We start from the raw sequence: 72,089 nt of genomic DNA, 5'->3' as shown, positions 1-72,089 counted from the left end.
CCCCCAGCCCTCTCTGCATTCGCCCCTCCCGGATCTCCTGAGTGGAGCCCCAAGGGCTGGCAGCGCCCAGGCAGGGTCCCCAGCAAGACCCAGTTTGGGTGTTCAGCCCCCAGTTTTCCCAGTTTGCCTCTCCTTTGGCCCAGGCTGGGTTCCCCCCACCCACAGCAGCTGGGAGCAGCCGAGAACCCCGCGCTGCCCATCCCGACCTGTCCTGGCTCCATCCTAGCTCCTGCCGCAGGCTGCGAGGGCTGTGGGAACAGGGCACTGAGGGTGCGGCTGCTGCTGGGGGAGGCGGAGGGAGGGAATGGGGGGAAGAGGAAGATGAGGGACAAAGGAGGATCAGAGAAAGCAGAAGGAACTACGAGGTCAAGCACTCCACGAATTCACATCCCCACCCATGGGATCTTCATCCCCACCATCACGCAGGTGACCGGTGAGAGGGAGTGCTTGGTCCAGATATCCTGGGGGGTTCCCTGGGTGGGGTTTTTTTGAGGGGATGTTTGGAGAATGTAGAACTCCAAGGCTGTGCGGAAAAGGCCCCATGGAGGGACATTGGAGGGTCCAGTGGCAACTGCTGGCAGAGGCAGCCTGGAGGAGCAGAGTCCTGTGTCCCCCAGGAGCCCAAAGTCGGGAGCCCAGAGAGGGGGGAGCACCGCCATTGGCAGGAGCCTCAAGAGCCTGGAGAGGGGAAGGAGGGACTCCTGGGATCCCCTGCACTCCAAAGCAGAGAATTAGGAAAGTAGGGACCCTAGGATCCCAAAACCCCCCAGCATCCCTAAATGAGGAGATGGAAAAAGGGGAAAGGTTTTGCTTTTTGGGACTTCCTTCAGGGGAGGGTGGGGATCAAGTAAACAGGGGACCCCCAATCCAAGTGTGACCCACACCAGCTGGGACAGGGGGCAACCCTGAAACACCAAAGGGGAGAGACCAGGGACAGGCAACTCCTGGGAAGCATTTTCAGGGCTGAACCTTGATGTTTGGGAGGTTTTTATGGAGCGCAGATGGCCGGTTACTTCTAGAGATGGACTTGGGCAGAGGGACATTCAATCTCAATCTGTGCTAAACCCTTGTTTTTCCAGAACCAGGATTTTCCATTCCCAATCGTGGTGGCATAGAGGAAAAGGCTGTGAGGAAGATGGAGATGCCTGTCTTAGGTTGCAAGATGTAGCTGGGGGTTTGTCAATTCCCATCTCATAGAAGTGGGGCAGGTATCATCTGTTAATTGAGCAGTTTTCTTTATCTCTTCTACAACCAATGCCCCCTCTGGGAAATATCTTCTCTTAATGGGCCATTGAGTGTCACTATATGACTGATAAAAATTCCATCATCCCATTGTGAGATGCTCTGCCCAGGGGGAGGAGCCAAGCATTCCTACCTGGATATAAGCTCGGCCTTGGAACTCCACAGCCAGCCTTTCCCACTGGATTCTCACAGAAGCAGCTTTCTTATCCACAGAATTCCCAGAGGAAGAAGCAGCTTTCTTCTCCACAGAATTCCCAGAGGAAGACCAGACCCAACACCACCACCACCGACCTTAAGAGGAAAACTCCACCCTTCTACAGGATCCCAACAGAATCACATCTGTCACTGCAGGTGCTCTGCAGCCACCATATAATGGGACTGCTACCAGCACCCTGACCCACAAGGTGTAAGGTTATACTCTGATTCGGTTAGTGGGGTTTTTGTACAGCTGCATTTGTATTTTTAAATTTTTTCTAGTCAATAACTGTTTTAACTAGTCCCATATTTTTGCCTGAGACCCCCTTAATTTTAAACATATAACAATTCAGAGGGAGGGGATTAATATTTTCCATTTCAAGCGAGGTTCTTGCCTTCCTTAGCAGACACCTGTCTTTTCAAACTGAGACAATGCCCCCGGACACCCAGGTGGGTGAGGAGGAAGTCAGTGCCCCGTTCCCCCTCTCTCCTGCTCCATCTCCCAGCCCAACACGGCCCCCAGCTGCAGGACAACCCCACTGCCAATGCCGTCCTGCCGGGGAAGCACTGGGGAGATCTCCTTCCCCTTCCCTCTGGTACAGAGGCACATCTCATCCTCTCTTTGTCCTTCCTCCCCCAGACAAGGAGCTGAGGATGGAGACCAGGGAGGAAAAATCCCCAGAGCAGAACCTCATGGAAGAGGCTGTTTTGAGCAGCTCCATGGCACAAGAATCTAACAGAGAGGAAAAGCCCTGGAGATCCCATAGGAGGAGGGGCTCCAAACCCAGCCCAGGGTGCTCTGAGGAGGAAAGACCCACCCTGGGCCCGGAAGGTGGACAGAGCTTCAGCCAGGGCTCGGAGCTGGTGGTGCATGAGCAGCTTCATGATGGGGAGAAGCCCTACAAGTGCTTGGAGTGTGGGAAGAGCTTCAGGCAGAGCAGCACCCTGATCCGCCACCAGATGATCCATGCCGGGCAATGGCCCTACAAGTGCTTGGAGTGTGTGAAGGGCTTCAGCTGCAGCTCCGCACTCGTCACCCACCAACGCATCCACACTGAGGAGAAGCCTTACGAGTGTTCTGAGTGTCAGAAAAGGTTTCACACCAGCTTCCATCTCATTCTGCATGAGCGGATTCACACAGAGGGGAAGCCCTTCCGCTGCCCTGACTGCAGGAAGGGCTTCATCCGCAACTCCCACCTCATCACCCACTGTTGCATCCACACTGGGGAGACGCCCTACGAGTGTCCCAAGTGTGGGAAGAGCTTCACCCAGAGGTCTCACTTGATCAAACACCAACAGAGGCACCAGTAAGGGAAGCCCTGCAAATGCCCCAACTTCAGGAAAAGCTTCTTGCACTGCTCCAGCTTCATCTCCAATTGGACAACCCCCATTGGGATGAACCCTGGTGATCCATGTTCTCTGTCATCAATGCTGGGAAGACACCTGTCCCTTTTCCGATCCCTGCAAATGACATGATGTGGGTCCAAGAACATGAGGGTCTGGCCATGGTTGTGCCATTATATTCTCTCCTACATCAGGTCATTGCTAGGGGTAGGAAAGGGACTGTCTCTCTCCCTCCCCTGAGGAGAAGGGTGTCCTTTCCAGGCAGGAGTGAATATGTGGCTGGGAAGAGACAGTTGGTGGTGTTGTAGTTTTCCCTGCAAATAGATTTTCTTATCCCTTCTGTTATCAATGTTGTTGCTGTTCCTGTTTGTTCCTTATCTGGTTGCTGTTCCCAGTAAATTGTTCTTATCCCACACTGGGATCTTTGTCTTCTGTGCTTTCCATGGGAGGTAGGAGGGCAGCGAATGGCAGTGCGGTTTTAGCAGGAGCAGGAAATAGGGAAATCCCATTCCTATACTCTGGCCCATGGAGACCGGAGCATCCCAGCTGGTCCCAGTCCTGGTTGCCATGGCAAGGGCCTTGGGAGCGGGTCCCTGGCTGAGGCTATGGTGAGAGAGAGTAGAAATTCTCCAGACTAGAAATTCATTTTGATTTAGGTACATCTTTGAAATGTACACGTTTGAAATGTACATCTTTGAGTTAAGTCTGTAGTTTGAAAACATAGCTATTTAGTCTGACTGCCTGTTTTCATAAGAAGCCTAGGCTCAGAGAAACTTCTTCAGTGAAGGACAGAGATAAGGGGGGGAGACAGAAAGACTGCTGTGAGAGCAGGTCAACCTGACCTTGGAATTCTTTCTGATAAAGAAGAACTAGCGGCAAATGTGGAAATGGCGAAATTTGTGTAAATGAATATGTATGAACCTATTGTAAAATTGTATGCATATCTATTTGAGAGGGGGATAAAAAGGGACCTGAAATTCCCAGAAGTACGCATGTCTTTTAAGGAGAGTAATCTCCACATGCATCCAGCGCTGTAATAAACATACCGGCTTTACAACTTTCACAAAATTGTGGAGTTTTGTTTATCTCCACAAAACAGGCACTGGCAGGCCAGGTAGGAGGTATCATCTCTGTCCCCACAGGGGCAGAGAGGCATAGACGGACCTCCAAAGCTCACCCTGGGATTTTCCCAGAGGAGCTCTGCTTGTCTCGGTTTGCCTCCTGCGGAGACAGAAAAGGACCTGCTGGTGTGCGGAGGATACTGTATGTATTGAGGGACCCTCGAGGGAAAAGAGAGATAGGATGGCTGAATAAGCCACTAAGAGATGTCTGAGTGCTCAGCCTCATTCCTGTGCCTGCAGGCAGACCGGTCGATAGAGCGACTGGGAGATGGGGGTTCACTATCCAATAGAGTGGCTGCTAGCGACCCCGGGGGTGGGCGCCAGAAGCAAGAGCCTCCCTCGGGGTTTGCCACCCCACCTCACCGGGTAAGTGAAAAAACGATCAGAGTAGTGGTATTTCACCGATGGCCGGGACACCGGTGGGCGGGTCGCCCCGCACCACCGAGCACACGCCCGGCCTCCCACTTATTCTACACCTCTCATGTCTCTTCACAGTGCCAGACTAGAGTCAAGCTCAACAGGGTCTTCTTTCCCCGCTGATTCCACCAAGCCCATTCCCTTTGCTGTGGTTTCGCTGGATAGTAGGTAGGGACAGTGGGAATCTCGTTCATCCATTCATGCATATCACTAATTACGTGATGAGGCATTTGGCTATTTTTCAAACACATATAAATAATATATGTTCCTTTTCTGGGTTAAATAAAGATGGCTTGTCCACCTTGGACAAATCTGGTAAATTGGTTCAAATACAGTAAATTGGTCTGAATCAGGTGCTAATTGATGCGTTATGAATTAAAGTCTTTGTCCCTACTCACTATGAGCCACCTAACTGTCTTGTGGCTTCCTTATGAACCTAGCTACTCTCTAGTATTTTAAAATATAAAAGTGATACAAAATAAAAAATCGCATACAAAAATCAACATATAAAAACAGCAATAAAAATCTACAAAACATTACAAAGTACAAAAAATGCAAAAATTCACTACCCTGAATCATTTAATCTTCCGGCCCTGCTGGTGAGCATATGTACAATGTCCACAGACGATAGGAGCGCTTCTGTGGATAAAGTCTTTGCAACCATCGCTTGCCACGATTTGGAGAGGCCAAGTGTACTCAAAAGTTCAACGTTCCCCTAGTACCATTTCCCCCACGCTCCAAGGGGAAAGCCCATAAAAACAACATCCTTTGCATTGGTGAGGCTTCACACCTTAGTTTCCAAATGTTTTTACATGTTTACTCTCTCTGCAGTGGCTTCTTCTGGACATTTTTTGGAGGCTTCGTATCGTACTGTCGCTTCCACGACAAATGCATGTCCGTCCTCAACAAATATCAGATCTGGTTTGTACAGCTTCTTGATGGTTTCCCTTATGTGTGGTTCTTTGAACACTACCCAGTCCCTCTTCTTCGCCTCCTCAATAAGCCTTTCACAGATGTGATTGTGCCTCTTGATTCGAGTGTCCTGAGTTCACTGGGCAGTAGCCAATGATGTGGGTGCGGGTTTCGTTGTCCGCATCACAGTGCCTACAGGCCTTGATGTAATTTTCCCCTCTACCCCGGGAGAGAAATTTTCTCGTGGGGTAGAGGTTGGCCCTAAGTTGTAGTGCAGTGAGGAGTTTCCTGTGAGGTATGCGTTTATAGTATTGGAGCCAATCACTACTAATTTTATCACCTTTAAAGCTTTTAATTTCATGGCCTTGGGACACTAATTTGGTCCATTTCTGGAATTCTTTTCTCCGCCAATCACAAGGTTTAGGAAATTTAGTTTTCAGGGTCGGTGCTTCCCACTCTGAGGTTGTGTCTGCACTGTTGGATGGTTCATTCACCAGTAGTGCTTCCCAAATTGAGGGTATCTTCTCGCTTTCCCCTCCAGCTTGAATCCACAATTTCTTATACAGTTGTTCCATTTGATCTTTCTCTAGGAACTCCTTCATTGTTTCATCCGAGGACTGCGCAATCCAGTGCAGTCTCCGGGCTTGTACACTGGGGATCAGTCCCGCCAACTTGGTGACGCCCAAACCGCCGTCCTTCGTGCTCAAGTACAAGATGGCATTGCAGGTGCACAGAGGTAGTTGCAACCAGTTCTTGACCGCTGTTCAGATCTTCTGGTCAAGGGCTTCAAGGACCCCTGTTTCATTTCTGAATGGTCAGCCAGGTAGGTCAGTCGAGGGATGGTGCGTATTTTGAGGATATCAAGTTTTTGCAAGATTTAAGTGGAGCTTGATCAATGCATTTGAGCCAGAATTCTAGTTTTGTGGAGAGGTTGGTTTTTGCTATCCCAGTCCAGGGGTCAAACTGTAGGCCAAGGTATTTCTCATATTCCCCGGGGTTGATCATGTTCAGGGGTGTGCCGTTGATGGTCCATGCAGCGCAGTTATTGAAGGTGTAAGAGTCTTTTGTGGGCTTGATGTAGAAGCCGTGGCACTTTTCCCCTTGTGTTTTGAGACCGGTGAGATCGCAGAAGGTCTCTAATATCTTGATGTTTGTTTTCCTGCTTTCCCAGGAGTTGCTCAACAAGACCAGATTGTCGGCGAATGCCACTGCAGTTATACTACTCTGTCCTCGGTGGAATCCTTTACCATTCTCTTCCGGCTTGCACAACAGGGGGTCCATTGCCAGGTTAAATAAAAGGGGTGACAGTGGGTCACCCTGCTTTACTCCAACCCAGACCTGGATTTTGTCTGTGTGTGTGTTCATTTTTGTGGTGACATACATACTGAAGTCTTTTTACATATTGTTCATCAGGGCGATGATGTGGGGATCCACTCCCCTCTGCTGCAAAGTATGATGTGATGGTGGCCCATGGTGTCAAAAGCCTTGGCGATGTCCACAAATACAACACCCAGTGGTCTGTGTTCACTTTTGGCAGTCCGAACCATAGTTTGCAGGAGTTTCAGGTTTTCAGAGCATCCTGCTGCTCTAATAAAGCCTCTTTGCCTTGGGTTGAGGGGACACGCTTTGCTCAGCCTTGCTGTTACAATCCTGGAGAACAGTCTCAACAAGCTGGAATTGATTGTGATAGGCCTCCAGTTATTAATGTCCTTCAAATGTTCCGGTTTTGTAGATTTAGGAATTAAAGCAGCTCTGCACCCCGTCACCATGTCCGGAATCTCCCCAGATGTTAACCATAAGTTGAAGAGCTGAGCCATCCGGGAATACCTGGGATCCATCATTTTGATGTCCCCAAGAGTAATCCCATCTGGACCTGAAGCCAAGCCCTTTCTTATTTCCTGCACGTTTCTTTCAATTTCTTTGGCTGTGATTAAGTCTCTGAAGGTGCTGTTGTCTGCCTTCCCAATAAATTCAAATTCCCTGATGCCAGGAAAATTACCAGGTGTTTCCCATCTGGCTTTAAATACTGAGTAAATTTCACTGCGTGATATATCCCAGGACAAACACTCTATGTCATCCAAAACAATTTTTGCTCATTTCCCCCTGTCAAGATGGAATAAACGCTGAAAGTGAAGGTAATTACCGTTTTTGATCACTCTGTGTTTCATCCAGTTCTGAAGCAGCTTTCTTGGTTGCTTCTCCTGGGTCTCCTTCCCATTTTTTCCATGTGTAACATTTCTTACTTGGCTTATTGATTCTAGGCATTCAAAGCAGTCCTGCACTGCCTGATTAATTATTCTGAGCATCTGCTGGCCGTCCATCAATTGCTTGAATGCTCTGGGGAAGTGGCTAATGGCTCCAGCTGAGAAGTGTTCCTTGATTGTCTTTTGGTAATGAGCCTGCAGCTGCCCCGCCCTCTGCTGGTTTCTGGCGACAGTTATCCTTATCAGGGTGTCATCTTAACTTATCCATTGTTTTCCCTCTAGCAGCTGGCCTCCCTGGCAGATGCTTCTCCCCAGGTCCATTGTCCACGGTTGTTGCTTGGGATTGCTGACTCAACCCAGGTTCCATTCCCATGCCCTCAGCTGCTCTCCTGGTGCGATGACTCATCACAGGTCCTCTGTCAGCTCCATCTGTTGGTTTCCTAGGCAGCAATCTTCTTTTGTCACTAATTTGCTTAGCTGTTTTGGTTGTTATGTGTTCAGCGATAAGTTTATTAATGTTTTTGTTTCCCTCGAACTGTGCCTCCAGTCTTATCAGCAGTTCTTCCTCCTCTTTTGTCCAGCATCTTTTGTGGGCTCCTTGATTTGATGTTTCATTCAGCTGGGAAGCAATGATCCTTTCTTGGTATCTTCTCAATGGGTGTGCCAATCTTTTGTGTTGTCCCAGGCCAATTTTGGTTGTGAAGTCTCTGCCGCATACCTCACAGATCCACTCTCCAGCTGGAACCCTTTCAGTTTCTGGACCCCTGCATTTTGCAAAATGACAAATAACACTATGATAGTTAATATTTTCCTTTCCACACTTGGCACACCGAAAGCAAACCCTCCTTTTCCTGTGCGACTCCTTTAGATGTTCAATCAGGCTTAACACAGAGTTTACCCGGGTACCATAGCAGGGACAAGGTGGATTTTTGTCAGGAACAGTCACCTTCACGATGTTATCCGGTGACTGCCCTCCATGTTCCGCAGGCACTGGAGGCAATGCCTCTAGTGTGCCTTCACTCACCTCTTTGCCGCTTCCCTCACCAAGCACAAACGGTTCACTGTCTCGTGGGAGGCTAGGATCTAAGTCTGAGTTCCCACCGATACCCTGGACAGGCGTACTGGCAGCCCCCAGAGCGCCCCCCCTCCAAAGGACAAAATCCGGATTTTGAGCCATCGAATTAGGACCACATTTATTTAGGTGAGAACGGAGTGGGTGGTCACTCCACTTCGGAGCTCTTTGCCCCTGTCTGCAACCGAGGGGGCCAGGTTTCAGGCAATAAGCCACGCGGCCTTTACCAAGGAATTTGTTTCACCGAATTTGGTAGGAGTTCATTGGTGTCTTGGCTTGGAAAGACAGGAGTCTGCTAAGGAAGGCAGGAGGCTCCCCTGAAATGGAGAATGTAAACCCTCCCCATCCCTCTGAATTGCTATAAGTGTTAAATTAAGGGGCTCTCAGGCAAAAATATGGGAGTAAGAAATAACAGTTCTTTAAGGGGGAAAAGAAAAAAAATTTAAAGGATGAAATAAAACAATGCAGTACACCAGAACAACACTGACAGAGTCAGAACCCAACCTGACACCCTGTGGGTCAGGGTGTGGGTGACAGTCCACTTGGAAATGTGGCTGCAGACATCCTGAAGTATCAGGTGTGGTTCTGTTGGAGCGAGGGGGATCTGTAGAGAAGGATGTATTCTTCTTCTTCTGATCCAGTAGGAGTAGAGACAGCCGCTGTTCCTCTGGGGAATCCTGTGTAGAAAGCCGTGCTAGTCTTCCAGAATCTCGGATTATATCTGGGTAGCAATGTTTGGCTCCTCCCTCTGGGTGGAGCATCTCACAATGGGATGGTATAGTTGTTATCAGTCATGCAGTGACATTCAATAGTCTGTTATCATCAGATGTCCCCTCCAGAGGGAGGTGTGAATGTGGTCACTCAAAGAGAGAGATAAGGCAAACTGCCCACTTGACAAAGGTAATCTGCCATACAGATGGTAATGGAAAACATCTTGCATGCAATCTTCAACATTATCCACCCCTTTTTCTATTTCCATCTGCACCACAAAAAAAAAAAAAAAAAACAAAAAAACAACCTTACACACAGTTCTCACTTAAGACTGGGTCTCCCTGTTGTACACAACGGCTTTCTCCATCTTTCTGAACTACCCACCCCACCAAGTGTAAACAGTCATTGAGCAAAAACCATTCCACAGATGGGTTTGTCTTTGCCTGAGGTGGGATCAATCCAAACAGGCCTTCCTAAAATACCTTTCACATTTACAACAGGGACTTTATATCTACCCACTCTGTGCAGGGGTTCAGACTGGGCAGGACCAGCTCGATTTATGGACCCTCTGGTGTTGACCATCCAGGTGGCTTTTGCTAGGTTCATTTCCCAATTTCTAAAAGTCCCACCCCCCCCGCCAAGTGCCTTCAGGGTTGTTTTAAGTAGTCCATTGCACCGTTCAACTTTCCTGGCAGCTGGTGCATGGTAGGGGATATGATATATCCATTCAATACCATGTTCCCTGGTCCAGGCATTGATAAGGCCATTCTTGAAATGGGTCTCATTTTCTGACGCAGTTCTCTCAGGGGTGACATGTCTCCACAGGATTTGCTATTCCAGGCCCAGGATGGTGTACCGGGCAGTGGTGTGAGGCCCAGGGTAGGTCTCCAACCATACTGTGGTGCCTTCCACCATGGTCAGCACGTAGCGCTTGTTCTGGCATGTCTAGGGCAGCGTGATGGAGTCAATCTGCCAGGCCTCCCCATACTGGTACTTGGACCACCGCCCACCTTACCAGAGCAGCTTCACTCACTTGGCCTGCTTGATGGCAGCACATGTCTCAGTCATGGATAACCTGTGATATACTGTCCATGGTTAGATCCACCCCTTGTGCCCACTTATAGGTGGCATCTCTGCCCTGATGACCTGAGGCATCATGGGCCCATTGAGCTAGGAACAACTCCCCCTTATGTTTCCAATCTAAGTCTATCTTTGACACCTATCTTTGCTGCCTGATCTACCTGCTCGTTGTTTCGGTGTTCCTCATTAGCCTGACCCTTGGGGACATGAGCATCCACATGGTAGACTTTCACAGGTAGCTTCTCGAACCGAGCGGCAATGTCTTTCCACTCATCAGCAGCCCAGATCGGTTTTCCCCTACACTGCCAGTTGGCCTTTTTCCACCTTTCCAGCCAGCCCCAAAGAGCATTGGCTACTATCCATGAATCAGTATAAAGGTAGAGCTTTGGCCATTTCTCTCTCTCAGCAATGTCCAGGGCCAGCTGAACAGCTTTGAGTTCTGCAAGTTGACTTGATCCACGTTCTCCTTCGGTAGCTTGTGCAACCTGTCGGGTGGGGCTCCATACGGCTGCTTTCCACTTCTGGTTCATCCCTATGATGAGACAGGAACCATCAGTGAAAAGAGCATAGTGTGTTTCCTCTGGGGGCAGTTGGTTATATGGAGGAGCTTCTTCAGCACATGTCACTGATTCTTGATCCTCTTCATCAGTCAGACCAAAGTTCTCATCTTCAGGCCAGTTTGTAATTATCTCCAGAATCCCAGGGTGATTCAGGTTTCCAACACGGGTGCGCTGTGTGATAAGAGCAATCCATTTACTCCAGGTAGCGTCAGTGGCGTGGTGGGTGGAAGGAACCTTGCCTTTGAACATCCACCCCAGCACTGGTAGTCAAGGTGCCAGGAGGAGTTGTGCTTCCATGCCAATCACCTTTGAGGCAGCCTGGGCTCCTTCACAGGCAGCCAAGATTTCCTTCTCTGTGGGAGTGTAGTTGGCTTCGGACCCTCTGTAGCTTCGACTCCAGAATCCCAGTGGTCAGCCTCGAGTCTCCCCAGGCACCTTCTGCCAAAGACTCCAGGACAAGCCATGGTTCCCGACTGCAGAGTAGAGCATGTTCTTTACCTCTGGTCCTGTCCTGACTGGGCCAAGGGCAACCACATGAGCGGTCTCCTGCTTGATCTGGGCAAAGGCTTGTTGCTGTTCAGGACCCCAGTGCAACTCCTTCTTCTTGCAGGTAAAGAGGGCTCACAACCTAGACTGTATTCGGGAATGTGCATTCTCCAAAACCTATGGCACCCAGGAAAGCTTGTGTTTCTATCTTGCTAGTTGGTGGAGACATCGCGGTGATTTTGTTGATGACCTCAGTGGGAATCTGACGCCGTCTGTCTTGCCACTTCACTCCCAGGAACTGGATCTCTCAGGCAGGTCCCTTGACTTTGCTCTTCTTGATAGCAAAGCTGGCTTCTAGCAGAATCCTGATGATCCTTTCTCAAATACTTCCATTGCCATGTTCCCCCACACAATGATGTCATCCATGTACTGCAGGTGTTCTGGAACCTCACCCTTTTCCAGTGCAGGCTGGATCAGTCCATGGCAGATGGTGGGGCTGTGCTTTCACCCCTGGGGCAGTCGGTTCCAGGTATACTGCACTCCCCTCCAGGTGAAAGCAAACTGAGGCCTGCATTCTGCTGCCAGAGGAATGGAGAAAAATGTGTTAACAATGTCAATGGTGGTGTACCACTTTGCTGCCTTGGACTCCAGCTCGTACTGGAGTTCCAGCATGTCCGGCACAGCAGCGCTCAGTGGTGGAGTCACTTCATTCAAGGCACGATAGTCCACAGTCAATCTCCATTCTCTGCCAGACTTGCGCACAGGCCAAGTGGGGCTGTTGAAGGGTGAGTGGGTCTTGCTGACCACCCCTTGGCTCTCCAGCTCACGGATCATGTGGATGGGGATCATGGCATCTTGATTCATCCGTTACTGCCGGCAGTGCACTGTCAAGGTGCTCTTCCACCTTCAGGAGTCCTACTGCAGATGGGCTTTCTGATAGTCCAGGCAAAGTTTTCAACTACTTGATGTTTTCTGCCTCCACAGCAGCTATGCCAAAAGCCCATCTGAGTCCCTTTGAGTCTTTGTAATAATCATTCAGGAGGAAATCTATGCCCAGAATACACGGGACCTCTGGGCCAGTCACAATAGGATGTTTTTTCCACTCTTTCCCAGTCAGACTCATCTCGACTTCTAACAGGGTCAATTGTTGTGATCCCCCCGCCAGCCCGGCAATGAAAATAGGTTCTGCCCGCACATGTCCTGATGGTATTAGGGTACACTGCACAGCAGTATCAACTAAAGCATCGTACTTTTGTGGTTCTGATGTGCCAGGCCATCAGATCCACACCGTCCAGAAAATCCGGTTTTCCTGTGCCTCTCCCTGGCTGGAAGCAGGGTCCCTCTAACCCTGTGTATACATGGTAGAGGTACCTTCCAGGGGATCTGACAGATCATACTCAGCAGCTCGGTCATGGGAGGTTGAGGCTACCTTCACTTTACTGGAGTTCCCTTGATTTGTGTTTCCCTCCTTGAACTGACGCACCCGTGCTGCCAGGACAGAAGTGGGTGTTCCATCCCACCTTCCCATGTCTTCCCCATGGTCACGCAGAAAAAAACACAGGTCAGCCCCTGGGGTGTACCCCCCCTCTCTCTAGCTGGGGAACATTGGGCTCTGACTCTGGCACCTGTGAATTGTACTGGTGCCATGTGGGAACTGTTCCTCCTCACCTCTTCCCTCACCACCTCCCTCATCTCCTCTTTGAGGTCCTTAATCACAGCAGAGACATGAGCCTGCATCATTGATCATACTTCCATAATTCCTAAGATTGTTGGCCACAGAATCCACTGTGTCTCAATTGGTGTCGGCATTAATTGTTGCAATAAAGGTGGTGTATTGAGATGGCCCCAGATTTGCCAGGCTCCACAACATTCTCCCTGTGCACCTGACTTTGTCGGGGTTATTATCATGCTGTCCATCCCTCCCAAAGAGCACCTCCAATACTGCCACTTCTCTCAGCTGTTGGATCCCTTCCTCAAGAGTCTTCCAGCATATTCTATGGTGCTGCCCCTGCATTCTTTCTCTGTGAACAAACCTCTCTCTGACACTTCGTAAAAGCCACTCCCAGAGGGAAAGGGACCCTGGCTCCCTTACAAAAATCTGATTGATACCTGAGTCCTGGCAAGGGTCCCAAATTCCTTGCCTCACGACTATCCAGCTGCATGCCTGTACCCATAAGATCCCAGACCCGAAGTAGCCAGGTTGTATAAGTCTCACGTCTCTGTCGTACAAGGTCTTTGTGCAGATTACAGAGACTTTCATATGTCAGGGACTCGGTGATGATTGCAACCTCTGGCTCCCCTGTGGGTTGTGAGGGCCCTCCCCTATCTGGGTGCTCTGCTTTCATCTTAGATCTCCTTGTTTCTACAGGGGCAACTGCTGCTGGCTGTGTCTGCCTTTGCAATTCAGCCAGAAACATGGACAGTTGTAACATCTGTGGGTTCCACTGCTGCACTATTAGACTTTCCCTCTTCAAGGCAGAGAGAGGTTTCCTCACCAGCTGGGGAAGTGTATTCCTTCGGCATCTGGCCCATCTCATGTATCTCCTTCACCAGACTCCCCCCACCCAATCTGGGTAGTTCACATCTGGGGTGGGTTGTGGGGCAGGGTCAGGCTCTGGGGCAGCAGCATCCCTAGACGACTCTGGTGGCATGTTAGGTTCTGGGGTAGGTGTCAGGGTGGTTATCCAAGTAAGTCACTCCTTCTCTCTAAATGCTAAATAGAGCAGGCTTATCAGCAACACTAGCCACTGTATGATATAATAAATATTCAGAGTGGAACTGAACCCTTCAAAAACTGGTGGAGCGGACCCAAAGAAATGGCTTAAGGGTTGGGAGAATATTTCACCCAGTGTCATTTCCTTACAGCAGGTGCCATTAATAAAGTAACCCCAAAAACATACAGTTAGTGTGTGATAGCTGTGAATCCATGTGCCTGCTGTCCAGAGGAAGTTAAAAATCCATTAATTCCTCACCTTATTCACCCATAAAACAATCCGGATAACAGACACAGTAGCCTTGGTTATAGGACCCATGTTTGGATAAGGGCCTACAAATGGGAGAAATAAGACCATGATCACATGCCACCCAAACCAGGGCAAGCTGGACCACATGGTGTCACTTAATGAGGTTTCTATAGCCACACACAAAAATTAGATTACTCAAGAACTGTTATTCCCTTTTTTGTTTCTGTGCCCTCAAACCTCACGTTGGGTGCCAAAATCTGTCTGGGTTTGGAAAGACAGGAGTCTGCTAAGGAAGGCAGGAACCCCCCCTGAAATGGAGAATGTAAACCCTCCCCACCCCTCTGAATTACTATAAATTTTATATTAAGGGGGCTCTCAGGCAAAAATATGGGAGCAGGCACATGGATTTGCTCACACAAATTAATGCTCACACATCAATTTGCTCACCAAATTGATGATGTGGGGATCTGCTTCCCTTTCCTGTAGGGCATGTAGATAGTACTGCTGGCTTACGGTGTCAAAAGCCTTGGTGATGTCCACAAATACAATACCCAGGGGTTTGTGTTCTCCTTCTGTCAACCGAATTATGATTTTCAGGAGTTTCAGGTTTTCAGAGCATCCCACTGCTCTTGTAAAGCCTCTTGGCCTTGGGTTGAGGGGGCAAGCCTTGGTCAGTGTGGCTGGTTAAATACTGGAGAACAGTCTTAGCAAGATCGGATCTGGATAGGTCTCCAGTTGTTAATGTCCTTTAGGCGCTCTGGTTTGGTTGACTTAGGAATCAAAACAGTCCTGCAACCCCTCACCATGTCTGGGATTTTTCCTGATGTTAACCATAAGCTGAAGATCTCCATGGTCCAGGAGTTCTCTGGGTCCATCTTCTTGATGTCTCTTAGAGTTATCCCAAACTGGGAGCTGAATTTTTGCTCATCTCCTGCCCATTTTTCTCAATTTCTTTTGCTGTAATTAATTCTCTGAAAGCACCATTGTCGGCTTTCCCATTAGTTTGGAAGTTCCCAAGGCTATCAAGTGTTCTCATATGGCTTTTAAAACTGAAAAATATTCGATGGGTATGATTTCACAGGACAAACACTGTGTCATTCAGGATCATTTTAGCAAGTTTTCCCCTATCTAGATGGAACAGGTCCTGGACGAAAAGAAAATTACCTTTCTTAACTGCTCTTCTTTTCATCCATTTTTGGAAAGCTCCTATTGTTCCTTTTTCCTGCGTCCCCATTTTTCCCTTATCTCTGGTTGCTATTCTTATCTGGCTGATTCAAAGCATCAGAAGCATTCCTGTGCTGATTGATTGACTGTTGATTGCATCTCCTGGCCATCTCGGAAGTGCTTGAATGCCTGTGGGAAGGTGTTAATTGTCCCAGCTGATACCATTCACTGAGGGTTCTGAGATAATGGGTCTGCAGCTGCCTCTCCCTCTGTCACTTGCTGTTTCCCAGCTGTTGTTATCCTTATCGGGGTGGTGACTCATCTTGGGATCTGTTTTCCTTCCAGCAGCTGCTCTCCCAAGCATCTGACTCCTCCCAGGATCTTTGTCCAAGTCCATTCTCAGGCCCTCATGTGGTCTCCTGGTTTGATGACTCATCCCTGTTTCTTTATCTACATCCTCGGCTGGTTTCTTGGGCAGCAATCTCCTTTTGTCCTTGCTTTGTTTAGCTGTTTTGCTTGTGATGAGTGTCCTGCAATGAGTTTATTGATGTTCTTGTTCCCCTCAAACTGAGCCTTCAATCTTATCAGTAGTTCTTCCTCCTCTTTAGTCAAGCATCTTTTGTGGGCTCCTTGGTTGGAAGTCTCTTTTGGGTGGGAAAGCAACCCTTTCCTGATTCCTAATCAATAAATGTGCCAATCTTTTGTGTTGTCCCAGAACAATTTTCATCTTGAAGTCCCTGCTGCATTCCTCACATATCCACTCCCTGCCTGGAGCCATTTCTGCTGTTCCCCTGCATTTAGGAAAGTGACAAACAATACTATGATAATTACTCTACTCTTTTTGACATTGAGCACACTGAAAGCAAACCCTCCTTTTCCCATGGGTTTCCCTCAGATGTTCAATCAAGCCCAACACACAGTTCACCTGGGTACCACAGCAAGGACAAGGTGGATTTTTTATCAGGAACAGTCACAGTAAGGATGTCTTCCAGTGTCTGTTCCCTGCAGTTCTCTGTCTGAGCTGGGGATGCCGCCAGCTTGGTGTTGTTCTCTGGCTCAGCAGGTGATGTTTCTGGTGTGCCCTCAGTCTCAAAATTGCTGTTTCTCTTCCCGTTGTCAAGCACAAACGATTCACAGTTCCTCAGAAGGCAGGTCTTCAGTCCCACACTTGGCCATGGTGCAAGCTGTTCATAGACCTCAGGCAGCCTGCTCAAACCCTCCCAGCTTGTGGGAAAATGAACACATTCAAAGTTATTCATTAAAAACTTTGATCTATAAAACCCCAAGCTCACCAGTGTAGCCAATCCATGGTCTGCCAAAATGGGGGGTTCTGATGGTAAACTTTTCGGCACTAGGTCGACCCAGTTTTTAGACAAGAGGTCTACCTGCTTTTTAGAAAATAAAGACATCAAATTTCCCTTACAAAATTGAGACAAACTGTCCACTTTAAAACCCTGGGACACCAAGGCTACCTAGTCACATTTAGAGGTTTGGTTTTAAAGTGGTTCCCCATTTTATGGATCTGGATAGTAAATTTGCCACAATGTTAGGAGAGGTAGAATAAGAATGAGAGTGGACGCCCAAGGACGTAGCAATCTTTTGCCCACTTTCAAACTCTGATGTTGCAGTGTGATGTTGGAATTAAATCCCAATACTCTGGAGCCAGGTTTTGGGCAAAAAGCCACACAGCTCTTACTGTAAATTTGTTTCAGGAGGATGAAATTCCCACAGGAGGATGTTGAACTGACCATCCCCACTGCCTCTGTGCTGGGACAGAGATTGACTGGGTTACATTACACAGGGTATCCAGCAGGACCACGAGGAAGTGCAATCTCTGCAGCAATGCCCGGTTTTTAACTATACTCTCAAACACTGCCTTAGGAGAGTCATAGTCGCTCCTGCCACTTGCCTGCACTTCATTGAATTTCTTCACTTTGACATTCAGAGCACTGGGCAGAAATCACATTGCGTCAATACCCATCTCAGGCCTTTGTGATGCTTTGTTTTAATTAAACAGTCTGATTCCCCTGGTTTGCACCAGTTCTAAGCTGGCTGCTGGGTGCTGGCCAAGGCGGGGCACCCGCCTGGGGACCCCCCTGGGGACCTCCCCCATGTGAACCGCTCAGCAGATGCCTTTTCACAGCAGTTGACAGCAGGACATGGAGCAACAGATACGGCTTGATGGTAGCCAGGTGTTCCACAGCAGCTGGGAGTCTCACAGCAGCCGGGTACAGCTTGGCAACAGGCACGGGCAGCTCCATAGCAGCCAGGAATGGCTCCTCAGCCAGGCACCCCTTTACAGTGCCAGGGCGCTCTCCTGCCGGGGCCGGGCACTGTCTCGCCGTGGCTGGGCACAGCTGTAGGGGCACTTTCAGTCACAGCAAAGCACAGAGAGGTGGTTCCACTGCAGGCAGAGATGGCTACAGAGGCAGCAGCATGGCACAGAGGAGCTGGAATCTCACAGGGGCCGGGCACTGCTTCTGAGATCTCAGCTGGTATGGCAGGCCTTGTGGAGGGGCAGCAAACCCCACTCCATGGCCAGGCACTGTCCTGCAGGAGCAAGGCATCTCACAGTGGTGGCAGCTGGGTGTCTTGCAGTGGCTGCAGGGGCAAAGTGCCTCGCTGCTGCTACCAAGTGCTGCTTCTGGGGTTCCAGCTGTGGCAGCAGGGCAGAGCAGAGTGGCAGAGTGCCTGTTCAATGTGACTCTGCAGCATGACATCTCTCCACCCTCTGGATCAGCAGCAGCGCACTCCATTGACAACCCGCGCTGCTCTTGGGCGGTTGCGGCAGTTTCTGCCAGCAGGGCAGAACAAGGGGCAGCAGAGGGCACAGCAGCACAGCAGCCAGTGCTTTCAGGTGCCTTGGCAGCCATGGCAGGGCATGGAGGGGCTGCAGGGTGCACATTTAACACAGCCAGGCTGCTCGGGGCGCCTCCACCACTGACCCCAGGGACGGCACACTCAGCTGACAGCGCCCTCTCACCCGGGCAGCGGCACGGCCCCGGGTGACCAGGGGACATCCTGCTGGGCAAACACCTCTGCCAAGGGTGGCAGCACAGTCCTGGGGGCAGCAGGGCACATCTCGGGCAGGTCACCCTCATCTGGGGAGGCTTCACAGCTCTGCCTGGTGGCCTCCTGGTGGGCTGTGCCTTCTGCACTCATCCTCTTCCCTCGCTCACCCAGCACAGCGTCTGCTCTCCCTGCTGCCTCCCGCAGAACCCTGCTTTCACTGTTAGCCTTGGTGGAGACCCAGTGAATGCCCCAACTTTCCCCTCCTTGTCTTGTGACACTGCAGCTGTGGAAGCCCCACGTCCCTCTCTCTCTGACACCACACCAGTGGCTGCCCCAACCTTCCCCTCTCGGTGATACCACAGTGTTGGCAGCCCCAAAGTTCTCCTCTCTATGACACTGCAGAGGTGGCCAAACAAAGTTCTACTCTCTATGGCAGCACCACAGTGGCAGTTCCAACATTCCCCTCTCTGTGACTCCTCAACATTTGCAGCCCCAGTGTTTCCCTGTCAGTGACATCCCAATGGTGGAAACCTCAGTGTTCCCCTCTCGGTGACATGACAGCAGTGGCAATACCAATGTCCCCCTGTCTATGACACCAAAGCAATTGCAACCCCAGCGTTTTCCTCTCTGTGACACGAGAGAGGTGGCAGCACCAAATACTCTCCTGTCTGTGACACCACAGCAGTGACTCCTCCAACACTCCCCTCTCTGTGATACCACTGCATTGGCATTCCCAACACTGACTTCTGTGTGGCACCACAGCGGTTGCTGCCCAAAGGTTCCCCTCTCTATAACACTGCAGCTGTGGCAGCAGCACTAGGACAGAAGCAGCAGCTGTGGAACAGCAGGAGTGCAGGGGAGGAGCAGAGCAGGAGCAGTGGAACAGTGGGAGATGAGCAGTGTTGGAGCAGCAGTGGAGCAGTGGTGCAGGAGCAGAGGAACCGTGCTGAAACAGCACAGCACAGCTTTTGAGCAGCAGTTGAGTGAGCATGGAAAAGGAGGAACAGTGGTGGCACAGGAGCTACAGCCATGGAACAGTGGTGGCACAGGAGCTACAGCCATGGAAACGTGGTGGCACAGGAACTACACTCATGGAACAGTGGTGGCACAGGAACTACAGCCATGGAACAGTGGTGACACAGGAACTACAGCCATAGAGCAGTGGTGCCACAGCCCCGCAGCTGTGGAGCGGCGCCTGAGATGCCGAAGCTGCGGGACACAGAGCAGCTCCCAGCGCTGTGTCCTGCAGGAGCCGGCCCCGCACACACCAGAGCGATGCCCCTCAGGCTGAGCCAGAGCTGGGGGCAGAGGCAGGAATTGCTGCTGGGCTGTGGAAGGCGTGGATCGAGTGCATTTACTGGTGACCTGGGGATTTGATCCTGCTCATTGCGGCTGCTTTTGTGCTGTTGGAACCATTCCAGTTCATCTGAAGTCATGAACTCAGGAGAAACTTGGGACAAAAGGAATCAAAGTGCCTTCTGTCCTTCTGTCTTGGTTTGGAAAGACAGGAGTCTACTAAGGAAGGAAGGAGCCTCCCATGAAATGGAGAATGTAAACCTCCCTGCCTCCAAATTGCTATAAATTTTAAACTAAGGGGCTCTCAGGCAAAAAATATGGGAGCAGGGAATAACAGTTATTTCATAGGGAAGAAAATAAAAGGATAAAATAAACAATGCAGTAAACTAAAACAACTATGGCAGAGTCACAACACAACCTGACACTCTGTTGGTCAGGGTGTTGGTAGCAATCCAACTGGAAATGTGGCTGCAGTCCTCCAGGAGTGTCAAGTGTGGTTCTGTTAGAGCAGGGGGTCCTGTAGAAAAGGGTGTAGTCTTTCTCTGAGGATCCAGTGGAAGAAGAGGCAGCTGCTGTTCATCTGGGAAATCCAGGGGAGAAGCTGTGCTGCTATTCCAGAATCTCCAGATTTTATCTGGCTAGAATGCTTAGCTGTTCCCTCTGGGCGGAGCATCTCCCAATGGGATGCTGTAGTTCTTACCAGCCATGCAGTGACATTCAATAGCCTGTTTTCAGCAGATGTCCCTCCAGGAGGGAGGAGTGGTTGTGGAAGAGATAAGGAAAACTGCCATACAGATGGCAAATAAAATCCATCTTGCCTTGCAATCTGGGACACCTGCAGAGAAACACATCTTGGTAGAAGTTGAATGATTTCTGATTTGGGAACTGAAGTGGGTCAATTATTGGCCTGTGGTTTGTTCTCATCCAGAAAGATGTTCCAAAGTACAGCAATTTGGCATTAAAAACCAGGAATGTGCCTGCTCATCTGGATATTGCCCATGGACTACACAGCTATTTGTGGTCAATATGGTAAGAAAACAACTGGAAATCTTTTCCTGATTTCACTCTTTCTTCTAGTCTCTGGGATTAGGCCTCCAACAGTCCTTGCAGGTCTTCTTTCCATAATCTGCTCCTCTGGAGTTGGGATGTGACAAATCAGCAGTGGGAAGAGGGAGGACAATGGACCATTACAACTGCAAACTCTGGTTTTTATAGTCTCTGGATTTCCAGTGCTTAAAAACTGTCATGTTTTCAACTGTCTGAACAAATCCCACATTTGTCGCTTTTTCCCTGGCTGAAAACCTTCCTTTGGCCCTATTTAGGAACTGAGCCTGGGAAACACCTCATTCCAGATGCTTTTTTGTTGGTTTTGCTAAGAGATGCCAAGAAAATCAGCACAAGGGGCAGTGATGAGAGAAAGGGAAGAAACAATTCCTTTCTTTGCTCTTCCTTGCGGAAACTCTTCTCTAGAGATTGTGCTCCAGCCAGAGACTTCCCGGGCCAAGGGCTGAGGAAAGCAATTCAGCTGAGGCAATTGAGGCATCTCCTCCCTGGTCTGTAGCCCTGGGGCTGGGAGGGGACATGGGTGCCCCCCTTGCACCCCCTGGAATGGGGGATTCCTCCTGCCTCTGCCAGGTGCTCCTGATCCTGGCATTAGCCCTGGCCTGGCTGCTCCTGCTCTGAGCTCCCTGCCGTGGTCATTGCTGGTGCTGGAGGGCAGGAGGGAGGGATTCAGTGCAAACCTGGGAGGTGCCAGTGGGCTCAGAGATGTGTAGAGGTGACAGTGACAGAGTGACACAGGGAGGTGCAGATGGACACAGGGACAAGACAACACCCCAGGGAAAAACGCTTGGAAATTTGGGGGACTTTGAGTGTAAAATACACATGAACACAGACACACAGACACAGAATACTGCAAAGCATTTCCCAGCTGTCTTAGGTTGGACGTGGGGCGTGTATTCTATTCCTATCTGATGGGGCAGTTACCTTCTGTTAAATGAGCAGTTTTCTTTATCTCTTCCACAACCCATCCTCCCTCCTCGGAGATATCTTCTGTTAATGGGCCATTGAGTGCCACTGCAGGACTGATAAAATTCCATCATCCCATTGTGAGAAGCTCTGCCAGGAGGGAGGAGCCAAGCATTCCTACCTGGATATAATCACAGGGCGGGAAGACCACAGTCAGCCTTTTCCACTGGATTGCCAGAGGAAGACGAGGCCCAACACCACCACCACTGGACCTTCAGAGGAAATCCCACTGTTCTACAGGATCCCTGCTTCTACAAAACCACACCTGTCACTGCAGGAGGACTGCAGCCGCTGTTTATTGGGACTGCCACCACCACTGTAACCCATAGGGTGTCAGATCGTATTCTGAATCTGTCAGTATTTTTTCTTTGTACTATTGTGTTTATATTTTAATTTTCCTGCTAAATAACTGTAATTCCCATTCCCATATCTGTTGTCTTAGAGCCCTATAATTTCAAAATTATAACAGTTCAGAAGGAGGTTGTTTACATTTTCCATTTCAAGGGAGGCTCCTGCCTTCCTTAGCAGCCACCTGCTGAGACAATGCCCCAGGACACCCAGGCGGGTGAGGAGGAAGTCAGTGCCCCGTTCCCCCTCTCTCCTGCTCCATCTCCCAGCCCAACACGGCCCCCAGCTGCAGGACAACCCCATTGCCAATGCCGTCCTGCCGGGGAAGCACTGGGGAGATCTCCTTCCCCTTCCCTCTGGTACAGAGGCACATCTCATCCTCTCTTTGTCCTTCCTCCCCCAGACAAGGAGCTGAGGATGGAGACCAGGAAGGAAAAATCCCCAGAGCAGAACCTCATGGAAGAGGCTGTTTTGAGCAGCTCCATGGCACAAGAATCTAACAGAGAGGAAAAGCCCTGGAGATCCCACAGGAGGAGGGGCTGCAAACCCAGACCAGCGTGCTCTGAGGAGGAAAGACCCACCCTGGGCCAGGAAGGTGGACAGAGCTTCAGCCAGGGCTCGGAGCTGGTGGTGCATGAGCAGCTTCACGATGGGGAGAAGCCCTACAAGTGCTTGGAGTGTGGGAAGAGCTTCAGGCAGAGCAGCACCCTGATATGCCACCACATGATCCGCACCAGGGAATGGCCCTACGAGTGTGAGGAATGTGGGAAGGGCTTCAGCTGCAGCTCAGAACTCATCAGGCACCAACGCATCCACACCGGGGAGAGGCCGTACAAGTGTCCCCAGTGTGGGAAGAGATTTCGGATCAGCTCCCATCTCATCCTGCATGAGCAGATTCACACTGAGGAGAGGCCCTTCCGCTGCCCTGACTGCGGGAAGGGATTCCAACGCAACTCCCACCTCATCATCCACCAGCGCATCCACACCGGGGAGAGGCCCTACAAGTGTCCCCAGTGTGGGAAGAGCTTCTCACACAGCTCTACCTTGACCCGACACCAACGCAGGCACCGGTAAGGGAAGCCCTGCATGTGCTCCAACTGCAGAAGGAGCTTTGTGCACTAGTGCAGCTTCATCCTCATGGGAGGAACCACATTGGTCAGAACACTGATGACCCACATTCCCAGTGATCCATGTTGGGAGGACACCTGGCTGGTTATCCTTTTGGCCCTAATTTTCTTCTGATTTGTCTTTATCACTTAAAAACATCTGAAATAGGACTAAAATGAAAGTAATTGATCAAGGATGTCTAAAGTCCCGCCATTTAACAGGTATTTGAGGTGGAATTTATGGTTTGAGAACATTTGTTCTGTAGGATTTGTGGGTTCTTGGGGGATTTCAGCAAGTGTACTCCATATCTTTGCACTCTAGAATTCCAGATAGATTGGTCTGTCACCTCAAAATGATTCAATCCCATTGAAAACACCTCAATTTTACCCCAAAATTGACCAATCCATGTCAAAATGCCTTATTCCCACCTAAGAAAAACTCAGTCCCATGACAAATCTACTTGATTCCACAATGTCCAGGGTGAGATGGGGTTGGAAGGAGATTGGGAGAAGTGGCATCCAAACTTGAGGGTGTGGGATTGCGATTGTGTGGGGCTGGATGTGTGGCCTGCATTTTGATAGTAAATAAAACATTCAGAATTACTGATTTCTGTCCCATTCATTTTTTGTCAGTTCCAGTTTGTTTTCAGAGTGCCACCTTCGCAGCTGAGTGCGTTTGTGCCCTTCTTTCTCTCCTGCCTTTCTTTGCCTGCTCTGTTTCTCTCTCAGTGTCTCTCTTGACCCAGGGCAGCTCCCACCAAAGACCCTGCCCTGATTTAATTCCCACTCCAGGAGTTACAACAACCACGGGTGAAGCTATGAAGGCTGGCAGTGAAATGTCACTGTAAGATCTTGCTCCACTTGGCCTTTTTCTCCTTCTTAAGAGCTTTGCCTTCCAGGACAGGAACATCTTTTCCTGGCTGGAATCTGGAATTCCCGCCCCTGGGAGTGTGTGCCATGGATCCCAGAGGGGCATTCCTGAGGCTCCCAGGGTGCTGCTCCTGCCGTGCCTCCCAAGGAGCTGTGCAGGGCCAGGGGACAAGGTCCAGCAGCTCTGTTGGTTCTGCAGTGCCACAACGGCTCCTGGTTCCATGAGTTTCCATACCGCCAACAGCCGTTCCTTGGTTCCCATGATGCCCTGCTGTGTCACCATGGATATTTGGTGTCATGAAGTTCTTCAGTGTCACAATGGCCTTCTTGGATGGGCAGTGCCACCATGGCCCATTGGCTCCATGCAGCCCTGATGGGTCACCATGGACTCTTTGCTTCCATGAGGTTCTGGGGATGTCTCCATTGTCTCCTTGGATCCACACTGTCACAATGGGCCACTGGATCCATGTGGCCCAGCTGTGTCACCATGGCCCCTTGGTTCAATGGGACCCCAGCGTCACAATTGACTCCTTGCTTCCACGTCACCCCCTCAGTGCCAAAATGGCCCCTTTGTTCCATGAGGAACACAAAAGTTTTGTAGAAACTTTGAAAAATCATGCTTAATACACCTGGGAATATCTGTTTGCATTCAAGAGAGAGGTAAAAGGTGAGGATGGCACCAGCAGCTTCATCTGAACAGAGATCCAGGGAAAGGACAGGGACAGAGAATTCAGCTGCAAGACTCAGAGAATTCTGCTCCCAGAGATCATTTATGCTCACACTGTCCCTTGTAGAAGGGTGACATCATTCCAGGCAGCCTGGACTGAGCAGGTGGTTTCTGAGGTGAGTTTGTTTTTCAGGAAACCCACTCAGGCTTTTCCATTTGCTCTGGTTTGAAAGCAAAACCAGAGAGAGACTCAAAGTCAGAAATACAATTTATTAGGAAAAAAAATCATGCAATAATACAAAACAAAAAACACTGATAAAGTCAGAATATAACCTGTCACTCTGTTGGTCAGGGTGTTGGTAGCAGTCCTGTTGGAATGGTGGCTGCAGTCCTCCTGGAGTGGCAGATGTGGTAATGCTGGAGCAGCGATCCTGTAGTAGGGTGTAGCCTACCTCTGAAGATCCAGTGGAAAAGGTAGCTGTTGCTCTGGGGAATCCAGTGGAAAGGCAGCTTGTTTTGTCCCCAACCCCAGATAATATCCAGGGGGGCATGCTTAGCTCTTCCCCCCTGGGTGGAGCATCTCACAATGGGCTGATATCATTCTATGAGTCATGAGGTGGTCCATTAAACAGAAATGGCTCCTGGAGGGCATTATCTCTGAGTCATGCAGAAAGGCATTGATGGGTTTATTAACAGGAGATAAGGAATGAAACAATGCCCCTCCTGTTTCAACAGCTCTTGAGGATGGGAATAGAATACATCTTTATATTGTAACCTAGGACATCTCTCACCAGTGGAAGGGTGAGACAGAATAACTTCATATTTGGTGTCATTTCATGCTCTGCTGGGAGTTTCCTGAGGGCTGGTAGTGCTGTTGGCTTCAGGAACAGTTTGGGTAATGGCTGTGGGAAGGAGGGCTGGGTAAAAAACCAGAACAGTTTTTATTCTTGTATTTACAGTCTTTTGCTACATGTCATTTTCCTGCAGTTATAACAGTTTCCACTGCCTTTATTACATTCTGTATTGTGGGGAAGCACATTTGCTGCAACCAGCATTTCAATTGCACCCTGACTGGTGGCCTTGGCTAGGCTGGAGTCACAGTCTGAGATCGCCTGGCAAAAGCAAGCATCAATCATCTGAGCAATGGTCGGCTCAGGGTCAAGGGGGAGGCTGTGAAGAACCTTTCTGCAGTCAATACTGGCATTACAGAAAGCTAATTTGCTAATAAGATAATCCTGGACCTTTTGATCATCTACCTGTTTTTCCAGGGCTTTCATAAGGTGCTTTATGAACTTGATATAGCTCTCATCCAGGCCCTGGTGAATGTAAGTGAAGTCAGTGTGGTGTGTAGAAGCATCAGGTGTTTGGAGGAGGGTGGACCGTGCGGCGCCTTTGAGATCTTCCAGTATTGACTGGGGGATGACTTCAGCCTGATACTGCAGTCTAGTATAGTCTCCTTCCCTGGTAATGTGGTCCATTGTGAGGTGTTGTCGCCCTTCTTCCTCAACATAACCTTTTGGTAACTCATGAACTTTATTTATCCAAACTCCTTTCCAGAAAATAAATTCATCAGATGACAATATAATTTTCATACACCAGTTTAAATTTTGTGGCACCATTATGTGGGTAGTAAATGGCATGTCCAGCAAATTGTTAAAATAGGGAGAACCCCTCCCATAATCCTTAGCAGCTTTTACTAAGTCCTTCATTTCCCTATGGAGGTAGGGAATCCAAGATTCAGGTGGCAACTGTGCAGTATAAGCAGGGGCCAAAACCTAAATGGGAATCTATTCCCTATGGATTCCCAGTGGCCAAAACCTAAATGGGAATCTTGTCCCTATGGATTCCCAGGGGCCAAAATCTAAATGGGAATCTATTCCCTATGGATTCCTCACTCTCAGATAAGCTATCACTCTTTTCCTCTGTAGAGGAGGCAGGTCTGCTGGCAGAGGCGCAGGCCTTTCTGCCGACCGGCAATGCCTGGTGTTGAAGGCCTTTGGTAGCCAAAATGGCTTCCTTCCAGTTGGCCCCATGTCCGGTTCCAGTGATGTGGGGACTGGAAGAGGCTGGACTGGAGCAGGGGCCTGGAAGTGGAGAGGTGCAGCCCGCATTGGGGAGAACCTTTCTGATGATAGGGGAGGGACCCAATGCAGTGGTGGAATTCAACATTAAGGTAGGACCCGTCACAGAGGAGGCACCTGGAGCAAAGGCAGGAAATGGGGATGAAGGCGGGAGGGTATCTAAAATGGCGGTCTCTCTAACAGGAGTATTGCCATCTTGTGATTTATAGGAAGGGGGATTAGAACTAGGGAATGAAGGAATGTGGGTGAGGGAATATCTCAAGGCAGCATGGCCACTGCCATCCTGAGGAGAGGACAGAAAATGAGGGGAGATGGCAGACAGCAGATGGCTTGTCTGTGCCAAAGGGCGGGCTCCATCTCCCATCCTGTTCTCAGGGAACCTGGGTTCGGGAACATGAAGGGTGGGTTGAATAAACCAGGGCAAAGGGTTGGAACCATGAACTCATTAAATGATCCTATAAATTGAATGAAACAACAGATAAAGTTTGTCAACTTTTAAAACCCCTTGTGTTTATAAAATATAAAGCTTTTCCCCGACAGCATCCCAAAATGGTAACTGATAGATAGAATCAACAGAGATATCAGGAAGCTCCTCAAATAACCATGAACAATAATTTTTAAACTCCCTTCAGAAAATTAACTCCCCTCTAAATTTAAAACTCACCAAGACCTAACAAAAGCATCCTTTTCAGCTTGGGAATGAGTATTTCCCATAGCTGCCCCCAGTGGAAGAGGAAATGCCCACCCACAGGAACAGAAAATCAAAAGCCCAAAGCCCTGGGAGCTCTCTGCCACTCAGTCACTCACTCTCAGTCTCACAGGCACAATCTCCAGCCAAAGTGGGGCTTATGGGGCTGTCAGAGAAGCTGGTCCCACGGCTGTTGAGGGGATTGTCAACTTCTTCTTAAGTGAGATTCGATAAAACTGGAGTCTCACTTCAGTGTTGTGGCTGACCCGAAGGGGTACAGCTTCCAGTGATGTCTGGCTGGCAGGATCACTGCTGGAGATGCTCACAGGGACCTCAAGGAATCTGGTTCTTCTTCGGGCGCCATGTGTAGCATCATGGCCCTACTGAGGCCCTTGGAGCGTCCAGCACTCATGAGCCCAAACCTCACTGCTGCTTAGAAAGCTGACAGAATGAGCAGGATGGGTCTTCATATGATCTCCAGCAAACTGGGTTTATTGGTACAGGAACAGGCTACACAGCTGAACAGGGTCCAGGGATGAAGACAGGGTGTAGGCTGAGGGATCATGGTCCTATATGGGGCAGTGAGGGTGGAGCTGAGGGTCAGGGTCCAATGGGTATGGGGGAAAAGGGTGCAGAGGAGGGGGTCAGATCTCAGGTCAGCCAACAGGGAAACAAGGGTTGAGGAATACAGCAAACTAGGGCAAATGGAAGGATAGAGAGAGAACATTCTAGGGCCAAACGTGGGCAATAGGAGTTGAACTAGGGTAATTAGGCCAATGGGCCAATGGGGCAACCTAACGTAACATAAATCGGCATGTGTCTGCAAAGATCAATATGAGAAGAAAGCATCTCACCCTAACCTGAAAGCCTATTCCTCTTATCTAGAACCAGTCCTCCATGTCTGGGGGATTGAGATTCTGATGGTAGGCCTCTGGGCCTCCACACATCCTCACAGCTGGCCCAGGGCAGCTCTGGAGGGGTCTTGGTGGCAGCTTGGGCTTGGCACACACTTGAGGAGGGTGTCTGTTTTCAACAGGGAGCTCAGGAGTTTTAGAGCGCTAAAAGAAAAAAAAAAAACCCTCTTTGCCTGAGAGCAGCCAGTTCTCCAAACTAAGCTGATGCCAGGTGAGTGAGAAGAGACAGGATGGGGTTTGGAAATGTGGAGCAAGGCTCTCCACACTGTGTCAGATCTCAAGACACAGCTTCTCAGAGCAGGCCAGAGCTCCTTTAGCAAAGTCCCTGGGACAATGTCAGTCACAGAATTCTGCTAACATTTCTTCTCTAAATAGAACCATACACCCTTAAAACAGGAATGTGGATTTATTAGAAGCTCTTTGAAATATTTCTCCATAACAATAGGAAAAAAACTTCCTAGTGAACTGCACTACAGTAGAGGGAAATCAAGGCAAAACCATGGTTTGTCAGGACTTGCTTGATTCTAATGAGCCCCATGGTGCATTTGGAGCTGAGCCCTTGAATCTCAGGGCCTGAGAGGAGATTGCACAAACCTTTCCAGGAGTCAAAGACAGAAGAAAATCCCAGAGTGTCTCAAAGCATGAATGAATCCCACTGAGGTCCATCCGGAAAACATGGTCCTCATGACTCCTTGGAGGAGAGAATTGGAGGCCAGATGGCACAAAAACCTCTCAGAAGCCTCACTGAGGAAAGGAAATTCCAAAGCACCTTAAAAACCGTTATTACCTCAAAGTATTAATGAGTTCCACTGAGTGTCAATACAAAGCTCTCAAGGGACTTCTTAAAGCAGATAACTGAGGCCATGATTGCACAAATCTCTAACGGAGTCTCTATCAAAAGGGAGACACCAAGTACCTTAAAATAACTGAAGTACCTTGAAGCATTAATGAGCGCCACTGAGGGTTGTTACTGACAAAGCCTCTCCATGGACTAATTACAGCAGATAATTGGAGGCCATGATTGCACAAAGCTCTCAGAGACTGCAAGGCCAAAGCAAAACCCAAAGTCCTTTGAAAAACCTGCAGTCCCTGCAGGGAGCATTCAGGAGCCCCCAGCGCCATTGCTGAGCAAGGCTCCCCAGGGACTCCTTCCAGCAGATTCTTGAGGCCGCTGGGATGTGAGCTAAGGGGGGATGCTGAGGGCAGGACAAGGGGCTGACAGTGCCCAGCCTGGATGGGGCTGTGCCAGGAGGCCCCAGTGCCTCAGGACAAGGTGTCTCCTCACAGCCCTTGGTGGCACAGACCCTGCTGTGCCCCTGGGCAGCAAGACTTGGCTTCTCTTTGTCCCCAGCTGTCATCAGTGCCTCCAGTTCTCTGCTCTGCCTGGGGCCTGGGGACACTTTCTCAGTCATGTCCCTCAGTGGGACCCATTAAAAGTCAAAGAGATTTTGGAATTGGATTCTGACTCGAAGTTCTTGAGAGGTTTCTTCAGCTCCCTCTCAGGGACTGATGTTCAGGGCATCAGCACAAAGCCCCAGAGGCTCATTATAGTCTTTGTGCTGTGTCTGTGCTGCTGAGCTGGGCTGGGCTCCTGGCCCAGAGGCAGCTCCTGGCAAGGGCAGCACTGCAGAGAGACAGCTCTGCCCAGGAGCAGCTCCTGTGCACAGCCCAGCAGGGCTGGGGCACTGCCTGCAGCCACCCCAGGCACAGCACAGAGGCACAGAGAGCTTCAATCAGGGAGGGCTGGGAAGGGGCTGAGAAGTGCCTGGGGCAGAATCACTGCCAGCCTTGGCACAGGAACCTCTGGCTGCAGGATAATGCAGCTGCAGCTCCTGGAGTGATTTCCTACAGCTGGAACATCCCAATGCCTACAGACTCTGTGAGTACATCTCTGAGTATTTCTGGTGCAGGGAGGTGAAATGCTCATGAAGCTCTGATATGCTGACGGCTTCTGATCAGTCCCAGAATATTTCCAAGAGAAGGATTTTGATAAAAATGAGGACATTTCCTAAGACTTTGTCTTCAGATTCCTTATACTGGAGAATGACATGGAGGGGGGGATAAATATTAAAGGACGATTATGAATTTTGACAAGTGCCTGAGACATCTGAACTGTTCCTTTTGGTGACCATTAGGTTCACAGGAGATCCCTAATGTGCCTTCAGCCACTCTGCCTATGGTCAGCACCAGCATCACCCTTGCTGGAGTCATCAGGCTCAGTCTGAGCTGTTCTTTCTCCAAGCTGCAAACAGAATCTGCCCCCAGACAGTGCCCTGCAAACAAGCAGGGTTCTGTCAGGCCAGGGAGAGTGCACAGAGATTTGGGGTCTGTGAGAGCTGGCAGGGACAGATCAGGCACAGGGAAATACCTGCAGGAGGAAAATCTCCAGCAAGCAGAGAGAAGATCAGGCAATGAGAGAAAACAAACCCCAGCAATGCTGTGGCAGGGCAAGTTGAGAGATGTCCACAGGATCCCCTCCAGTGCAGCCTCTCCCTCTGAACAAGCCCCCTCCCTCCTGTGCCCCAGCCAAGCCTCTGCCTCAGGGCTGAGGCTCCAAGGCGTGCACAGCCCCTCCTGTGCAGGCAGAGCTGCAGCAGAGCCGTGGGGCAGCTCTGCAGCCCCGGGCCCAGTTCCCTCTGCAGAGCACAGGGCTGGGAGCAGCTGCCCAGCCCTGGGGGCTCTGGAGGGGGCACCGCTGGCTCAGGGTGATGCTGTCTCCAGTGCCCGGCTCTGGGCAATGCTGTCAGTGCAGCCAGGGAAGGAGCTGCATCTCCCTTCATCCAATGCCAGCATAAGGACACTTGAAAGTCCCTCTGAGATTTCAGTCCAAGCCGGGAGCTTCAACCCAGCATGCAAACCTGTCCTAGATCATCTCTGAGTGATAAGATCCATGGGGAAAGGCAGAGGTGTTGTGACACTGAAAATGCTGCTGGGTTGGTGAAATGAGCAATGTGAGTCCTTGGCTACAAATGTGGAGCTGGGCTGTGATGGATCCATCTGCTCTCAGCAGTGCCTGGGGGTTTTTAAGAGAAACGTGGGACTGTGAATATCCTCCATCTGAGAAAAGTGAAAGCCCAGAGGAACTGCAAACAGAATGAAGTGACAGATCATCTGCCCCCAGTCTCCACTCATTATCTTGCCTCAGGGAAATCACTCTGTTCTACCAGAGGGCAGCAGAAATGCTGAGGGTTTCTGATATCCAAGAATACCAGGAAGTACATGGAAAGAGCTTAAAAAGAAAACATCAGAACTCTTCAACACAAGAGCATGTCTCTGTGTGTTACAAAGGAGGGTGTATGGGAAATGGCTTTGATTTTGGTTACTGGTATCTCCTCTAACCCTTCACTGTCCCTTTCTCCATGAACAGGTGCCCAAGTGCAGCCACAGCAAATGTCCAACAGCAGCTCCATCAGCCACTTCCTCCTGCTGCCATTGGCAGGCACAGGGCAGCTGCAGCTCCTGCACTTCTGCCTCTTGCTGGGCATCTCCCTGGCTGCCCTCCTGGGCAACGGCCTCATCATCAGCGCTGTAGCCTGCGGCCACCACCTGCACACGCCCATGTTCTTCTTCCTGCTCAATCTGGCCCTCACTGACCTGGACTTCATCTGCACCACTGTCCCCAAAGCCATGCACAATTCCCTCTGGGACACCAGCACCATCTCCTACTCTGGATGTGCTGCTCAGTTCTTTTTCTTTTTGTTCTTTATCACAGCAGAGCTTTCATTTCTGACCCTCATGTGGTCCGACAGCTCTGTGTCCATCTGCCAAGCCCTGCACCACAGGACCCTCTGCCCCCTGGGCAGCAGAGCTTGTGCCCACATGGCAGCAGCTGCCTGGGCCAGTGCCTTTCTCAGTGCTCTCATGCACACGGCCAATACATTTTCCCTGCCCCTATGTCATGGCAATGCCCTGGGCCAGTTCTTGTGTGAGATCCCCCAGATCCTCAAGCTCTCCTGCTCACACTCCAGCCTCAGGGAACTTGGGCTCATCGTGCTTAGTCTTTGGTATTTGGTTGTTTTGTGTTCATTGTTTTCTCCTATGTGCAGATCTTCAGGGCCGTGCTGAGCAGGGACAGCACAAAGCCTTTTCCACCTGCCTCCCTCCCCTGGCTGTACCTTTGTTTATCAGTACTACAGTATTTGCCTGTTGTTGCAGGCTCCCAGCCAGGTAATAATTAGCATTGACTCCATGATTGCAGAAGGCTGATCCATCGCTTTATTCTACTACATTATATCATATCATACTGTACTTATTAAGAAACTCATCCCCTTTCAGACAGTCCAATACAGCTTTGATCTAATTGATCAATCAATCCAAACACCATGCAGTGGCCAGGCAGAGCTGTCAGCAAAGGAAGGGCCCAGCCAGGTGGGGCAGCCAGGGGATGCCAACAGCCTGCAGGGACAGAGGCACAGGGCAGAGACACCATTGGACAGCCTGAGCTGCACAGGGCACAGGGATGGGCAGCAGCTGCAAGACAGTCCTGCCAGAGCCACCTTGGGCAGCACTTTGGCCATAGCTGCTGGTCCTGGGGCCAGGAGGGGACAAGTGACCCTTGCAGGCCTGGAGCCTCATTGCCTCCTTGTCCCTGCTCAGCAGCCTGGCAGGGGCCGCCCCATGCTCCTGCCCCTGGCATTGCACATCCCCACATGCCAGTGTCCATCCCGGGAAGAGCCCTGAGCAAGGAGGGAGGGACAGGATCTGCCTGGCCAGGGGCTGGGGCTCAGGCCTTGGCCCTTTGCATTCCTCAAACACATCCAGGTTTGCTCAGCACCAGAGACACCTTTCCCTTGCTTGTCCCCACCTGTCATCACTGCCTCCAGTGTTCTGCTCTAGCTGGAACCTGGGGACACTTTCTCAGTTGTGTCCCTCACAGAGATCTATTTAAAGTCCAAGAAACTTCAGTGTTTCAATAGAACTGAGTTCTTGAGGGTTTTGTGACATCACTGAGGGGGTTGTGACATCACAGAGCTGGCTGTGACATCACAGAGCAGGATATGAGGCTATAGAGTAGAGTCTGCCATCATAGAGGGTGGCTCTGTGGCATCAGAGAGTGGGTTGTGACATCACCCAGTGGCTGTGTTACATCATAGAGCAGGCTGTGACATCAGAGAACAGATTGTGACATCACAGGGTGATTTTGTGTCATCGGTCTTCTGTGATGTCACAGCACTGCTGTATGACATCACAAGGTGACATAGAGTTGGCTCTGCGACACAGCAGGAGGCTGTGTGACATCACAGATATAGCTGTGTGACATCACGGGGACAGTGTGACATCACAGGGCAGTGTGACATCACAGAGATGGCTGTGTGACATCACATGGTCAGTGTGACATCACAGGGTCAGTGTGACATCACGGGAGCTGTGTGAGGTCACTGGGGAGGTCACTCTGCCCCAGCCCCCCCTTCAGTTCCCCCCAGAGCAGTCCAACCCTGCTCGTGCACAGCGGGGTTCCCTGTCTCCCCGGGTCCCCCCGGGTCCCCCGGCCCCGCAGCCTCCCCCAGAGGATGTTCCACGAGATCGACCCCAGAGCCTGACACGGGGACAGGGGGCCGGGGCCCTGGGGGTGGGACAGGGACCCCCTGGCAGCGTTCCCGTGTCCCCCAGGGCCAGAGCCTGGGCCAGGGCTCCTTCACCCTGCTATCAACAAGGCCTTGAGAGCGCTGAAAAAATCCCCAGCAAGGGAGCAGCAAAAATCACATTTAATATTAAGGGACAGCAGCACAAAGTTCCTTGGCAAGAGTCACTCTGCTCCTGACTGGACACTTCAGGCACACCAGGGAAACAAAGCAACAACAAAACCAAACAGAGTCCAGGTAATCAAACCAGAAATGAACTGAGAACTGTCCCTGTGTGTGTGACACAAAGACAGTGAGGGCAAGGATAAAATGAATACAGCCTAAAACTTTAACAGAGCTCAAACTTAACAGGACTTAACTTGTACCTTAATGTTAACTGATACCTTCAAGTTCACAATTTAGCAAAAGAGCAGAGTGTAACAGCATTTAACTTAACTTAAACCTATGACTTTGCAATTTAACAGAGGAAAAACACTTTACAATATTTAACTTAGCTTATAACTTATATTAAAGGTAACAACTTAGTAACTAAGAACTACTCTTAGCAGCATTTAACTTCACTTACAGCTTGTGATTTAACCTTACCTACAAGTCTGACTGGCTCAGCTATGCAAGGCACTCAAACCCCTCAGAGAGCAGCATTTCTGCCACATTTCTGCAGCACAGGCACTCCTGTGTGCACACAGACACAAAGAGTCAGTGCAAGGCATCTGTGAGAAATTCCCCTGAGGGCAGGCAATGCTCCCTGAGGATCCTTTGGCATCTCCCCAGCAAAGGGCAAAGGATTGAGCCTGGAGGAGTCGGGGGATTGGCCCAGGCTCTGTGGTTGTTCAGGATCCCCGAGTGCAGCAAACGGGAGAGTTCCTGGCTGGGAGAGGCCCCACTCAGAGGGAGTCGCTGGCCCAGGAGAGCTCCAAGGGCTCCTTTTGGAGCAGGGCCCCAAGAGAGGGGCTTCAGTCCCAGCAATGGTTCATCCTGGCTGCACTTGGCATCAACAGCTTTCTTTGGCAGGGTGAGAACGGGGATCTTGTGCCACTGAGGGAACAAAAACAGTTCCCAGGGCTGCTGCTAAAGGAACCAGGAGCTGGTTGGGCAGCAGCAGTGGCTGGAGCAGTGTTTGTGATGAGCTGCAGAGGAGTTGAGCCCAGGGGCTGTTGGCCAACGCCGAGGCCCAAGGAGCATTTCTCAGCTGGCAGGGTGGCCTCAGAAGGGGAAGGTGGGATAATTCACCCTCTCAGTGAGCTCCCAGTCGCTCCCAGTATTTCCACATCCGTGCTCCAAGTGCTACTCCCAGCCCTGATCCATGGGGATGGGAATGTCCCGCTCCCTTGCTGGGGCAGGGTCACACCTGAGCCAGGTGTGCAGGGCAGGACCTTGCCCTGACCCCAAGCACTGTCCCAGCTGCAGGATCTGCTTCCCATTGGCCTCTTCCTCCTGCGGCCCCAGCCCAGCTCGATGCTGAACAAAGGGGCTGGGCCGGGGCCATCCCCCAGCAGGGGCTGCTCACCCCCTCTGCCCCCTCCCCAAATTCCCTCTGGGGCAGCAGAGCTGGGGCAGGAGCCCTGTGGGGAGGGACAAGGGGGTGACACCGGCATGGGGGGGTCACACACGGCCCCGGGGTATCCCCCCTCACTCCCACAGTGCCAGGAACACAAACCCCTCCATGGAGCCCCTGTCCCCCAGCAGCACCTTGTGCGCAGGGTCTGGGGGCAGCTCTGGGGGTCACGACTGCCCTAAAACCCCCTCCCAGCCCCACAGCCACTCCAGCTCCATCAAACCACCCCACAGATCCCTGCTGTCCCCCACACCCCGAACCACTCTGTGCAATAGAAATGGCCCCAAGATCCATCAAAACTCTTTCCCACCTCTGCCAAGACCCACCCAAGTTCTCTCCAAGCCACACAGCCCTTCCACAACTCCCAAAACCCTCCCACAGACCCCTCCAAAGCCCCCTTAACCCCTTCCCAGCACCACAAATGGAGCCAAGAGCCACCAAAACTCCTTCCAATCCTCTCAGGATCCCCTAAACTCCTTCCCAGCCCCCCATGGCACTGACCAGGAGATGTTTGTGGACAGGAACATCCACAGCTGGGAGCAGCTCAGGCACTTCAGCAGCGTTTTAGGCACTTCCATCCCTTTGGGGTCTTCCCAGAGGCCTAAAGATGTTAGAGGGAGGACTGCAGAGGGGGATGAGGGATGCCAAGAGTGGGATTTTGGGGACTGGCTGCTCCTCTTGCCTGAGTCCATCTCTAGAATTCACCAGGTGTCTGATGTCCATAAAAACCTCCAGACCACCAGGATTCAGCCACCCTCAAAAAAACCCAAACCACCAAAATTCAGCAAAAAAACACCCACCAAGGAGTTCCCTCTCTGGTCTCCCTACTTTGCAGTTCAGGGGCTCCCTCCTGTCTGGGCTCCTGCAGCCCCAGTGTGTATTGGTGTCCCCTCTCTCTGGGCTGCTGGGGCAACCCCAGAGGTTCCTTCCCTGGGCTCCCCAGGTGAGTCAGAGGGGCCCAGGGGTGCTGCCTGTGCGGGGTCCCTGTTTCAGCACCCAGGGTACCCAAGGGTGAAAAACGCCAATCACTTGTTTTTAAAATTTTAAAAGTTTAATAATAATAAAATGGTTATAAAAATAGTAATATAATTAGAGCATTAGTAATTTGGACAATTAGGATTTAGGACAATATGAGACAACAAAAACAAAGAGTAACAGACGTCCAGGTACCTTTTTCTGGGCAGCATAAGCCCAAAAAAGGACACACATTAACCGAGGATTAACCCTTAAAAACAATAACCTGTTGCATATTCACACACCACATACATGATGCATAAATTCCATTCAAACACAGGATTGTGTCTGGTCAGTGTCAGCTTCTTCCTCTGAATCCTGATGGCGTCTTCAAGCCTGAGGGAGGCAGGAAGCAGTTAGTTTCCTCTGATAAGACAGCAATAAATTCTCTTTCTCTGAAAGATTTAGGTGTCCTGTGGCTGCCATCTTGCTGCGAGTACCTCATTCCTTTCTTTAAAAAATACCTCACATACACAGTTTCTATTTTAACATTATGTTATAACCTAAACTATATTCAACACACTTAAAAAATCAATTAAAAAATCAATACAGCATAACATCCTAACATAACACATAATATTCGTTTTAATATTTGCAAAGAGCCAATCATAAAATATGCATTCTTCACACCATGGGTGTCCCTTGTCCATGATGCCACCATCTCCGGGCTCCCCCTTATCGGGGTGTCCGACACCGCAGGCTGCAGAGGCTCCCCCAGCTCCGGGACCCCCTCTCCGCTGTGCCAGCCCCCAGCCTGCCGGGCCCGGGCCATTCCCCCGTGGCTCCAGGCTGACGCTGCAGCGCCTGCCCCGGGCAGCCCGACCCCCCCCAGGGAGGGTCCCCCGCACCCCCGGCCCAGCGCTGGGGCTCTGCCGGCACCAAACACCGGGACCCCCAAAATTCTGCCGGGCCAGAGCCACCGAGGGGCGCCCGGCCCTTGGCCTGCTATAGATACAGATTGCAATATTGGCTTTGTGCAAATGTTAACATGGATTTTAGATGGGTGCTGTTAAAATAACTTGGTTATAAAGATACAGTTTTCATTTCTGTTGTTAATTATAAGCTTAGACATAATAGTGATGTAGTTGATATAAGTGTGCTTGTGTTACAGTGCCTGCTTGGATGGGATAACATCCAATGAACATGGGATGAGGACACCTGGTACAGATGTGCCAGCTATCAGCACTCATCCTCTGAAGGCAGTGTGGGCAGCGGCCAAAACTGAAGATGATAAGAAAGGACCAAAACCACAACCAAGGAATACACATGCCCTAAAAAGGTGGAACTGAGGAGGACCCATGCTAAACAGCTCTTGGAATATTTTCTTTGGGAAAAAAGAAAATATTGGAATATTTTTTCTTTGGGAAAAAAAGTTTACTATGCATAAGTGTCACAGATATCTTTTATGGAAAATCCTTTCCTTAGGATTTTTCCTCCTGAGAAGCTGACAGGCCTCAGGAACAAAATGTAAACATTGCTTATCTGCTGCTGTGGAACACAACAGGTGGATCTGTGATTGGTCTCATGTGGATGTTTCTAATTAATGGCCAATCACAGTCAGCTGGCTCGGAAGAGTCCGAGCCACAAACCTTTGTTATCATGTTAACGTGTGTCCTTTATCAGGCTTATTTTGCCCAGAAAAAGGTACCCGGACATGCATAACTCTTTGCTTCTATTGTCTCTTATTGTCCTAATCCAAATTGTCCAATTATTACTCTAATTATATTGCTATTTTTATAACCATTTTATTATCATTCAACTTTTTGAAATTTTAAAAACACGTGATTAGCGTTTTTCACACTTTTTAACACCAATTCGTACATTAAAAGCAGGCATAGCTTTATTTTGTCGCTGGGATCACCCAGCCCCAGCTCTTTCACTCCCCAGCTGGTACCTGTGTCACAGGTGAGCAGGGAGATGATGCTGCCCTCAGGAGCTGGGGCCCAGCACCCAGGTGCAGGTGAGGTGCAGCAGTTCTTTTCAGGGATTCTGAAGGTGAAGGAAAAGGAAGTTTATTTTCTGAGTCTAACATTTATAGGTTTTTAAAAGTGACCATGGATTGAAAGAGGAGGCTGAAAGTGCCACCTCTCCAATGACACTGGACAAACCAACAGTTTAATAAATTTCTTTTCTTTTATAAAAGAATGCAAAACAAATCTCAGGAGCTCATTCCTTCCAGAAAGATTATTGATACTGCTCTAGAAGGCACCTGGGAACAGCATCTCAATCCTGCCCATGTTTTCCCAAAATCGCTTCCTGCAGCAGGAACAGCTGGGTGCAGTTGTCACTGCAGATGTTCAGGCACCCAAAGCAGCTGCAGCTGTTTGTCAGCAGCAGAGCAGATATTCCCTGTGCCATCACCTTTCCATAGGGATACAGAAGCTCTGGTTCTGGGGTATGTGATCCTGCCTGCTGAACTCCAGGGAAATCCACATTGCTCATTGGAAAACCCACCTGAACTTTTCTTTTAAATGTGATGGAGAAATGTCTCTGCATCCGGGGGCTACTGTGGTGCTAAATCACCTGAGGAGTGTTGGGGTGTGCAGGAACCCTACAAGTAAGGGATCAATAATCCCTGGACAGAAGCTGGGCTGCTCAGGAGAAATAATCCCTCGACAGAAGCTGGGTAACTCAGGATCAATAATCACTGAACAGGAGTTGGGCTGCTCAGGATCAATAATCCTGGACAGGAGCTGGGTAGCTCAGGATCAATAATCCCGGGACAGAGGTTGGGCTGCTCGGGATCAATAATCCCCACACAGAAGTTGGGCTGCTCAATCATCTGAGGAGTACTGAGGTGTGCAGGAACCCTACAGGTAAGGGATCAATAATCTGTGGAGAGAAATTGGGATGCTCGGGATCAATAATCCCTGGACAGAAGCTGGGCAGCTCAGGATAAATAATCCCTGGACCGATAATGGGCTGCTCAGGAGAAATAATCCCTCGACAGAAGCTGGGTAACTCAGGATCAATAATCACTGAACAGGAGTTGGGCTGCTCAGGATCAATAATCCTGGACAGGAGCTGGGTAGCTCAGGATCAATAATCCCAGGACAGAGGTTGGGCTGCTCGGGATCAATAATCCCCACACAGAAGTTGGGCTGCTCAATCATCTGAGGAGTACTGAGGTGTGCAGGAACCCTACAGGTAAGGGATCAATAATCTGTGGAGAGAAATTGGGATGCTCGGGATCAATAATCCCTGGACAGAAGCTGGGCAGCTCAGGATAAATAATCCCTGGACCGATAATGGGCTGTTTAGAAGAAATAATGCCTGGACAGAAGCTGAGCTGCTCAGTTTTAATATAATATATGTCATAAAATAATAAATCAAGCCTCCTGAAACATGGAGTCAGATTTTCATCTCTTCCCTCATCCTTGGACCCCTGAGAACACAGTCACATACCTCCCTCTCAAATACATCTGCATGCAATTTCACAACAGGTTCATACATATTCATTCTACTGATTTCCTGTTACATTTCCTGTGAATTTTTCTTTATCAGAAAGAATTCCTGGGGTCATTTTGACCCTGCTTTCCACAGCAGCCTCTCTCTCTGTTTCAGAGTTCAAGGGCCCCCCCTTTATCTCTGTCTTGGGCTGCAGCAGTTTCTTAGAGCACAGGCTTTTGTCAGAACAGGCAGTCAAGCTGTCACAGACATCTCTCCTGAAAAATCCTTTCCTTAGGATTTTTCCTCCTGAGAGGCTGAGAGGCCTCAGGAACAAAATGTAAACATTGACATTATTTGCTGCTGTGGAATGCAACAGGTGGATCTGTGACTGGTCTCATGTGGTTGTTTCTAATTAATGGCCAATCACAGTCAGCTGGCTCAGACTCTCTGTCCCAGCCACAAACCTTTGTTATCATTCTTTCCTATTCTATTCTTAGCTAGCCTTCTGATGAAATCCTTTCTTCTGTTCTTTTAGTATAGTTTTAATGTAATATATATCATAAAATAATAAATCAAGCCTTCTGAAACATGGAGTCAGATGTTCGTCTCTTCCCCAATCCAAGAACCCCTGTGAGCACAGTCACAGTGAAGTTCTACCTGTCTGTTATTGTAATCACCAGTCGTTTTAGTTAATTGCTCCTTTTGTATCGGGATGGCCCTGCCTGAGGCTAAATTGATGGCCCTTCTCTCCAAACAGTGAGAGGACGGAATATGGGGGGGGGGGGGGGGATCAGAGAAAATGCAAAATAACCTCGGGACCAGCATGCCATGGGAAGCAACCCCACCAAACTCACCGAAAAAACCCCAAAAACAACGAGCCAATACAGAATTAAGAGATCAGAGTGATGTCTGGAGGTGAGGAACAAAGTACCCAGCCTGCAGAGATGCTGAGAACCTTTGCTGCCTCTCACCCTGAGCATGGACCTCAGCTGCCAGGCTGTCACAGCCCAGCTGGGTGATGGCACAGCCGGGATGGACAGAGGGGTCAGGGGTGTTATAAATAAAAAATCTGCGAATTTTTTGGGCAAAAAAGGGTTGCAGAGTGAACCAGTTATACCAGTTGCTGCCAAGGTGAAGTGTCGCAGACATCTTTTCATGAAAAATCCTTTCCTCAGGATTTTTCCTCCTGAGAAGCTTAGAGGCCTCAGGAACAACATGTAAACAATGATTATCTGTTGCTGTGGGATGCAACAGGTGCGTCTGTGATTGGTCTCATGTGGTTGTTTCTAATTAATGGCCAATCACAGTCAGCTGGCTCAGACTCTGTCAGAGACACAAACCCTTGTTTTCATTCTTTCCTATTCTATTCTTAGCTAGCCTTGTGATGAAACATTGTCTTCTATCCTTTCAGTATAGTTTTAATGTAATATATATCATAAAATAAAAAATCAAGTCTTCTGAAACATGGAGTCAGATCCTCATCTCTTCCCTCATCCAAGAACCCCTGTGAACAATGTCACAGGTGGGACCCCCAGCTCTGCCCTTTAGTGGACAAAGCTGCACTTTCCTCCTCCTCCGAGTCACCCTGGGAGCAGTTTCGGACCCATCGAGCTTCCCAACCTTGAGCTGATCACTTTTAATAAAGGCATTAAAAAGGAGAAAAAGTCTCCTGCCCTGTTTATTTCACCCGGTGTCACCCACCTACCCAGCCCCAGGGGCCACACAGCGCCTGAGGTGTCCTCCTCCTGTGCCACCCGGTCTGTGACATGGCCCCCGTGAAGTAGGGGGCGGCCACCTCACCGGTGGGGACACAGCATCAGCGTCACCACGATGGGTGGTGACCCCTGAATTGAGGGAAGAGGACTGGAAATTGTGTCCTGACCACTGCCAAAATTGTGTGTTGAACCCCAAAATCAGATCCTGATTTCCCAGACTGAGTGCTCAAAACCTCTAAATTGGGTCCTGACGCCTCAAATTGGCCTTGCAACCCCCCATCAGGTCCTGTCCCCCATCCTCAGTCATGTCCAAACCCACAAATCAGATCCCAAATCCCCTCAAAGGGGTCCTGTTATGTCCAAACCCTCCACATTGGATCCCAAATCCCCTCAAATTGATCCTGACCATTCCCAAAATTGCGTGTCGAGCCCCAAAACTGGATCCTGATTCCCCAAACCCGATGCTCAAAACCTCTAAATTGGGTCCTGACCCCTCAAATTGGTTTCTGACCTCGCTCAAATCAGATTCTGCCTCCCCCAAATTGGGTCCTTACCCCTCAAATTGGCCTTGCAACCCCCCACGGCATCCTGTCCCCCTCCAGTTATGTCCAAAAAGCCTCAAAATCAGATCCCAAAGCCTCTCAAAGGGGTCCTGTTATGTCCAAATCAGATCCCAAAGCCCCTCAAAGGGGTCCTGCTATGTCCAAATCCTCCAAATCAGATCCCAAAGCCCCTCAAAGGGGTCCTGCCCCCCCGGTCGGGGTCCCCCCGTACCAAGAGCAGAAGCCGACATCAGCTCCCCACCAGCGTCCATCGCCCGCGCTCAGGGCCCAGCAGGGCCAGGAGCCGGCGAATGGGGGGAGACAGTACCGGGGACACGGGGTCCGGTGGGTTCTGCTGTGGCCGGTGGGTCTCGGTCTGTCCTGCTGGCTCCCGGTCCTGCTCCCGGTTCTTCCCGCCGGTGGTTCCGGGCAGTCCCGGGGGCCCGTGCGGGCCCCGGTGCTGCTCGCAGCGTGTCCCGGTCCGGACCGTATCGCCCTCGGACGGCCCCGGTGTGGTCCCGATGCCGCCACAGTCCCTTCCCGGCAGCCGCCGCCGCTCCCCGGAACGCGCGCGCGGGAATCCCGGCCTGACACGCCTACGCCTGAAATAGCGCCTGTGATTGGTCAAAGCGGAGGTGACATCATCGGTTGCCAGGCAGAGGGGGCTGGAGCGGGTTGAGAGGCGAAGGAGACGGTGCTCGGAGGGGGCGTGGTCTGGCCGGGAGGAGGCGGGGTCTGGACGGGGATGGGGCGGGGCAGGGCGGGGAGAGGGCGGGGCAGAGCGGGATGGGTGGGGGCTCGAAAGCGAAACCTTAACGGAGCTTTTGGGAGCTGAACTCGGAGGACTGGTGTGGACTGGGGAGTGCCCCAGGCTGGACTGGGAGCACTGGTGTGAACTGGTGAGTGCCCCAAACTGGACTGGAGACATTGATGTGGACTGGGGAGCTGAGAGGGCTGAACTGGGAGCACCGTAGTCTAGACTGGGAGCACTGGTGTGGACTGTGGAGAGCCCCAGGCTCGACTGGGAGCACTGCTGGGGACTGGTGAGTGCCCTAAGCTGGACTGGAAACATTGATATGGACTAGAGAATTCCCCAGGCTGGACTAGGAAGTGCCCCAGGCTGAACTGGGAGCACTGGTGTGGACTGGTGAGTGCCTTGTCTGGACTGGAGAGTGCTCCAGGCTGAACTGGGAGCACTGGTGTGGACTGGCAAGTGCCCCGAGCTGGACTGGGACCACTGGTGTGGACTGGAGAGTGCCCCAGGCTGAATTTGGAGCACTGGTGTGGACTGCTGAGCTCAGGGGTCTGAACTGGGAGCACTGGTGTGGACTGCTGAGTTCAGGGGGCCAGACTGGTAGCACCGTAGTCTGGACTGGGAGAACTGGTGTGGACAGGGGAGCACCCCAGGCTGGACTCAGGGGCGCCCCAGGCTGGACTGGGAACACTGGTGTGGACTGGTGAGTGCCCCAAGCTGGACTGGGAAGTGCCCCAGGCTGAACTGGGAGCACTGGTGTGGACTGCTGAGCTCAGGGGGCCAGACTGGGAGCACTGTAGTCTAGACTGAGAGCACTGGTGTGCACAGGAGAGCGCCCCAGTCCTAACTGGTTTTAACTGGTGTCTCCACAGGCTGTTGCTCATTCCCCGTGAGCCCCACAGAGAGCACTGTCCGTACCGGTCCCACCATGGCGCTGCCACCCGCCACTCTCCTGCCCGGTGTGCTGCTGGTGGCCGACGCCCTGGCACTGGTGTTACTGGTGCCACTGGTGCCGCTGCTGGCGCCGCTGGGCGTGCTGGGCGTGTGGCTCGAGGCTGCCCTGCGCTTGCCCATCCTGGCCGTGGCCACCCGGCTGCCAGCCCCTCGCTGTCCTTCTGGAGCCACCGCGGCCGCCGTCACGGCCGCCGCCACTCCCGCGGTGTTCGAAACCTTCCGGAGCCTCCTGGGGCCGCCCGGGGCCGGCCTGGGGCTGTTGGCGGCCGCGGCGCCCGCCTGGCTCGGGGTCACCCACGCCGCTGCCGCCCTGGCCATGCTGGCCTGGGCCGCGCCCCCAGCCCCCGGCAGCATCCCCGAGACCCCCGGAGGCGTCCCCAAGGCTCCCAGCAGCGTCCGGCGCGCTCTGGCACTGACCTGGGAGCAGAGGAATGTCCTTGGAGCTGCTGTCCTCTGCCTCGTGCTGGCTGTCGTTGGTGGGTGACTGTCTTGGTTTAGGGCAAATTTGGGAGAAAACCTCCAAAAGGGGCCCCTCCAGAAAGCAAATCCACACAGCCCGTCCCCAAACCAGTTCAGGAAAGATTCCTCAGAGAGAAGTGGAAAGAACCTGTTTATTTAACATGCAAGGCACACAAAATGAACAATACCAGATGACAACACTCTTTCACCACTCTGAAAAAGATGACAAATTCAGAAAGTCTCTCTTGGGAGTGGTCGCTCTGTTCTCAGTCCCTCTGGTCCTGGGGCAGCTGCTGCAGCCACAAAGTGCAAACTCTCGGTGTTCCCAGGTCCCGGTCTGGAGCAGGCTCAAGTAGGTCGAAAAAAGGGAAAGGAGAAACAGTCCGGGGAAAAATTCGGACTGCTTAGCTAAACTAAATAATGAGCGGAAACAAAAGCAAGAGCGAAGCAGGAGCAAAGCAGAAGCAAGAGAAAAGCAAAAAGGCAAGCAAAAAGCAAAAGCAGCACCATGTACTGCCCCGTGTCTGTGTCCCGCCAGCCGTGGGGGAGCGGCTGATAACAAAACCAAAGCAAAACTTTCACTCTTCAGAGCCAGTCTTGAAGGCACAGAACATGATATCCAGCATAAACAGAACACACAGATGGGGATACAAACATCCTAACGTCACCTTAGGACGTTGACATGTGGTGACAGGCGTTGACACCCCCAATTTGGGCTCTGCAGCCCCAAATTGGGAACCCCCCAATCTGGGATACCCCACCAAATTGGATGCTGGCACCTTAAAATTGAGTGTTGAGCTCTTAAATAGGCGATGACCACCCTAAAATAGAGTGGTGACCCTCCTAAATTGTGAGTTGACCCCTTCAGTTGGGTGCTGACCCTGCAAAAATGGGGTGCTCACTTTCCAAAATGGGTTCTGACCCTGCAAACTTGACTGTTGGTCCCCCAAAATTGGGTGCTGACCATCAAACTAATGGTCTGATGCCCAAATATGGATGTTGACCTCTAAGACCTGGGATCTTAAGGTCCTGATCTCCTATGTTTAGGTTCTGATCCATAAAACTGTGTGCTGAACCCCCCCAAAATTGGTACTGACACTTTAAATTGGGTGTAAAATCCCTAAATTTTTCACGAAACCCCCCAAATTGGGTCCTGACTTCTCTAAATTGTCTCCTGCCCAAATCGTGTCCCGCCCTTCCAAAATTAGATCCCCGTTCCCCAGACCGGATCCTGCCCCCCACAAATCAGGGTCCCCCTGTGTCAGTGGTCTCACCCGTGGTGACGCAGCCTCGGTGACACCCAGGGGAGATGGCGGGGCCGTACACCACCGGGAAGGTGCTGGATGCCATCGGGAGTGGGGATGGAGTCACCGCTGGAGCTGTCGGGATGGTGGCGGCTGCTGGAGCCACAAGGTGGGTTGGAGCATTCCCAGGGCCTGTCCCCGTGTCCCCAACGTCCCCGATGTCACCATGTCCCTGTGTCCCCACAGTGTGCTGTTTTCTGGCTGCCGGGGGTCTCTCTTCATGCTGTTGATGGCGCGTCTCCGTCAGAGCCTGAGCCTGCGGCTTTTTTCCCACCTGGTGCACCAAGACCTGGACTTCTTTCAGGGAACACCAGCAGGTAACGGGGTACGGCCCAGCCCAATCCCACCTGACCCATCCCACCTGTTCCATTGCATCCCAGCTAGTCTGTCACCCCAGTCCCATCCCCACCATCCCATTGATCCCATCCCATCCCATTAATCCCATCCCATTGATCCCATCCCATTGATCCCATTCCATTGATCCCATCCAATCCCACTGATTCCATCCCATCCCATTCCCACCATCCCATCCCATCGATTCCATCCCATCCCTTCCCATCCCTTCCCATCCCATCCCATCCCTTCCCATCCCATCCCATCCCATCCCATCCCATCCCATCCCATCCCATCCCATCCCATTCCCACCATCCCATCCCACTTATCCCATCCGTTCCCATCCCATTGATCCCATCCCATTGATCCCATCCCATCCCATCCCATTCCATTCTATTCCCACCATCCCATCCCATTGATCCCATCCCATCCCATCCCATCCCATCCCATCTGTCTGTTATCCCATCCCACGACTCCATCCCCATCATTCCCATTCCCACCATCCCATCCAATTCCATCCTATGCCATCTTCCTGGCTTCATTCTACTCCAGTGTTCCATCCTGTCCCCATCCCACTTTCCCATTCTAGCCACTGTTCTGTCCCCATTATTCTCACTCCCGTGCCTCCACCCTGTTGCGTATCCCCAGCTGCCTTACACCATCCCATCACCCCATCCCACCATTTCCTTTCCCACCATCCCATTTCCCCTGTCCCTCCCCATTCCACCCTGACCATCTCCACAGCCATTCCCATCATCCCATCCCACTGCTCCCCATTACATCATTCCCATCCCAAATGGGATCATCCATGATGGGATCATGGTCTCACCCACCACGATCCCAACCTCTTTTCCCACCCTGCAGCTGAGCTCCTGGCTCAGTTTTCCATGGAAGTGCCACGGGTGTGCAGGGCAGCACCGAGTGGAGCCAACCAGCTGCTGCGGAGCCTGGTGATGGCCCTGGTGGTGGAGGGGTTCATGGTGGGGCTGGCACCGGGGTTGGCACTGCTGGCACTGCTGGAGGTGCCCCTTGGAATCGCCACCCGCCGTATCCAGAGCACCCGCAAACAGGTCAGGAGTAGGAGGGAAAGAGTGGGGGGGGACTGAAGAAAGGTGGGAATGGTGGAGCTGGGATGGAGGCTAGGGGAATGGGATGGTGGGGATGGGATGGGATGGGATGGGATGGAGAATGGAAAGGAGGATGATGGAGGTGGAAATGGTGGGATGAAAGGGGATGAAGACAAGGGGAATGGGATGATGGGGATGGGATGGAGAATGGAAAGGAGGACGATAAATGGTGGGATGAAAGGGGATAAAGACCAGGGGAGTGAGATGGTGGGAGTGCTGACATGAGGATAGAACAAAATGGTCGAGATGGGACTGGTGTGGATGAGAAGGATGAGATAAGGTAGTGGGTATGGAATGAGACAGTGGGGATGGGGATGGTGGGATTAGGAGAATGGATGGGAATGGTGAGGGTGAGAGAGAAGGGCGTGGGATGGCGGGAATGCAATAGTGGGGATGCAGTGGGTGTGGTGGGATGGGATGTGGATGGTGGGCCAGGAAGGTGACCTGGGAAAGTTGGAGATCCCCTGTTGCTGCCACAGGCCCTTCAGCGATCCATGCTGGAAGCATCTGCCCGCACAGCCGCAGGGGTGCAGGAATCTGTTGCCGCCATTGAGACCATCCGAACCTTTTCAGCAGAGGAGGAGGAGCAGCACAGATGTAACCTGGCCAAGGAGCTGAGGCTGAAGGAGCAGATAGAGCTGGAGCTGGCAATCTTCGTCCTTGTCTACAGGGTCAGGGGGGACTGGGAATGGGAACAGCAGAGAATGGGGGATGCCAGGGTCAGGGATGAAGACACTGGGAATGAGAACACTGGGACCAGGAATGGGAAACCAGCGGCTGAGATGGGGGCACTCAGAGTACAATGGGGACACCAGGAATGGGGACAACAGAACAGGGACATTGAGTTCAGGAACAGGCATGGCAGGAATGGGAATGGTGACATTAGAAGCAGGATGGGGACACTGGGATAAAGGTTGGGAACATCAGTGTGGTGGTGTTTGCAGGTCCCCAGGATGAGAAAAGAGACAAAATTCTTGACTTCATGTTTCAGAAAGCTGATTTATTATTTTATGATATATATTATATTAAAAGAAAATTATATACTAAAGAAAGAGAAAGGAGACATTAGAAAGCTAGAAAGGACTGAATAATAAAGTCTTGTGACTCACCAGAGAGTCTGACACAGCTGGACCTGTGATTGGTCATCAAGTAAAAACAACCACATGAGACCAATCAAAGATGCACCTGCTTCATTCCACAGCAGCAGATCATTATTGTTTACATTTAGTTTCTGAGGCCTCTCAGCTTCTCAGGAGAAAAATCCTGGTGAAAAGATTTTTCAGAAAATATGTCTGTGACACATCAGGATCAGGTATAGGGACATCAAGAGTGAGATGGGGACACCAGAACTGGAATGAGGACACCAGGAACAGAGATGAGGCCACCAGGAACAGAGATAAAGACACAAAGGAGTGGGATGGGGACAGGCAGAATGGGGACACCAAAAGTGGGTTGGGGGCAGATGGAATGGGGACGCCAGGAGTGGGTTGGGGGCAGCAATATCCCTGTCCCACCTACAGGTGATCAAACTGGCCATCCGGGTCATGGTGCTCTTCAGGAGCCACCAGCAGCTCCGTGACGGATCCATCACTCCTGGGGTCCTCGTCACCTTCCTGCTGTACCAGGACAGAGTTGGTAGCCATATCCAGGTGATCCCATGGAATGCACGTGTTTGTCCATCTGACTGTGCTTCTGTCCATCCTGGTGCCACCCCCTTCCTTCTCCCCAGGTGCTGCTCTACGGCTTCAATGAATTCCTGACCAACGCAGCTGCTGGACAGAGGATCTGGGAATACCTGGATCGGAAACCCGCAGGGAATGTCGGGGGGACGCGGGAGCCTCCCGAGCTTCAGGGCCATGTCACTTTTCAGAAGGTCTCCTTCACATATCCTGGAAATCCAGAGCACCCTGTGCTGAAGGTGGGTCTGGGGGGAGGTGGGGTTTCCCAGGAGTGGGAATTTTGGCATCACCTGCTGTCACAATCCATCCTTACGAACGGGTTTCTTGATAGTTCATGGATTGATCTCAGGGTGCAAAAAAACCAACACGGCACAGGAGGTTTGCAGTAATAAAACAAATGCAGCTTTATTGAATGACCACAACAAAATGCAATAGAGGGATTAAGGGAGAGAAAAAGATAGAGATAGAAAAGAGAGAGAGAGAAGGAGGGGGATATAGCTACCAAATGCAGAGACGAAATCCTTTGGTCCAGTCCAGTCGAGGATCCGCCTGTTACGTCGGGGAGATCTCAGGGTTGCAGTCCATCTGGACCCCAATTATACTCTTTTTTTGATGGGGGAAGGGGAATGGATTTTGCAACCGAGTCAAAGGTAGTTTATTGTATCTTTGGGGAGGAAAGAATAATGTTTGGAAAAGGGGTACACACAGTCCATGTTCAGCAGTGGGCGTGAGCCATTGTTTTCATGGTCCACTGCTCACACCTGCAACATCCATCTTGCTTTGGTTAGCTTGCCTCCCCCACACACCTCTCCCAGGTTGGGGGTCTCAGTCCCAATCCTTGGAAAGAGTGTGGGGGGCCTTTTCACATGGGGGTTTCATGTCTTGGTCTTTGATGGAGAGGCTTCTTACATCTCAGTCCGTCTGTCACGGCAGTTATAAGACGAGTGAGGGGTCTTTTGTGGAGGACCACCCAAAACTCAGGAGAAGTCCAGCCAGGCAAAGAGGGGGCAGCTTCCAAGGCTACTGTTGCAAAAAGGCAAGGTGCCCTCTTCTTCTTCTCATTGGGCTCAGTGTAGCATATAGTAAATACACCTGTGGACAACAGCTTAACAATGCTCTCAGGTCTCGGGGCCTTGTTGACATGTGACTTTCTCCTTCAGAACCAGAGATTTTAGACAGTGGGGACTCTTCAGTGGTCCCCCAATGATGATGGTGAGGCAGATGAGGAATATTTCAGACAGACTCTCACACCTGTCCCCATCCCACAGGACGTGAGCTTCGAGGTGCGCTCTGGGGAGGTGACGGCGCTGGCGGGGCCCAATGGCAGCGGGAAGAGCATGGCCATGGCGCTGCTGGAGCGGCTGCGGGATCCTGGCAGCGGGACGGTGCTGCTGGATGGGATCCCGCTGCCAGAGTATGAACACCAGTACCTGCACCGCAAGGTGGGACAGCAGAGACACTGGGAACACTGGGCATGGAATGGGGAAAATGGGGACAGGGGTCAGGGGACAATTGTGATGGTGTTCACAGGGGTTTTTGGATGAGGGAAGAGACCAGGATTTGACTCCATGCTTCAGAAGGCTTGATTTATTATTTTATGATATATACATTACATTAAAAGTATACTAAAGGAACAGAAGAAAGGATTTCATCAGAAGGCTAGCTAAGAATAGAATAGGAAAGAATGATAACAAAGGCTTGTGGCTTGGCTCTCTGTCTGCACCAGCTGGGTTGTGATTTGCCATTAATTACAAACATCCAACATGGGCCCATCACAGATGCACCTGTTGCATTCCACAGTAGCAGATAATCATTGTTTACATGTTGTTCCTGAGGCCTCTCAGCTTCTCAGGAGGAAAAATCCTAAGGAAAGGATTTTCCATAAAAGATGTCTGCAACAAACAATGAGATGAAACTGGGACCACAGGAGCATGGGAGCAGAAATGGGGATACTGGGAAGAGGATGGGGACATCAGGAATAGGGTGGGGACAACAAGAAATGTGATAGGAACATTGGGAAATGGGATGGGGATGACAGGAATGGGGATGGGAAAAGTGGGAAGTCAGGGGTGGGGACACTGGGGACACAGATGGGGAGAATGGGATCAGGGATGGACACTATGGGGACACCAAGGTGGGATGGGGTCATGGAACAGGGGTGGGGACACCAGGAGCCAAGACAGCATCCTAGGGCTTGGGGCTGGGGCAGGTGGTGCTGGTGGAGCAGGATCCCGTCCTGTTTTCTGGAACGATCCGTGAGAACATCCTGCTGGGGCTGGAGCACTGCAGAGTCAGAGCTGCGGGAGGCCGCCACTGCTGCTGGAGCCATGGAGTTGATCCAGGGGCTGGAGCAGGGCTGGGACACTGGTGAGAGCCAGGGGGATGGATGGGGCACCCCTGGGGCACATCCCCCTGATCCCAGGATCCTCTGGCAGCGATGGGAGAGCGGAGTGGGTGGCACATGGTGGGGTGTGCGGGGGATCCCTGAGGTCACATCCCACTGATCCCATGGGATTGCTCACGCAGGTCAGATCCCACTGATCCCATGGGATTGCTCACACAGTGGTGAGGGAGTGTGGGGGGTAGGGGAAAGGGGGGGAACCTCTTGTGCTAGGATCCCACTGATCCCAGGGTCCCCCCGCAGAGGTGGGGGAGTGTGGGGGGTGGGAGAAGAGGGGAGAACTCCAGGGCTGCACCCCACTGATCCCCTGTGGTCGCTCCCACAGAGGTGGGGGAGCACGGGGGGCGGCTGGCGGCGGGGGAGCGGCGCCGTGTGGCCCTGGCCCGGGCTCTGCTCTGGCGTCCGGCCGTGCTCATCCTCGACGAGGCGCTGGATGATGGATATGATGGAGCAGTGAGTGGGGTGGGATGGAGGGGGTTGGTGTGGATAGGGGTGCAGTTGGTGAAAATGGGGTATGATGGGATGGCTGGAATGGGATGGTGGGATGAGGTGGTGGCAATAAGGGATAATGATTGGCATGGAGTGGGAATGATGTGATGAAGACAGGGATTGGATGGGGTGGTGTGAGTCAACGAGGTGGAGAAATAGGACAGGATAGTAGGATGGGCTAGAGACCAGGGGTGTAGGATGGCAGGAAAGTAGAATCAAAGGATGAAGACAAGGAGATACGATAGGGTGGGGTGGGAATGAAGGGGATGGGAATGCTGGGATGAGGACAGAGATGGAGTGCAATGGGAAGGGTTGGAGTGGTAGGAGTAGGATGGGATGGGACAGTGGGAATGGGGATAGTGTGGGCAGGATGGCATAGTGGGCATGGGGATGGGATGGAGAACAGGGAGATGGGATGGTAAGAACAGGATGATAGGATTAGGGTGGGACTGAGAGTGGGGTGGGATTGGTTGGTTGGGACTGGGTGGGATCAGGTGGGACAGGGTAGGACTGAGTTGGATGGGCTGGCATGAGGGTTCTCTGATTGGATGGTTTGGCATGAGGGTTCTCTGATTGGATGGTTTGGCATGAGCGTTCTCTGAGCTGGATGGGTTGGGATGAGAGTTCTCTGAGCTGGATGGGTTGGGATGAGTGTTCTCCTAGCTGGATGGGTTGAGATGAGGGTTCTCTGAGCTGGATGGGTTGGGATGGGAGTTCTCTGAGCTGGATGGTTTGGGATGAGCTGGATGGGTTGGGATGAGTGTTCTCTGAGCTGGATGGGTTGGGATGAGCTGGATGGGTTGGGATGAGAGCATTCTCTGGCTGCAGGCACAGCGCTGGATGCGCACTGGGCTGGCCAAGACTGTGCTGGTCGTGTCCCACCGGCCGCGGGTGCTGGACGGGGCCGATCGCCTGGTGCTGCTGGAGCATGGGGCCGTGATGGAGACGGGAACACCAGCGGAGCTGCGGGAACGCCGCGGCGCCTACAGCCGCCTGCTCCTTGGAGGAGGCAGCACTGGGCAGCCCGAGGGCCCCGGGATGGGCAGCGAGAAGGGGGCTGCATCTGGCAGGGAATAAAAGGGAATCAGCCCCAGTGTCCCCATTCCCGGTGTTTGTGTCACCAGCCAGCTCCTGGTGTCCCCAGTCACAGTGTCCTGTGAATCCCTTCTCCCCACATCCTCAGGATCCCAACTCCCTGTGTCCCCCATGTCCCCACTGTGTCCCCCAGGTCTGCCCATTCCCTGGATGTGTGTGTATCCCCTGTATCCACCATGTCCCCATGATCCCTGGTCCCCATGTCTGCTCCTGGACATGGGGCACAGGGTGGGAAATCAATCCCAAGGAATGGATCTGGGCATGGGTGTCACGTCCTCATCTCACTCCTGCTGTGCTCACTCCAAGCTCCTGTGTCCCCAGTCCTTTCCCAGTGTCCCCATCCCCAGTGTCTTTATTCCAGTTCCCAATGTCCCCTTTTCTATTCCTCATTCCCTGAGAGGAAGTGCTGGGCACTGGAGGATGGGACGGAGATTTATTGCCCAAACCAGGGTATTTATACATGAGAAATAAAACATTTTGAACAACTGTAATTCTTGTGTTTAAAACATGGGAAAACAGGAAGTCAGTCCGTTGGGAAGGGCTGCTGTGTGATGAGTGGGAACAGCAGGATGAGCTCTGCCAGCAATTTGTGGCTTTCTGCAGGGAGAGGGAAGGGGTTGGACCTGCACCATGGATCATTCAGCTGGTGATGAGAGTAAGAGTTGGTGTCACCCTGTCTCTGTCGCCATGGGTTGGATCTGGCTGAAGAGCCCACAGAGAGCAAGGATCCCACCAGATCCTACTGCATCCCTTGTACCTCAATCCTGCTCCACCAACACCACCTGATCTGTTTTGGAATCCCCTCAATCCTGTTCTGGAATCCCACTCCAATGCTGCCCCATCCATCCCACCTGATCCTGCTCTGGAATCCAGCCCAGATACACTTTAGAATTCTACCTGATCCTGATCGGGAATCATGCCCTGGTCTGGAATCCTGCCCTATATCCCTTCTGGAATCCCGCACAGATTCCCCTCTGTACCTGTGGTCAAGCAATTGGTTTCTCTGCCTGTTTCTGCAGAATGAGAGGATCCATGAGATTCCAGCATGGATCACACACCAGGATTCACCTGCATGGAGGTGATCCAGAGCTGGATCTGCCTCTGTGTTAGGTGACATGTGGAGGGTGAGGGGCACAGGAGACAGACACCACTCACCCTGATGTTTGTGTGGCAAGAGAGGGTTTTGTTTTCCACTCCCTCCTTTATATAGAGCATTTGAAAGGCCTGGTCTGGATGCTGTCACTGGTTTGAACTCCGCACCCCTTTGGGTCCTGGGCCACTGAGATGCCTGCAGGCTTATGAGAGATCAAATTGGCCAAAGCTCTTGTCACTGAGCCCAGGGGCTGGCAAGGTGACACCAACATCTCACCCTTTCTTTGCTATAAATTTTGATTTGCATTATAGCTGCAGCATTTATGTCCAGGAACTGCTAGGGGAGAGCTCAGGTAAATATGCCCCAGGCATTAGGCTTATAGGTTACAGATTGCAACTTATTTGTAAAAACAACAAACCATTTAAGCCTTGAAGAAAATAAAACAGTCTGTAAGAACAAGAATCATTCAACCCTTATTAAAGAAAGAAAAGCAAACACAAAAACTAGGAAACAATCTGTAGACAAGGAAAACAGTTTGTAAACAGGGGAATAATTTGTAAACAGATGAATCTTTATGTGAACTGCAGTCCCAGATTTCCATGAGGTTGTCACCAATCACTGATCACACGGCTCTGTGTCTGCTGAGGGTTTATCAGCAGGTGCTGTCAGGATGCAGTGCAGGCTGGATGCATCTGGCAGGTACCCAATGTGTCCCACTGTCTGTTGGAACACATGAATGTCCCCAAGCCCAGGTAATGAGATCCCAGGGACCCCCCCATGTATTGGTAAGGAGGTCTCGTGCCATTCCCTTGGATTTGGGCAGCTGAACATTACACGATTGCATTGATAAGAAGTGATTTAGCATAACTGGCTTCTGGGATTTTCCTAAGACTGTTAAGTGATTTAATGTGTATAGAGCTTTAGCTATTCTACTTTGTGGGGTCTCACCACATACCTCCCTTTTGTTTATTAACTATACCTTTTCAGGCACCATGTGCTCTTTCCACTATTGCTTGTCCAGCTGGTAAATGAGGGATGCTGGTTTGGTGTGATACACCCCAGAGCTGTAGAAATTGCCTGGTTTCCTGGGAAGTGTAGCAGGCCCTTTATCAGTTTTGATGGTTTGAGGAATGCCCAAGGCTGCAAAAGCTGATTGCCAGTGTACCATGGCACCCAGTCCCCTTTCCCCTGTGTGTACTGTAGCCCATATTGCTGAGGAAAAGGTGCCAATTGAGACACGGGTGTGTTTTAAATGGCCAAAATCAGGGATGTGTGTGACATCAATTTGCCAGATTTGCAAAGCACACAGTCCATGAGGGTTCACTCTTATCTGCAATGGTGCAGCGTGACCTTGACAGCACAGATGCTAACAATATTACAAACCTCTGTGTTTGACAGCTGAAATTGCTGTTGTAAAGCTCAAGCATCTTGGTGGAAAAAACTGTGCAATGCCTTTGTTTGTGGAAGCACATCTGGCTGTGGTGCTGAATGGGTACCAGAAAAAGGTACCTGGACCGTCTGTAACTCTTTGTTTTTATTGTCCCATATTGTCCTAAATCCTAATTGTCCAAATTTTTATTACTCTAGTAATATTGCTATTTTTATAACCATTTTATTACTATTAAACTTCTAAAGTTTTGAAAAACAAGTGATTGGCGTTTTTCACACAGTGCCTGACACAACATCCCACGGACAGGGAGGTCACAGGATGTAAAAAACGCCAATCCTGTCACTGCTGTGTCCCAGCGCTGCACCGAGGACATCCCCCAGCGTGATGGCCATGTCATCCCCAAGGGTATGACAGGGTGTCCCCAGTGTCACCACCCACCCTCATCTGCTGTCCCTAAAGTGGCCATTCCCATCCCACCAGGGGTCATCTGCCTGATGAGCATCTACGGGACCCACCACAGCCCAGACCTCTGGCCCGAGCCTGAGGTAGGGCCACCCTATGAGGTGTCCCTTGAGGAAGCAAAGGGAGTCAACCATATCCTAACTGATCAGCATCGAACTCCGATTTATTGATCTAGCTTACACTCTTTTATAGTGGTGTTAATTAAGCTTATACATATTACAAAACCCGAGCTCATCATTGGTTGTAGATTACACACCAACCCCTCTTTGTTGCCAATACCTGTGGTTTTCTTGTTGAGACTAATACTTGTTTTTCTCATTCTGTTATTGACTTGTTATTAACTGTTCTCAAGGCCTCCATGTTTTCCACCATGTTTTTTCTCATCACTTCCTCAAGGACATGGTGTTTACTGTTGTTAAGGGAAAAGCCTGAGAACTTGCTGCGTACAGCTGCCTTTTATTCTTTAACCAGCTGTATATGTTCATGGCCTTTTTTCCTTCAAGCCATGTCTGAGCAAAATTCTCCAACAAATTCCCCGTTTTTCTTTTTTGCGCAAGGAGGTTAGTCTGCCAGGTTTTTTCTATCATTCTACTGACCATATTTTGAATATAATTAAAAATACAAGGTAAAATAAGCAGAAGCATTAAAAGCACATCTAATATCTCTACAGCATATGTCACAAGGTTCCTCAGCCACGGTCCAAGCAATGGCTTTTACCCCAAAGGGTTAAAACCACCCCCAACTGAGCCATAATGTCTTCCTTATCAGGCATTGCACGGTAGGTGGTAATTGGACCACTGAAAAGGAAAGCTGTTAGCTGTTTTTCATTCATGCCAACCCAGAGAGGAGGCGAACGGCTAGGGCTAATAATGCTGGAATCGACTCCAGTGTCCAACAAGCCTGAAAATGATCCTTTCTGTCCTTGAAATTCCACTTCCACCCTTTTCTTGGTCTCTCAGAAAGGTTCAAAGCCAGTAAGGTAAGTCCTCTGGTGGATTCAAAACCATTTTCCCCCCTCTCTTGTCCTTTCATAGTCTGTAGTCCCTTAGTCATTTGGCTCAAGTGGCACCACCTGAGCAATTCTCAGTCCTTTGTTAATTTGGAGTGGTGGGAAAAGAGTATGCACCATAACATATAGTCCACATCAATGACGCCAGGCAAAACAAATAATCCCAACGCAGATGATCTTCCGAAAAGCAAAGCACCCACCGCGTGACCCTGTATAACAATAGGTCCATGAATCCCTGTCGGGATCTTCCGTGGGTGCAGGGTCATCAGCATAACTTCTACGGCGGCTGCCGGTTCCAAGCCGAGGCTCCCTGTGGTGTCGGGTTGGAGACAGGAGAGGGTGCTGATGCTGCAGTGACGACTTCTGTTGGTGCGTGGTCACTGCGGTTCTGGCACCAACTAGGCGTTGAAGGCAGTGCTGCTGACGTTTGAAGAGGTCCAAGAGCAGATAACACCTGATTTTGAGAGGTCTTTGCCTGTTCTTGTAAGCCTAGCCCTAACTGTGCTACACATTCATTTACAAGCCCTTGCCAATGAGCATTGAAAAACAATTGTTGAGGCTGAGTAAAGATCAATTTATCTATCTCATGACAATCATTCACCAAAAGAAGAAGGCTGGCATCAAAAATATAATCTAACATCTGTTTGGCTGGCTCACTTTTCACTCCAAACTGACTAACAGTAGACCTCAGCTGAGACAGCAATTTCCAATCAAGAGCTGTAATAGTAGCCTGCATGCCCCCTCCCTCTTGCGGATTGAATACAACAGGACAAGCCAGCTGGGTAGCAGCGCTGATAAGCTCCCCATCCCCCTTTTTAATAGCGTCTCTGGCAAGCACAGCCCAGGCCAATCTCCACTCCCTTGCAATAGCCCCCGCTAGGTCATTTTCCGCCCCAGGGATCGGCTCATTGATTTTCGGGAGATTATCGGGTGGTCTTGGCCATAGTTCGTGTTGTTCAGGGGGTGTGGAAGCCTCAGAAGCGCTCTGTGTAGCCTGGCTTAAAGCAGAAGAGGGCGGCGAAGCAGGTAATAAGACCGTCCTCATTGCAGGGGCTACTGGTAATCCCCTATCCTGATCGTATCCCCTGTCCTGGTCGTAATCTTTATTACACCCATGAGCGGCGCTAGCCTGCTGGGCAGCCTCTTTCTCAGCCTGAAACTGCAGTAATTCATTGCGAATGACCCGCCATAATTTACCTAACTTCTTGGCAGTTTTATCGCCCTCTAAAGTAGCCTCCCATAATAAATCACGGAATTTACGCCACTCCGTTAACTCGTGAACTGTATGGGGGTTAATAAAAATTCCCCTATCGTAGCCATAAGCCAAAAGCCCTGGTAAATCCTTTTGCAAATCTATCCCCTTAACCTGCCCTTTTTGTAAAAAGGCAGTAAATAAATCATATACTGCTTGCCTTTTCATACCTAAAATCGTCAGCGCTGTTGCAGCCTCTTCAAGGTCCGTGCAGCACGTATCAGTCAGGCTCGCCTGTACGACACCCGAGGCACGAGGCGTCTCAGCTTCTTTTTTATCCGCTTTTTTTTTCTGTTCTCCGCGTTTTCTGCCGTCCCGGCTGCTTCTCAGGACCTGAGCGTGTTCTTCACTCCTCCGTGGTGCGTTGCTGTATCACGATCGGGTGTCACCATTTGAGGAAGCGAAGGGAGTCGACCACATCCTAATTGATCAGCATCGAACTCCAATTTATTGATCTAGCTTACACTCTTTTATAGTGGTGTTAATTAAGCTTATACATATTACAAAACCCGAGCTCATCATTGGTTGTAGATTACACACCAACCCCTCTTTGTTGCCAATACCTGTGGTTTTCTTGTTGAGACTAATACTTGTTTTTCTCATCCTGTTATTGACTTGTTATTAACTTTTCTCAAGGCCTCCATGTGTCCCTGCCACCACAGTGATGACAGCTGTGTCCCCTCAGTGTGACTGTGTCGGTGTCACCCCAGGTGTTCAATCCTCTGAGACTGTCTGGAGAACAGCAAGGGACGGTCCCCGCCGTCCTTCATCCCCTTCTCTGCTGGCCCCAGGTATGTGCTGGAGTGGGGACAGGAGTGTCCCCACGTGCCACCCCTGTCCCTGGCTGGGTTCACAGTGGGATGACAGTGACAGTGGGGACGTGGTGGCAGGAACTGCATCGGGCAGAGCTTTGCCATGGCTGAGATGAAGGTGGTAGTGGCATTGACACCGTCCCAGTTGGTGCTGCGGAGGGACAACGTGACGTCACCCCCGCGCCGCCAGCCCGAGCTGATCCTGCCTGCCAAGGATGGGCTCTGGCTGCTGCTGGAGCCACTGGTGGGAGTGGCCTGAGTGACACGGGTCACCAGGACATGGGGACATCCCACAAGGCGGGTGTCACAGCCAGGGGAAGAGCAGGGAACAAATGGTAGCATGAAAGGGACAGTATCATGGTGGTGGTGGGGATGTGTTGTCCCTGGCCATGGGACACCTCATGGCATGGACATGTCAACGCATGGACTTGTCCCCTAGGCCACTTGTGTCGCCATCCATGGCCATGTCCCCCATGTCCTCATCCATGGCCATAGAGCCCCATGTCGCCATCTCTATCTGTGACACCCCCCCATGCCCAATATCGCCATCCACAGCCATGTTCACATCCATGTCCTTGTCCCCATCCCCATCCCCAACATGTCCCCACCCATGTCCCACAATGTCACCATCCGTGTGATATTTAAATGTCTTTATATTTACCCCAATGTTGGGTGAAGGGCAAAGAAAAATGAGAGAAAATAAAGGCCAAAATAAAAGCATTTACGTGTCCATGCTGGCTGAGGATCCATGTGCTTGGGTGGGTAGAAATGACCTGTTTTAAGAGGGATTTCCACTCCATTGTCTCCAAAATCCTGGTTTTTTGCCCCAGTCCATCACCATTTGGCTGTGGAAGATGCTGGTGGGCCAGAGAGAATTAGAATCATGGAATGATTCAGGTTGGAAAAGACCTCCAACACCATTTGGAATTCCTGGATGCCACCCGAAGCAATGATTGGATTCCAAAGGTCAGACTTTTTGGTGTCAAAAGTAAAAAAAATGTCCTGTCCCCTATGAAATTCTGATGTCAGTTTGCATCCCAATGGATTTTTCTCTGGCTGTGTCCAAGTGCCCAAGGGAAGCCAGGAAGATGTGGAGACCACCAGCCAGGTGTCTTCCCAACATGGATCACCAGGACCATGGATGACCAAGTCTCTGCCCAGTGAGGGTCACTGTGGACCATCCAGTGGGGGTCCCCAATGGGGGATGGAGTTGAAGCAGCGCTCAAAGCTCTTCCTGTCACTGTAGGACACAAAACAACACGAGCGCACACACTGCTGCTCTCAAGGGGGAGAAAAGGGAAGTTTATTTTCTGACTCCAACATTTAGAGTTTTCTAAAAGTGACTGGATTGGAGGGTGAAAGTGCCACCTCTCCAATGACACTGGACAAACCAACAGTCCATCAAATTTTTCTTCTTCTAAAAAAGAATGCAAAACAATAAGTTATTTACAGAAAGTGTGTGAGAAAGTTTGCTACAAGAATGTAAACATCAGAAGGCTTAGAAAATCATAAAAAATCAAGGCGACACTCTTCCTGCACACAGGGCACTTGTAGGGCATCCCTTACTGCTGCCTCCCTTGGTGTTGGGTCACAGCAGAGTTCTGGGAGAAGCTCTTCCCACACTTAGGACACTGTCAGGGCCTCTCTCCAGTGTGGATCTGCTGGTGGGTGACAAAGGTGGAGTTTTTCTTCAAGCCCTTCCTGCAGTCAGGGCAGCAGAAGGGCCTCTATTCTGTGTGAATCTGCTGATGCTTGAGAAGACAGTATTGGCTCTGAAAAACCTCTCTCCACACTCAGAACACTCATAGGGCCTGTCCCCAGCGCAGATCCTCTGGTGGGCAATCAGGCTGGAGTTCTAGCCGAAGCTCTTCCCACATTCTCCACACTTGTAAGGCCTCTCCCTGGAGTGGATCCTCTGGTACAGAATCAGCCCACTGCTCCTTCTGAAGCTTTTCCCACATTCCCTGCACTTGTAGGGCCTCTCCCCAGTGTGGATCCTCTGGTGGGCATTCAGATGGCAGCTCTGCCTAAAGCTTTTCCTACATTGCCTGCACTTGTAGGGCCTCTCCCCAGTGTGGATCCTCTGGTGCAGAATCAGGCTGGAGTTCTCGATGAAGCTCTTCCCACACTCTGAGCACGTGTAGGGGCATTCCCCAGTGTGCACTGTCTGGTGGATGATCAGGCGAGAGCTGTCACGGAAGCCCTTCCCACATTCTCCACACACAAAGGGTCGTATCCCAGTGTGGATCATCTGGTGGAGTTTCAGGCTGGAGCTCCTCCTGAAGCCTTTCCCACATTCTCCACATTGATAGGGCCGTTCATTGGTGTGGATCCTCTAGTGGATGATCAGGTGGTAGCTCGTGGGGAAACTCTTCCCACATTCCAAGCACTGGTGGGGCTTCTTGCCATCATCAAGCTGCTCATAGACCACCACCTCAGAGCTCTGGCCAGAGCTCCACCTGCCTTCCTGGCACAGGCTGGGTCCTTCCTCCTCAGAGCATCCTGGGCTGGGTTTGCAGCCCCTCCTCCTGTGGGATCTCCAGGGCTTTTCCTCCCCATTGCACTCCTGTGCCCTGCAGCCACTCAAAGTAGCCTCTGCCATGATGTTCTGCCATGGGGATTTGCCCTCCCTGGTCTCCATCCTCAGCTCCTGCTCTGGGGGAGGAAGGACAAAGAGAGGATGAGATTTGCATCTGTGCCACAGGGAAGGGGAAGGAGATCCCCCCAGTGCATCCCTGGCTGGACACCATCAGCAGCATCAGTCCTGCAGCCGGGGGCCGTGTTGAGCTGGGAGATGGAGCCGGAGAGAGGGGGAAAGGGGAAGCAATGTCCTCCTCACCTGCCTGGGTGTCCTGGGGCATCTTCGGCTTCCTCGCAGCCTTCTTCTCTATCCAGATAAGGTTTGGGAATGGGAAATCCTGGTTTGCGGAAAAAACAAGATGTGAGTGCATTGCCTTCGAAGGTCCCACTGATCAAGTCCATCTCTAGAAGTCACCAGGTGGCCAGAAATATCTCCAAAATCAAGGAGTCCAAAAACCTCTCCCAGGAGTTCCCTGTTTCCAGTGTCCTCACTCTGGGGTTATGGGGTCCCTATTCTCAGAGCTGCTGGGGGGCCCATGGGTCCTGGGAATTCCCCCTCTCCTGGGTCCTGCTTACACAGCCTGAGGGTCTTTTGTGGGTCCCAGGGATAATGGGCAAATTTATGATGCTCATATCCCCATTTGTCTGAAATAAGCTTTGCACCTTTAAGGCTGGTTCTGAGAACAAAGATGGAGGAAGAAGAAGCATGGAGTTTGTTTTCAGAACCTCTCTCACTCCTCCACATTCCGGCTCCTCTGTTGTCTGTGGACAGACAGACAGCGGGACAGAGCCCTCCTTTGCTTTTAGTTAGTTTTAGCTAGCAGAGGAAGAGAAGTTCCCTGGACTGTGGTTTTTGGTTTTCCTTTTCTTTGGACCTGTCTAAACCTGCTCTGTACTGAACACCCAGAAGAGCACCAGGTGCTCACACCTGTGCCAAACCGGGGCTGGGCCACGGCATTTCCAGCACCAGAGAGACTCATAAGAGACTGATAAGAGACTGATAAGAGACTGAGCAAGCCAAGCTACAGCCCATGGAGGGACTTTGTGAGTTCGTCATCTCTTTTGGAGCAGCAAGCAGTTTTATTGTTTAATACTGTTAATTTTTGGGGTTGGTGAGTGCTTTGCCTGTTAAATAAACAGTTTTTTCCACTTCTCTCAAAGGAAATACTTTTCCAGAATCAGTTGGATGAGGGGCCGCTTGACTTTGGTCTTCTACAGGAAACACCTTTAGAGGTTTTTCTCCCAAAACTGCCCAAAACCAGGACATTGGCTTTGAAGGTCCCACTGGCCAAGTCCATCTCTAGAAGTCACTGGGTGTCTGGTGGCCAGAAATACCTCCAAAAACCAGGAATTCCAAAAACACTCTTCTAGGAGTTGCCCATTTCCAGTGTCCTGACTTTGAGGTTATGTGGGTCCCTCTTCTCAGAGCTCTGCTCTGGGGGGTCTCGGGCATTCCCCCCTCTCCCAGGTCCTGCTCAGGCATGCTGAGGGGGTTTTGGAGGTCTCAGAGCTCATCCTCCCCTGATTCTGTGGAAATTGTTTTTGTGATTCATGTCAATTGGCAATGGAATCAGCAAATCCTTCTATCCGCTGTGTCCAAAAGAGACACAAAGAAAAGTTTTGAAACTTTATGACCAAATAGCCAAACAAAGCATCAAAATCAAAGAAGTATAGTAGAGCAAAAGAGATGAGGTAGCAAGATGACTGATGCTTAGAATAAAATAGAGGAAGTTGGGGTAAAGCTAAGAGATATTGCAAAAAAGTAATTAAAATCTTATGTATAATAAAAAACTTGATGCATTTGACAAAATCATGTAGCAGACATCAGTCTAAGACCTCCCTCCAGACAACCACAACAAGGATAGAAATCAATGACCACCTGGAAAGATTATGAAATTGGTGCTCCCAGCTTTTTGATATTTGCTAATTTGGACTAACCAAGCACATTGGAAAATGCTTTGTAGGCTTAAAACCAGTATATATACTTTACCAAACTGTGTGTGCTGTGAGTGGAGCAGTGACTCTCCGGCCACCCAGCGCTGCTTGCTTGCTTTAAAATAAAAGGTATAGAAGTAAAATTTGGATTGGCTATTGAAATTTTATATCAGGTGTTCCAGGGTCCCCTTTCTCCAGCATCCCTCCACTCCAGGCACTCAGCGCTTCCCCTGCTCTCCTTTGCACTCCTAAGAGATCCAAAAATATCCCCTCATCAAATGAATTAAAAACACCTCTCTCAGCGACACTGAAACATATTTGGGACTCGACTCCTGTGAAAAACGCCAATCACTTCTTTTTAAAATTTTAAAAGTTTAATAGTAATAAAATGATTATAAAAATAGTAATACAACTTGAGTAATAATAATTTGGACAATTTGAATTAGGACAATACGAGACAACAAACAGAAAGAGTTATGGGCGTCCGGGTACCTTCTTCTGGGCAGCACAAGCCCAGAAAAGGACTCCCGCTAACAAAGGATTAACCCTTAAAAACAATAGCATGTTGCATATTCATACACCTCATACATGATGCATAAATTCCATTCAAACACAGGATTCTGTCTGGTCACCATCAACTTCTTCCTTCCAATCCTAACAGCCCCTTCGAGGCAAGATTCTGGCTGGTCAGTGTCAGCTTCTTCCTTCTAATCCTAACAGTGCCTTAGAGGCAGGAAGAAGTCCATTTCTTCTGGTAAGAGAGCAATAAATTCTTTTCTCTGAAAGATTTAGGTGTCCTGTGGCTGCTATCTGGTGCAAGTGCCTCATTCCTTTCTTTAAAAAAACCCCACTAACATAGTTCTTATTTTAACTACAAGAGTTACCTTTTAATTACAAGACTACATTTATTATTAAAATGTTAATACAGCACTATTAATCAATACATCAAAATACATATGGTAAATGTGAAAAATGCATGCATTTTATGATTGGCTTTTCGCAAATATTAACATGAATATTATATGTGTTGTGTTAGTAATGCTGTATTAATTCTCTTAAGTACCATGTTAAATATAGTTTTAGGTTATAAAAATTGTTAAAATAGAAACAATGCTATGTCGGATACTTTTTTAAAGAAAGGACTTGCAGCAAGATAGCAGCCACAGGACACCTAAATTTTTCAGAGAAAGAGAATTTATTGCTCTCTTATCAGAAGAAACGAACTTCTTCCTGCCTCAAAGGCGCTGTTAGGATTAGAAGGAAGAAGTTGACCATGACCAGACAGAATCCTGTGCTTGAAAGGAATTTATGCATCATCTATGAGGTGTATGAATATGCAATGGGCTATTGTTTTTAAGGGTTAATCCTCTGTTAGCGGGATCCTTTTTCGGGCTCGTGCTGCCCAGAAAAAGGTACCCGGACATCCATAACTCTTTGTATTTCTTGTCTCATATTGTCCTAATTGAAATTGTCCAAATTATTATTACTCTAAATGTCTTACTATTTTAAGAACCATTTTGTTACTTATAAACTTTTAAAATTTTAAAAACAAGTGATTGGCGTTTTTCATACACCATAAGCACACGTACCTTTGGTTAAAACAATCCTTGTTTATTTCGAATACAATACCTGCTTGTAAGCCTTAAAACACAATACAGAGCTCCATTCTTAAGCTTTAACCTTCCTAATATCTTGCTAGATAAACTTTCTGCAGCTTAGAGAGCTATTCAGACAAGCATTAATACACAGGCCAATGTTCTATTTGCCTTTGCTTTTTCTACAGTTTAAATAATTTTTCTGCTGACCAATCTCATGGCTGCTGCTTTAGCTCCAATCACAATTCTGCTGTCTCTTGCAGCTTTCCCAAACCCCTCTGATTTTATGGATTCCCACAGTAAATATCTGCATAGAGCCATATAATATACACTTTTCACAACTCCGGAATCGGCAAGGTCCAAACTCCAGCAAAATCCCCCTCTCCCCCCCAAAAACCCTCCCGGAGCTGCCGCTTCCCCTCGGCGCTCACCTGCGGGACGCGGGGCAATGCGATGCTGCCGGGCCCAGCCGAGCTGCGGGCTCGCCGTGGAACCCCGCAATGCTCCTTCCCCGGCTGCTGCTCCTCCTCGGGCTGTTCCCTCCGTGCTGCTCCTGTTCCTGCTCCTCCCCTTCTCCTCTCCCTCCCCTTCCTCCCGCTCCAAGCCCGGATCCCCCTTTCGCACCCCCTCTGCCCCACGGCCGCAGCAGCGCCGGCTCTGGGGTGTTGGGGGAGATGAAACAGGAAAGCCTTACAAATATGATTGTCTGGCAAAAGATTTTGAGAATATGGAAACTATAAGCGAGATTGAAATGAAAGCAAGCTTTGAGATCCCTTAGTTACTGAACAACGGGAAAACAACGCTGTGGCCGCTGAAAGTAATCCCCTTTTGATGGAACAATTCCTTCTGCTTGCAGGCAGGTCCCAGGGTCAGAGCAGCCCCTACTGTAGGGGTCCAAAGAGGAGTTTTTAGGGTTTAAAATGTAGCACTGTATGGTAATGTAATGATTCTTATAGGCGGTATGGAAATGCTATAGGATTTGTATATTGTACTAGATTGTTTAAGTGAGAATCAGAATATTCAACACAGAAGATTTACTGTATTGTAACGGGAACTTCACTCTCTTAGCTCTTACCTCTCTTACTCTTACCTCTTGTCTAAGCTCTTGCCTTTGATGCTCTTACCCCTTTTACTCTCTTATGCTTTTACTCTCTTACCCTGTCATCCTCTCTACCCCTCTCTTCTCTTGGGCCTGCTCTGAGCTGTGGCTGCAGCTCCAAGCAGGGCCCTGCACCCAGGCCCTTTGCAATAAACCCCAAATCCCAGCAGAGCCCTGCACCCAGGCCCTCTGCAATAAACCCCAAATGCCAGCAGGGCCCTGCACCCAGGCCCTCTGCAATGAATCCCAAATCCCAGCAGGGCCCTGCACACAGGCCCTTTGCAATAAACCCCAAATCCCAGCAGGGCCCTGCACCCAGGCCCTCTGCAATAAACCCCAAATCCCAGCAGGGCCCCTGCACCCAGGCCCTTTGCAATAAACCCCAAATCCCAGCAGGGCCCTGCACCCAGGCCCTTTGCACTAAACCCCAAGTTCCATGACCTGGCTGCAGTGATCTCTCATCTCCGTCCGTCCTGACCGTGCCACCCCCATCAATCCTACACTGGGGCAGGGGTAGAAACCCTCAGAGCCCCCAGTGATGGGCAGGGGGCTCAGGGCTCGGGGATTAAGGTGTACTTGTAGTTTTCTTGTTATGTCTAGGCTCTGAAGCAGGGTTTGTCATTGTTGTGAAACCAAGATTTGTCAGGACCCAGGACATCCCTCTGGCTGTCTGGAGCAGCCAAGACCCGTGCCAGGGGGCTCAGAGACCCTGGCACAGAGCCCAAAATGCCCCTGTGGTTTTGATTATGACCCATGGAGCAAATTACCAATCTGGTATGAAGATCAGCAAGCCACAACACTTTAGGTAGCATATTAGTGAAGTTATTATGGGATGGAAAAGTAGATTTTAGGGTTTTTGGTATGGGGGTTCAGGAGGCAAGATGGAGGGAACTGTGTGTGTCCAGCTTTCTCCTTCTTCTTCTTGGCCTCCATCTTCTGCTGTGATGTTGGCACTTACAGATTGGTTTAGAGTAGAAGCTCACTGTCTAACGTAGGTGATACGTAAGTAATTGTAAACATTGTATATGTAGTTTTTAGTATAAAGACATAACACTGCCCCGGGGGAGGCAGAGTGCCTGGAACTGTCCTGCTGGAGGGACCTCGGCAAAGCAGGAGAATATATTTTATAGATAAGATAAAATAAACATCCTTGAGACTGAGAAATGAAGAGCCCTGACTCCTTCTTCAAGCACCAGGCTGGGAAAAGAGACTTTGGAACTTTTCTCAGGGTCACTCTGACCAGCCAGAGATCCTGACAAAGATTAATCAAGGATTAATACTGAAATAGATGTTCTAATCTATCCTTGCACTTCTGCTGGTCCCTAGGAAGGCTGGTTGGTGATTTCTGTCTGTGTTCAAATATTTAAAGCAACAACAAATAGTCCCATACTTGATATTTCAGGTGAACAATTTAATGGCATCCTAATATTGTTTACACAATCTTATAACATGCATATTTTACTCCTTGTGAAGCTGAAATTTTTTAAATACAAAAAATTCTACTGAAATTTTAGAAATTTTGAAACCATTTTAACATACAGAAAACAAAACAGTCTAAAAAGACCGGTCTAACAGCCATTAAAATGCAGGAAAAAGCAAGAGGACTTCAGGTAAAAGAATATTCATTTAACAGCTACATTTCTTCCACTAAGTATTTATGTGTTAAGAAAAACAGAGCAAATTTAAAAGAACAGAAGTTCTTTAAAACCAGAATTTCTAATGCCAGAAACAGCTTTGAAACAACTTTCTATGTAGTTCTGTTTATTTCAAAATTTAATATTTGGCCAATTTTTGTTACAACATTTTGAAGTATTAAACACACTGAGTATGACAGAAAAATGCAACAAAGCACTAACTCTGAGAGAAAAACAACCCTGCAAGCAATGCCAGGGCACTGGGTATTTCTGCATTTTAAGCAAAGAGCTTTACAGCAACTTTAGTTTTCCTTTTCCTGTCCATTTTGGAGAGCGTAGCCCAGCCCGCCTGGCGCATTCTCCTCATGGTTTTGAGTTTCAGAGCAGAGCCTGGAGATTTCACACTGCATGGAGCTGGGCTCTAGGAAGGAAAATAAAGCCATCCTTTAGTTTCTGTAAGCAATCTGATTAACTGCTTGGTTTAATCTTAGGAAAGGCTAACATACCTTTTTTGGTGCTGTGGAGTGTAATTGTGAAGCTTGCGGATAATCCTTGTACAAATTTTTAAACGTTTCTTCTTCCGAGACTATGCTCTAATAAATGAAAAGTTAAAAGTTAAATTAAAAGTTACTTAGTCACACTATATTAAAAATACTTTTTCTTTCCCCCTAAGGATATTAAACTCTGAAAAAGAAAAATTAAGATGTCATTATGAGGCAGTTCAATCAAACATTATAACAGTTCAATAAAAAGAATGTTAATTATGTACATGCAATGACAATTCCAGAAAGAACCAATAAATTAAAAATATACAGATAAATATTGGCTTGAATGTGGAAGCCCAAACTCTTTATTTCCATTCTCAGCCCAGCAGTGAGCACAAAGAGCTGCTCAGCACATGATTTGTTCTCTGGCTCTTACCAGGAGGTCAGTGTGCTCAGAGCTGTCTGAGTGTCCAGCTGCACAAGCACTTTCTGCTTTTTCCTGCTGCTCTGCCCTGCAGGCAGGTTTGTGCTTCTTCCACTCTGCATTTTATCCACTGGAGGAGTCTTTATAACATATGTCTGGGAAAGAAAATGTTTCTATTTTTAGATTATATTTTATGGGCTAAGTGTGGAATCTAAAGCCAAACACAGGACCCAGTTTACAGTCTGAGTGCCCAAGAATTCACCTGACAGAAATGGTGGAACTCTGATCTTTCCATCCAAACATGGAGCAAAGACCCAAACAAAGTGGGTAGGGGTGGAAATATAATATTTTATATCATTTTTGTTGCCAAATGAGGAGAATGAAGGGGAAGCTATGGAAGAGCTGAGTTTCATGGTACATTGTATTTAAGTTCTCCATGCTTATCTGCAGAAATTCAGGCTATTCTGAACTGTAGCCACTGCATTGGACTCTATCAAACATCAAAGAAAATGGGAACAAACAAAACTGCAGGAAAAGGCTTTCAGAGAAAGATTGATAGCTACATCAAGATTGGTGTTATTTAAAATAGTCTTTTCACTAGAAGTTAAACTGAGAAGCATTGAATGGTCCAGTGCAGTCCTTTTTTTGACAGATAACATCAAAATGGTGCTGGATTCCATTGTTCCAATATGAAAACCACAAGTGAACTCCTGGCAGGGAAGAAGGGTGAGTTCTGCAGTCAGGACTACTTTGATACTTGGACCATTCTTACAGCTGTATCAGCTTTTTTCTCTTCCATAGAGGAAAAGTGCCTTTACAAATGGACACTTTTAAGACTAAGTGAAACAATTCTAGAGACAGAAAAAAATCAACAACTGAGCAAGAAAAATTACACACTGGGAGCCCTTCCAGAAACTGCTGGCTAATATCTCCATGGAATGGTGTGACCCTTTAAAATCCCTTCTTATCCCAGGGGGGAAAAAAATCATCTACAGAGAAGTAAGAAATACAGGCAGAAAAATGCAACAAGAAAAATTCACGGTTAGGAGTTATAAAATATCAGTGTTGGACTGCCCAAGGAGCTTCCTGTACTGAAGGAGGCATTTTTAATTATTATTTTAATTTTTTTAATGTTAGGAATATAATTTGGAGACCTTCTATTTTTTACATGAATAGATTCACTGTATAGATCTAAACAAGGTTTAGGAATCCCAGGAACATAAATTTTTACTTTCTATAATTTAAAATTTTAAGTCAAAAGCATTCCAATGTCTTTTGTTGAATGCAAATAAATTCTCATGGCACTTCAATTGATTCTACACATATAACACTACCAAATTCTAAAAGCAATTAAAAAGTTAAAGTTACCTTGTGCTTCTTTTCACTTTCAGGAATCTTACTGCCAGAGTGCTCTTTTACAAGATTCTCCTACAAAAGAGTTTTGTGACAGCAAGAAAATATTGATTTGAATTCAGTTGTTAAAAATCTTCTTGGTGTGATTACACAGCACAGTCTATAATCACAGACTGTACAAAGTTCACACAAAAATATGACCAGATTTAGCACAACCTCAGCATTTAAAAGTCACTGAAAAATCCTACAGTTTAGGGAACTTTTTTGCTTAACTAGTTAAAATTAACTAAAATAAAGAAGAGTTTTGTTTTGTTGTTTGTTTATTTATATATAATCTATAATCACAGACTGTTACAAAGTTCACACAAATACATGACCAGATTTAGCACAACCCCAGCATTCCAAAGTCACTGTTTTTCTGTTCAGTTTCATTTCTTACCCAACTCCTCCCACAGCACAAGCCCAGGCCACACCTCTCACCCCCACTGCTCAGTGAATAAAAAACTCCACCTTTTCTTCCATTTCTGCTCTCAGTTGTTCCTTAGGGGAGGACAGTTCCCTTTTCAAACATGACAGCTCATCTTCCTACAAACCATTAAATAAAGAACAGGGTTAACTATGCACAGCCCAGAAAAAGGAAAACAGTCCCAAGTGAGACAGTAATTAACAGGGACACTCATTAGATACACAAGATAATTCTATTTGCTTTTCAGCCCTATACTTGAAGCTTTGCTTTAGCTTGTTTAACAAAGACTGAAGCACTGTAAGAAACAGGTACTTGATCAGAAGTGTTCAAGGTAATACCTTAAAACCCTTGGGAGAAGAAGGGTGAGGGGGCACAATCTAAACATTTAAAACAAAAGTTTCCTATTCAAAGTGGGGAGTCAGAAGATGACACAGTATCTGGAAGAGCAGACACAAATACTCTGCTACTCCAATTTATTTTTAGAAACATTTTGAGTTTTTAATGCCCAGAATAAGATCTGTTGCAGCAGGTTGGGTGGGACTGCTACTGGTAAAAATTCAAACCACACTGGAAAAGTTCCCAGAGAACTGTCTCTGGTGGGAAAGACCCCAGAGCACAGCAGGAAAAGGAACTCTCTAAGCAAACTAAAAAAAGATTTTGAGAAGTCACAAACTGACTGAAGATCACATCTTTTGTCTCTCTGTGCTGTGGGTGGGCAAGAGGGAGGGATTGAGAAAAAAGGTGTTTTAAAGGTTTATTTTAATTCTCATTACTCACTTTTAATTCTATTAGTAATAATTTTTTGATACCACTTAAGTTTGAATCTGCTTTACCCTCAAAGTGTTTTTCTCCTAATCTTTATCTCAACTTGAATTTTTCTTTCCCCTCCTCTGCTCAACTACAGCACAGAAAAATGAGTGAATGTTTTTTTTGTGTGTGCCTGCACTTAGCCAGTATAAAACCCCTACACAAGGACATCAGCCCCTTCACTGAATTACTGACCATTGGAAAGTGCTCCTTACCAGGGCTCATTCTGATGAGAACTGCTTTTGCTGTTTCATTTTATATACTTTTAACTCTGCATCTTTTTCTTCAACCATTTTATCATATTCATTCTGTGGTAAAAAAACCAAACCAACAACAAACTCAAAACATGTGACTAAATGTTACAATTATAGAGTTATCCAGTCTTAAAACATCATTTTTCAAACCAGGCTCTTAAGATTCATAAAGAAAAGGTTCATTGATGCTTCTGTAGAAACTGTAAAACAGGAAATGCTCAATTCAAGTATTATTTTGTGGACTGGCAGAGAGTGCTTTATTTCTGTGCAGCAATATGTGCTCAGCACTAAGAGCCAGCTGGGCAATCTTTATTAATGTATCTGCTAAAGATATTGCAAAATAGAGGAATAGAAAGGTAAACTAAAATGTGTCAGGCTAAACTGCTGACAGTCACTAAGTAATCTCAGAGAAAAAACCAAACTGATACTGAAAAATATTCACATGGTATCAAAGGAAGCCTGAATTGAAAAAAATCTAAATATCCCAGAAGTTTAGATGAATGGAATTTATCTGCCCATAGGAATGTGTTCATAATCTTCAAATGAATGTGATTTTAGATGATGC

The 72,089-nt window shown here is 49.5% G+C and overlaps 1 pseudogene; it reads left to right on the top strand.

Moving 5' to 3' along the window:
• The first annotated feature begins 43,961 nt into the window (after positions 1-43,961).
• Positions 43,962-52,856, top strand: LOC128943488 (antigen peptide transporter 2-like; annotated as a pseudogene).
• Positions 52,857-72,089: the final 19,233 nt, after the last annotated feature.

This window comes from Melozone crissalis, unplaced genomic scaffold (assembly GCF_028551555.1).
Source record: "Melozone crissalis strain CALT ecotype California unplaced genomic scaffold, PUWL_Pcris_2 ptg000046l_1, whole genome shotgun sequence".
NCBI lineage: Eukaryota > Metazoa > Chordata > Aves > Passeriformes > Passerellidae > Melozone > Melozone crissalis.
This window is presented reverse-complemented; position numbering and strand designations above follow the sequence as displayed.